Genomic DNA, 71266 nt, shown 5'->3' on the forward strand with positions numbered 1-71266 from the left:
TTAAAAAGTTCAACACTGCCCTGGCTGTGGGAGGCCTGATAGACAGAGTCGGTGGTGGAGGTTGAGGGATTGAGAGCTTGAGGGATGGGTTTCTAGTGGACTTTGTTCACCTTAAAAGTCTCTTGGCAGCCAAGGTGGTGCAAACCTTGGATGTTAGCTCTCAGCAGGCAGAGGCAGAGGGATTCAGAGAGTTTAAAGCCAGCAGGGTTTGTATGGCAACTTCCAGGCCGGCTGGTTCACATTAGGAGAAAAGAACAAAAAAGTCCCTTCCGGTTCTTTTTCTTGAGATACACTTTTACATAGCCCAGGCTGGCCCTGAACTTCCCCCACCTTCTGAGTGTTGGGATTACAGACATCTATTTCCATCCTAGGTTTTATTCAGTCAAGGATCAAACCTCAGGCTCTGTGCATACTAGGTAAGCACTCTACAGATTTGCGAAACATCCAGATATATCTGCTCTTGGGCTATGGCCAAGTTAAACCTGTATATAACTTTGAAGGTGAAATAGTTTCATTAGGCTTGTTTCGGACATAGAAGCACCCCACTTTCCTCCCCGTTTTGTTCCTCAGAAGAACACCTTGAAATCATTTTGAGCTGACTCTCCAGCACTCCTTTCTGTATTCCTAAATGCATGCTTCTATCACTGAAGAAGTCTGTCTACAACCTCACACCTTGGAAGACTGAAACATAATTTTAGAACAACCACCACCGTGCTGACCATCATCCGCTCAAGCTTTCGGGAAGGAACCTGCACCCTTCATTTTCTCCATCCTCTCAATAGAGTGTGTCATAATTTTATGTAAATCAGTAACTGGTATTTGTACTACAGTGACTGTGTAAATATCATTCACACGGTGGCTTCAGTATTGCACAACTATCTTTTTTTCTGGACCGGAGCGCTGCTTTTCTTCCGCCCTCCTGCTTTTCCACATACTTCATCACTGACACTCAACCCCTTCTGCCTCTTTGTCTTTACCTCCAAGTTACACATTGTTACAGGTTACACATTGTTACACGTTACACATTGTTACACGTTACACATTGTTACATGTTACACATTCGGCAGCATGGGGGGGGGCCTCTGTGTCCTGAAGCAATCTCTCCGTTGGCCCCCTCACCAGCTCTGACCAAGACAGCTCCCCTCTGAGTCTTTCCCATAGACCCTGTGTAGTGATTCCGTTTTTCTTTCTGAGTGTGGATCCTCCATCCCTGGGTTCTTTCTTACTCATTTACTTTGTTGTTTTGAAGAGTCATGTCTTAGTCACGGGAGAAACCGTTTTTTTGTTTTTGTTTTTGTTTTTGTTTTTTTTTTTTTAAAGATATGCTGGCTTCAGTTTTTCCAAGTATCTTATCGAATCGTCAAGGACACTCATTGGGGCCCTTCCCACTCTGAAACATTTGATCTTCTGAGCATTTTTAAAATGTAATAATTATTGAGTTCCTCCTCACCTGATTTTTGTTGTTTGCTTGTTTTCTCTTTGATTTTCACTCTCTCTCTCTCTGTCTCTCTCTGTCTCTCTCTCTGTCTCTCTCTCTCTCTGTGTGTGTCTGTGTCTGTGTGTGTGTGTGTGTGTGTGTGTGTGTGTGTGTGTGTGTGTGTGTATGTGTGTGTTCCACAGAGCCCATGCCACAGGTTGAATGGGAAAGTCTGAGGACAATTTTCAGGAATTCTTTCTTCCCATCATGTGGGGTCCAGGTCCAGGAATCAAACTCAGATAGATCTCCAGGCGAGGCAGCAAGCAGCTCTACCCACTGAGCCATCTCACCAGCCATGGTTCATATTTTAAGATTCTGGTGTCTTGCTCTCTAGAGAGGGTCGCTCACACTCATTGCCTGGGTGTGCACTAACATTTCTTACCCCCTCTTTTTCTGTCTCCGTCCTTCTTTCTGTTCTCACCTTCTTTCTTCCCTGCCTGTCTGTCAACATAAACTGAAGTCTGTGGACACTTTCCCTCAGTTTTGCTCCAAAAAGTCAAATAAAAACCCTTCCATCGCTCTCCTTTTGAATTTGGTTTTATCTGAACTTGCAAAACTTTCTTGGAGATGGATTTGACAAGCAAAAACAAAACAAAATGAAAACTAAGTGCATAAACTAGCCTGATTTCTCTCTATAGCAACCTCTTAGTAGAATCTCACCCCACGCCACACACACACACACACACACAATCTTATTAACTCTATCTGAGAACCGTGCTCTATAAACAAGAGGAGAACAGAAGAAGAGAAGGAGGAAGAGAAGGCGACAAGCGTGGCTTTAAATTCAGTTTTCAGAAAAATACAAACTGTAGCCATTTTGAAAAGATGAGCTTTGAATAAGTTGACTTTGAGGCTTTGCTTTGTCTTTTATTAGGGCAGATTCAGTCTCATGGATGATCGGACCCTGAGGAGCAGTGAGAGACAGTTTATACAGAGCAAAGGCAGGGGCATGTCTATTCCACTATGTGGGCAGGATGTCACATTACACAGGTCTGGCTTTCTCTACTTGTGACATGTGGCTCTCAAAGGACTGCCTAGCACATGTTTCTCCCACACCTGAATTATTCCCCGCCAACTGCTTTATGAAACACTCATCCGCGATTCATAGCTATGAGGTGAAGAGCCCAGGAGCTATTTAATTTAGACAAGGTCTGGCAATATAGCTTAGGCTTGTTTTGAACTCAGATTCCTCCTGCCTCCCACTCCCAAGTATGGAAATTACAGGCGTGAGCAGCAGCACACAACTCTCTGCCTTTTCTCTCTTTTTTGGAAGAATAAAGTGGAAAACAAGAGACCCCAGGGGGTTGGGGATTTAGCTCAGTGGTAGAGCCCTTGCCTAGGAAGCTCAAGGCCCTGGGTTGGTCCCAGCTCCGAAAAAAGAACCAAAAAAAAAAAAAAAAAGACCCCAGGACCCTAAAAGAGAAGAAACGCCCACATAGTATGGGTTTACAAAGCAAGCTAACAAACTTTTCAATAAAATTAAGAACAGAATGTTCCTTTTACCTTAACCCACATAGCTTCCTAAACTCGAATGATAGCTCTTGAGTAATAGTTCTCAAATGCTTCAGAGTTCTACAGCGGAAAGAGTAGAATGGGCAGAACTTCAGTCCCTCTCTCTAGCCTCTTCCAGAAGGAAGATTACCAGACAGAGACTGTCTGTCTTGTCCCCTCCTTGACCAACCAGTCACCCCTCACCAGGCTGCTCCTCTAGGGGTGGTGGTTGTGTGGGGGTGAAGTGTGTTTTGCTTTCCTGACTCAGGCTCAAACATTCTCCTGGATAAGGGCTCTTTAGGGGTTTACACTGCAGCACCTGATTCTAGACACTTCTGCCCTCTGGAACTCCAACCACCCAGAGGACAAATACCTTGCTTATGCCATGTCTGAATGGATGTTTGGATTGGAATTGTTTGTGAAGGAAAGAAAGGGAAGGGGAAAGGAAGGGGGAGGAAGGAAGAGGAAGAAAGGAGAGGAAGGGGGAGGGGAGCCAGATGGGTAGAAGAGTGACTAAAAAGGTTGTTACTCATTTACTTTCCCTATGGAGCTTATGGGAAGGGCTGACCTAATTCCACATCAGACGATGCTTACTTTGTATGCTTACTTTGTATCTGAACCGTGCTGGGGAATAAAACCGCTCACGGTAACTTTGTTTCTTCCTTTCACTGAGATGAGATCACATTGTGGCAGTCATTTACCATGGAAAAAAGCTGAGAAAGGGGTTTCTCTAGCAAGTGCCTTGCTGAACAAGGACGAAGCAAGCAGGCAGAGCCAAGCGTGTGGCTCTCTCCTCTCTGTTCTCTTGGCCTGGTTAGCTTCTGCGGTTGGCTTAGATGTGAAAGTTAGAAAACATGCCTCCGTATCAGACTTACTGCAAGGTCAAAGGCTATGTAGAGGAAGAGTTTCTATTCACCTGCCACATCTGCATACCCGAAAGTCCTATGACTTGTCATCCTGAGAAGTAAGGAAACAATGCCCACCTTGAGATGCATTTTTTCACAACCCCTTTACTATACTGTTCATCCATTGCTTAGAAGAGAATGATTCTGAAAGAGATAATAAAGAGGTAATATTTCAAATATCTATTTATGATTTATGAAACAAGTTCAGTGAACAAACAGCTGTTTAAAGCCCTTCTTGGGCCAGGCACTCAAGCCCGATTTTCTTGGTAAATTCCAGTACAACTGTCAGAAAGGTAGAAACCACATGACATGGGGAGCCAGCCTGGTAAACCATTGGGTGATTTAAAGACAAAAACAAAATACAAGCCCAGGAATCAGTAAGGCCAACAATGGGTAAAGGTTGGAGGGGCAGAATGCTCTAGGCGAAGGGAAAGGAATATTTTTAGGGCTTAATAGTGAAATACGGGACTGAAGAGAACTGAGGACATTTAAGGCAAAGACATAAGCAGGGAAGGGCCAGGACCCAGAGGGCCTCCAAAGCTGTGGTAAGAAGGACAGGCTTCACACTATGGACAATAGGAACTCCCTACAATTAGCATATTTGTTTAATATACCAATGTGGGGCTGTTTTATTCTTACTCGTTTGAATAGAAGGGTCATTAAAAACCGCCACAACATCTTGTGTCCTTTTCATACAGAAAAGTTTATAGCGCTTGTCTCTGTCTTCCAAGCATACACTGTGCACCGCTGGACCAATGGAGCCTGCACCTCTGCCCTGCATCCCTGCAAGCACTCACTGTGTATAACTTTTAACTTGATGCCACTTCATGATTCTCGATGCCAGGCCTCATGCTGTCCCACATAGCTTTATTTTGTGTACCCTTAGGGACTCCTGAGGTCGGCTCACATGGGATGGGCTGGGCAGCATCCTATCTTGTTTATCAACAGTTATATCGTCTCCCACCTTTTCTTCCTGGAACCCCCAATTCATTTCTCTTCTACATTTCCAGAACTTTCTCCCCAAGGCTGTAATTTGTCTTGGAGAGAAACGTAGGACTCCGGTCCTACACCATTGTCTTGGCAGGCCCCCCTGGCTTCCTCTGATAGACGATGAACGCAGATGGCAGATGGCTTAAGTAGCGCCACCAAGCAGCACTGATGCAGGCAGCGCTGTGGACTGCAGGCTGAGAAAATGCAAAGACAAGTTTGTCTCTGACTTAGTGATGTCTTCAGCAGCAAGGAGGCATCCCAAAGGAAACACTGTGTCTTCTTCCCCAAAGTGACACTTTGAAATCTGAACTCATCTGGTGAACCGTCATCATCAGTATCGGGAATAGAGGCTTGGAGGGTGATGCTTCACCTCTGTGGATGATTCGAGTGTCCTTTTAAAAGAGACCCCAGGGGCTGGAGATACTGCTCGGCCATTAAGCTGAGCATTTGCTGTTCTTCCAGGGCACTGGAGTTGGAGTCTCAGTCCTCACATTAGGATTGCCCAACTCCAGCCCCTGGGAACCAGTCACCTCTGGCTTTCTCAAGTACCTTCACTCATGTGTACACACACACACACACACACACACACACACACACACACACACACGTCCATATAATTAAAATAAAGTAATACTAAACTTTTTTTTTTTTTTTAAAGAGAAACCCCAGAGACAAAGCTCACTCCTTCCCCATTGAACACAGAGATGGCCACCTATGAATCAGAGGCCCATTCTTGGCAGAATCAAATCCCCCAACCCCAGAACTGGGAGAAACCAGGATCTGTTGTACAGGCCTCACAGTCTAAGGGAGTTTGTTTTTAACAGCCAAGGACAAAGAACAAACCCACAGCTGGTAAAAAGAACCAAGCATATCAGACATCACGCAGACAACCCAAGGGGGAAGTGACACCTCCACATAACTTCGCACAGAATTCTGAGCGGCCGGCGGCCAGCCATTTGCTGAGGACACCTGGTCATGTTCAGCATTCTTGGCAATGGTCGGCGAGCCCGGCCTGCAATGGAGGTGTCTGGTCATAAGCCAGAGAGTTGGCAAGCCCCTGAGATCAAAAGGCGAGAGGTCCGTTTTGGTCCCAGGAAATGTCTGGCATCTCTCTTCTGGAGGAGACCGATCTCTACCAATCCCCTTTCCTGGAAGTGGGCGACACAGTATGGAGTGACCTGGATGGACGTGGAAGCAGACTTCGTGAATGCGCCTGCCAGCTCAGCCAGCTCTACCACTTGCCGGTTGAACAGTCCATCCCATCTCTTTATGTTCCTCGGTCCCATTCTTCCTGTTTGAAGTGAAAGAACGGAGGTACCCACTGCGCCATCATACTGAGGCTTGCAGTAATAATCTAATATCCACTCTGTTCCTGTTCCACATACGGGGGGGCCCCTCAGTCAGGTGCTTTTCCATGTTTTTCATGTAGAAAACTGCAAACTTCCAACGTAACACAAGTGTCTCCTAAAGGTGTTACATACATTCGGAAGGCGTGAGGACCGGGGTGGGATCGAGCTATCGCTGACTGGCCGTGGCTGTGCTCTCGTGGAGTGTGCACAGTGGCCACAGTGACCGAGCCTAGTGTGAATGGGCTAGCCACAGATCTTTGAAAACTTGATTATGGCACCAGAGCTCCAAGTTATTATCTGCTAAGCATCCTGGAACTGGTGGGTAAGGCTGAGCCATTGTTCCAAAAGGGACTACAGAGGCGCCTGTTGGGGAGAGAGGCCCCTCACAGCTTTGCTCTCTGTTGGTGGTAGCCATTTCCCCTCCCACTCGCCTCTAGAACTGCAAAGACCGGATGGAGTTGTGAGTGGTCGGCGCAGTAGTGGCTTCCCCACTTTATGTACCTCTCCAAGTCTTCCTGCCCTGGTAGCCCACCCCCACTGCCAGATTGGGTCTTCTCTCCCAGAGAGAGCGCTGAATCGCCCCCGTGGCAGGGTGGGGGCTGGGTGGAGGACCAGCGGGGGATGGGTGAGAAGCCAAGAGCAGAAAAAGAAGGGAGGAGGGGGGAGGAGCTGGAGGCAGAGGGAACAGCAGATTGTGCAGAGCCAATGAGAGCAGCAGGACGAGGTGGTACCAAATTCCCATCGGCCAATGACTAGCCAGAGTTTACGAAAGCCTCATTAGCATCGCCCCCCTCCGCCTGGCTAGGGATGGGACAATGCGGTGTTGGTGTCTGCAGTATTCTGACTCCTGGACACCGGTGGCTGCAAGTTGCGCTTTTGGCGTCCTCTCATTTTTCTATCCTTATCTCCGTCCGCGGCTGCCTCGGCCAGCCAGTTTTTGATTTTTTATCTGTTCCTTGATCGATACAACGAACCTAAGGACATACAGAACATTAATACCCAACTGCCAGCTCTGGCCCAGGGCTCGTACTGTGCAGCGGGCTGGCTGCAGAAACTTAAGTCATAGCACCCTTTGTCGCTGAGGTCTGAAGGTCTCTGCACGTTCTCATCCCTGGGAACGTGACCCCAGCATCCGACGCCAAGATGCCGGCTCACATACTGCAAGAGGTGAGCTCCCCCCCCCCGATGGCCCCTCCCTCTCAGGTTGGCGGGTGCAGATTGGACTTCTAGGTGGGTGGCTGTTGAGGGTTGGAGAGAGTTCAGAGCAGCTGGGAGCTTTTAGCCATCATTTCCGAGTTGCTCAACCTTGATTGATTGTTTCTGGACCGGGTGATAACCGGGTTTTTACTCAGTACAGTTGATTCCCCCAACTTGTGTTTCTTAAAGTAAAACCTGACCTTTTCTCGATATGCGCAGTTTTTCCTTTGTGAGTTGCGAAGGGCGCTGCTAATAAAACATCTCTCCTGCCCCTTCATCATAAGGTTTATTCCCCACGGCCTGCACATTTCAGTGTCCCATTTCGTGGTGCACCCCCACCCCCCAAGCCATGCAACCTTGGCACTGGGTAAGACCTCTATTGCACCCTTCCCGCAGTTACATTAGAGGGAAGTACCCCCTGCTGCCCCCACGCGTCTGCAGCCCTAATTCTCCACCCCCTCTCGTTGCAGATCTCTGGCTCTTACTCGGCCACCACCACAATCACAGCGCCACCTTCTGGGGGACAGCAGAATGGAGGAGAGAAGTTTGAAAAGAATCCTCACCTCTGGGGAGCAGATGTTCGCCCTGAAATTAAAGATGACCTATACGACCCCAGCTACCAGGATGAGGAGGGGCCCCCGCCCAAGCTGGAGTACGTCTGGAGGAACATCATCCTCATGGCCCTGCTGCACATTGGAGCCCTGTACGGGATCACACTGGTCCCCTCCTGCAAGGTCTACACCTGCCTCTTTGGTGAGCAGCTCCCCTTGTCTTGGGCCAGTGCCTCGGGTTTCTCCTTGCTCTTAAAGAGGTGGCCTCTGACCCAAGGCGTGGCCCTTTCTTTTTGGTTCTTGTTGGAGCAACTGGGCTGGGAAAAGAGCCTCGAATGGGGGAGACCTGAGTCTTGAGAATCTCTTAACATTGATGCTGAGGTCTCTGAGCAAGCTTTTCTGTATGAGTCACTTGATGGCACCTGGCCCAGCCTCAGAGACATTAGAGGCAAGAGCTAGATCACAGGCCTCGTGGGTGACCTGTTGAGTTCAGTGAGGGGACAAAGCCATGGGGTGGAGTTTAGGGGGAAGAGAATAGAGGGGGTTAGAAGCTCAACCATTGGACCTTCCTTGCCTGGCTAGACTAGGCTGGTTTGCCTGGAGGAAGATGAAGCAGGCTCCTGTATATCCAGATTCAAAGGTGTATGGCACCGCTGTTCGGCACAAGCTAGTCAACAAACCATTCTTAGAATAAAATAAGGTTGCAGAGGGGTTTTGCCTTCTATTCAGCTTGCGGCCCCTCTTTCCCTGTGTCCACATAGTGCTGTGGCACCTTTCTCTCAAACACCACACCCAACATATACCTCCTGGGCAGGAGGAGCGCCTGGAGCAGCCCCATCCTGACTATTGTGATGAGTGTGCACTTGTGTCACTGACCTGACTAACTCAACTCCTGGGGGTGGGGGAGCCATGTGTAGAGCTTGGTAGCAATGCTGCCCCCTAGCTGCACACACGTGGGTGATTTATCAACTGCACCTTGAACCAGGAAGGAGGGACTAGAGGTCTGTAGTCTAGGGCCTCTTGCTGCTCTCAGAGAGGTCAACAGCAGGGGGTGGTCTTTAGAACAGTCGGAGGTTTTTCTGGAACAGTATCTGAGTGTAGGTACCAATGGCAGGTCTCTTGGAGGATGGCGTGTAGAACGGCTAATCGTCCGATTGTTAGCTACCTCAGTCCTCCTAGGTCCTACAAGTGGTGAGATAGGATCCTTGAGAGTTTTCCAGGTAACAAACTTTCCCCCCAAGACAAGGCTTCTCTGTGTAGCCCTGGCTGTTCTGAAACTGGGTCTGTAGACCAGGCTGGCCTCCAACTCCTTCAAGATCCGCCTGCCTCCACTTCCTGAGTGCTGGGATTAAAGGCGTTTGCCGCCACCACCTGGCTCCCAACTCATCGTCTTCACAACACACCTTCAGCAAGAGTAGGGATGGAATCCTTTAGATTAGTTTCACGCCCTGCCAGCCTTTTTCCTGGCTTGGCTGTTTTAAGAATCTTTTGTACCTTTGTGATTCTGTAACCCCAGAACTGAATTTGACAGCACTGAGAGAGTTTTCAAAGCTCCCCCCAGCCTGTTTCTGAAATTAAAGCTATGCTATGATTCCTATCCACCATCATGAATGCTTTGGGAGACAGGGTAGGGATCTGAGTTGGACTGAGAGGCAGACTGAAGAGGCTGCCTAGGTTTGTGTGTCCTGTGTGGTTGCACACGCACATGCTGCCCCCCTGCAACACACACACACACACACACACACACACACACCTGTGTTTATGGATCCAATCTGCCTGGGTCATCTGCAGCATGAAACAAGTAGGGGTATTCCTTTGCTGCTCAGCTAAGGGCTTCTGCTCTGCGCAAATCCACCCCGTGATACAGGGCTCTGGCTACCTGAGATTTTTCCAGACATAGGTATGAAGGCCTTTCATCTCATGGTTGCTCTCCCGGGATCTCGTAGGAGGGACGGGAGTTGGGAAGGAGGGAGAGAGTGTTCTCAGGAAACATCTTATCTGACTGCAGAAGGACACAGTTAGTACAATGTGAGGCGTTTCCAGTAGCAACTAAGTTCTGTAGCCTGTGAAGGTCCTTTGTTTCTTGGTGTTTTCTTGGGAGGCAGCCAGTATTAGCCATTCTACCAAGGCCCCTGTTCCCCAGTTCTGCTAATGGGTGCGGGGGTTGAGGGGAGGGATCGAATGGGCAGACCGCTCTCCTTCCCAGAGAGATCTCACGACTGGCACTTTCTGAGCTCTTTCTGCTTCAGGGACAGTGAAGCAGTGTCCTTCTGCCAGCTTTGAGCATCTAACATTCAGGGTGAGAGTCTGGATAGACAGGACCATGACCAGGGAGAGACACGGGAACGGGCACACAGATCCTGGGGGCTGGTTAGGACTGAAACAAGGCAAGGCGGATGGAAAACCCACCTTTAACAGTAGATGAACGACCTTTCCAGAATGTGTTTCAAGAGACATACTTGGTACTGATAGAACTCACCTTGTTCAAGGTGTGTGGAGAATAGGAGAGTATCAGTGTCCTTGGTAATGTTCAAGCCACTACGCAAATCTGACTTCCGTTTTACTGCTACAGTATTGAAACGCTTTGTCTACCTCTGCTAAAGCCTTGTGTATAGTTAGCTACTCGGGCTGCCACTACTTGTCCCCTCCAATTAGCCGTTGTCCACTGTTCTGGCCGGTGCTTCAGAATGGCCCTTGGGATGCGTTCTGGGCTGAGGAAATGCAGTTTTCTGGCCAGAAATCTTTAGAGGGCTGGTAGAGGTCAAAGAAGATCGGCCCTGGGATGAAACCCAGTGATACCCAGACTCGTGATGACCAGTGGCACGTATGACAATTCACAGACTAATGCATCCCAGGGCTGCAGGGAAAACCGGGCCTTTACCCAAAGGCTAACCGAGAAGCTGACTAGTGCCAGGAAACTGTCCTGGGCATCTTGTCCCTTACGGATCTGGCCTGTTGGTGACACCCCAACTTTCCTGTCCTACAGCATATTTGTACTACGTAATCAGCGCCCTGGGCATCACAGCCGGGGCTCATCGCCTGTGGAGCCACAGGACTTACAAGGCTCGGCTGCCCCTGAGGCTCTTCCTCATCATCGCCAACACCATGGCGTTCCAGGTAAGAGGCTGCTGCTGTGGCGGTGTCTCCACCCAGTGGAGGGCAGTTAGGGATCTGGATACTTTACTAGTTCAGCCATTATTCTTTCTAGTCCCTTGAGGCCTCCTAGAGTGCAGACTCGAGTGCTGAAGTCCGTTTTCGATTGTCACGTGTGAAGGGGAATAAGAAAGGGTCCTTATGTGCTGGGTCAGTTTTCATTTCAGGGTCCCAGTAGTATCACACCATGGCAGTTGGGGGTCTTTAGCATAAAGGACACAAGAGCTGGCTACTAGGCTGGAGAGATGCCTCAGTGGTTAACAGCATTGACTGCTCTTCCAGAGGTCCTGAGTTCAAATTCCAGCAACCACATGGTGGCTCACTTCCATCTGTAATGAGATCTGATGCCCTCTTCTGGTGTGTCTGAAGACATCGACAGTGTACTTACATATAAATAAATAAATCTTTAAAACAAAACAAAACAAAACAAACAAACAAACAAAAAAACCAAACCAAGAGCTGGGTACTGACTGGTTTCCTAGACCGTAAGGGAACAATTCACTTTAAGGTAACTGTCTTACACTACACCACAGTGGGACAGACGCACAGGTGTCATAGACCCTGGGGTTCTTTTAAGTCCTCACACCAGATTGAGGAAGAGGTCACTGTTGTTACTACTCCTGGACAGATGAGGAGACACACCTAGAGATTGGTGTAAGACTGTGGTGGGAAGAATAGTCAAGCCGCAAGCTCACAGAAGAGGAAAGATAGAGACTTGGTAGAGGACCCTCGAGGCTCCAAAGATCTAAGGACACTGGATAGCCGCTGGTGGGTTTAACTTGCAGCAAGAGGAAACTAGGAAATCAAATTAGTCCCCTCTGCCTTGTCAAGATTTGAGGTGGTCACCAGGTTTGCCTGACCGTCTCTGTCATGGCAACTTCACCTTTCAAAGATTCCTAGTGTTCTTGGCGGGGGAAGGGTGAGGTGTGGAGGAGGAGACGGTGGTGTGTTCTTGCGGTACGGAGGGCACAGACAGGCCCGGAGGTCCTTTGGAGATGTGCCCACGCTCGGGAGTTACATGCTGGCCTTGATACTGGGCAGAACGGGCGGCCACTTGGTGAAGGTGTTAGGATGGGTTTCTCCACTGTTTCTACAGAGGAGTACCTAGCAGCCAGGCCCCTTGCCTTGTAACTAACTCTCTTACCATAGGATAAAGTGGTCTAAGTGCACCCTGTCCCACAGTCACTGGTTGGAGAGCTGCTATGTGGGTCATCAGAATGGCTCGTTGGGTAAAGGTGCTTTCTGTGCAAGGCTGACAAGTTAGTTCTTGGGCTATGGAAGGGGAGAGCTGATTCCTGAAAGTTGTCCTCTGACCACACATGGGCCATGGCACATAGGCACCTATACCCACACTTGTACAATTAAAAAGATTCATTCTCTTGCTAATGAAACGTGAGGACTGTGACTTACCCCACACTTGCTTTCCTATAACCTCAGGGTGTGACCGTACTGTTCCTCCGCTTCGGGACCTTAAATTGCTTTTTCTATGTGTGCCCCTCACCTCCACCCTGTGCGTATTCTTGAGTCAGAGTCTTGAGGACTTTGTGAGTCGGGCTGAGAGTCCAGTCCTTTGCAGATGTCTAGGTCCTTGCAGGCTCCTTGGAGGACATCTCTTCTCAACACTGGGTTCCTCTCTCCTGTTTCCAGAACGATGTGTACGAATGGGCCCGGGATCACCGCGCCCACCACAAGTTCTCAGAGACACATGCCGACCCTCACAATTCCCGCCGTGGCTTTTTCTTCTCTCACGTGGGTTGGCTGCTTGTGCGCAAACACCCGGCCGTCAAAGAGAAGGGCGGAAAGCTGGACATGTCTGACCTAAAAGCTGAGAAGCTGGTGATGTTCCAGAGGAGGTGAGTGGGGAGGGGTGGAGGCTGAGGATGGGAGCCCTGGGGATGCGCCAGTTTGCACCGTGTGCATCTGCCATTAAGAATTACAAAGACAAAGCCGCGGCTTACCGTGTCCACATGTTCAGATCAATTTTAAAACTTATTTTTAACATCCTGTAGGCCACAGAGATAAACCGATGTGTGTTATCTTATTGGAACCAATTAATTGCAAAACAAAACAGCCCTGTTCCTTGTCCTAGGTGAGGAGAGACAGAACTGAGTGTAATAGAGACCTTATCTTGAAGGACTAAGTGACCTACTACAAGGGGGCTGATAAGTCAAGTGGCCTGACAGTCACCAAGCAAGTCAGGATTGGTCTTAACCCAAGATACAAAGAGCAGGGAGCAGGCTTAGAAGGAAGTGGTGTTGAAGCTGCAGCTGCATGGAGACAGCAAGAGTGTGCCGGGGAGAGGCTGTCAGACAGTGTGGTGAGCTAAGAGTGTTCAGGGTGCAGCCCTCTGCTTGAATTCCCAGGTGTGTGAGAGAGAAAAAGAGCGATGAAGACATCGCCAACGTCCTTCCTACGGACTCCTCCATGCAGACTTAGGTAGTTGAGTTAGCAACTGAATTACTGAAGGGTTCTCTAGCAGCGTGAAGCAGAAGTGTTGCCCACTCTTGGGAAGGGCACGAGTGAGATGGTAGGAAAGACCGAAGCCGAGAAAACAAAGAGTTAGGTGCAGGGAACGTCTAGGATGTGAGAGGAAGATGTGACTCCTGAAGGACACGGGGATTCAGTTCCCTTGGAGTATCTATGGCCTTGTATACCTGAGGGAGAGGGATAGTGTTATGGTCTGGTCAGAGGCCTACCGTTGGGGGTCTGGGGTGGCACAGAGCTAAGAATGCTGGTAGCAGGAAATGGAGATATAACACCTCCATTTTGTGAAGATTTCTAGTGGTTATGAAAGAAACACAAAGGCAGGGGCTGGAGAGATGGCTCAGTGGTTAAGAGCACTGAGTGCTCTTCCAGAGGTCCTGAGTTCAATCCCCAGCAACCACATGGTGGCTCACGACCATCTGTAATGGGATCTGACTGCAGCAGTGTGCTCACATATATAAAATAAATAAACCTTTTAAAGAAAAGAGAAAGAAAGATAGACAGACAGACAAAGGTAAGCCAGGAAGCAAAGGGGCTAATAGGGTCAGCTACCGCATCTGTATTGCCCCATCTAAACAGTGAGCTAACGGCGTTGGCTCTCTAATATTCCTCCACAGTTTTCTGGACTGGTTCCTTCTATTCTTTACTCATGGGACACGGGGACAATCAGCCCTGCCTGCAGGGAGTGGACAGCCCATGGGAGTGTGAGGATCCTCTCTCCATGAAGTCTAAAATGTGCTGTGTTGTCGTTGTAGGTATTACAAGCCCGGCCTCCTGCTCATGTGCTTCATCCTGCCCACGCTGGTGCCCTGGTACTGCTGGGGTGAGACGTTTGTAAACAGCCTGTGCGTCAGCACCTTCTTACGGTACGCCGTGGTGCTCAACGCCACCTGGCTGGTGAACAGCGCCGCCCACCTCTATGGATATCGCCCCTATGACAAGAACATCAGCTCTCGGGAGAACATCCTGGTGTCGATGGGAGCTGTGGGTAAGTCCCCAGCAGGACCGCATCTGGCGGCTTGCTGCTAGACATACTTGACCAGGAGCCAGAGGAGTTTCGATGAGAAGATTTTTTTGATATTTCCCACTCTGAGACTTGGGGAAGTGGGGATGGTCATTTTTATGGGGGAATCCTTTTGAGAGGCCATTACTTCTCTGGAAAGGGTGCGGATGTATCTATAATGGACCCTTTCGAGTTCCTCCGTTTCCTGATTACCTCTGGCAGGTCTCGCTCAGGGCAGGGGGAGTCAGAAATAGAAATGTAGGGTCATCTCCATGAATGCAAACCTCTCGTTTATTTAGCCACGCTGTCTAAAAAGGTAAAGTTAAAATTCAGTGAGATTCATTCCAAGTACGTATGCGGGTAGCATTCTTATCTCTCTAGAGTACTCTCACCCGGCCACCTTCTTCCAGCTTATCCTTTGCTTTTCTGATTTCTCCCAGTCCTACCGGATCACTTGATCGTAATTGGTTGGATCTAAGGTATAAATCCAGTCCTGGTTGTCAGGACGAATGCCCGTGTGTGCCTCTGCTACATGCGCCCACATCATTTTCCTTTTTGAGAACAGAGGCCTCAAATTTTCCCTATGCAGACCTATGGCATAAGAGCTGTGGTCATCCAACAACACTGCTCAGATTGGTGCTTGTATATCTTGGTACAACACTCAATAACTTAGCCACTTGGGATGGATGGAGATACACACACACATACACACACACACACACACACACACACACATTAATTTATTATGTAAGTACACTGTGGCTGTCTTCAGACACACCAGAAGAGGGCATCAGATCCCATTACAGATGGTTGTGAGCCACCGTGTGGTTGCTGGGAACTGAACTCAGGACCTCTGGAAGAGCAGTCAGTGCTCTTAACCACTGAGCCATCTCTCCAGCCCCCACTTTGGATATTATTAAAAGCACCTTTTCTGGGTTGGCATGAAGGTTCAGCAGGTAAACCTGACCAAACCTGACCAGCTTCCTTTTGATCCCCGAGACCCACATAGTGGAAGGAGAAAACTGATTCCTGCATGCTACGGCACACATGTGCACGTGCATAAACTCATACAAATATTAAAAAATACATTTAAAAATATCTTCTTTATAGCTTAGATATGTCTTTTCCAGAGCCCCACAACAGGTCATGTTCTTTAATTTACGTTTGAAATAAATTACCCATACGCTACAGGACTGCTATGATCTTCACAGAAATGGGATAATTCGGACAAGATGTATAGATCCCAGAGTGATGCCTTTTGGTGGTGCCTGTCTGTTTGTTCAGAGTAAAAGAAACTGGGTTTAGCCATTCCCTCACCTGCAGTCCTGACTCTCCAAAGTCTGGGGAGCCCTCTGGGTAAGAGGTGTGCAGAGGAGGAAGCCACAATCGCTGAGCCCCTAACTCCTCTCCTTGCTTCTGTTGCAGGTGAGGGCTTCCACAACTACCATCACTCCTTCCCCTACGACTACTCTGCCAGTGAGTACCGCTGGCACATCAACTTCACCACGTTCTTCATCGACTGCATGGCTGCCCTGGGCCTGGCTTACGACCGGAAGAGGGTGTCCAAGGCTGCTGTCTTAGCCAGGATTAAGAGAACTGGGGACGAGAGCTGCAAGAGTGGCTGAGTTCGGGGTCTTCCAGTTCCTGTTCCAAGAGCCGGCTTGGCAGAGGCTTACTGTTCTGTTAATTAACTACTGCGTATTGCTACCCAGATGCTAAAATGATGAAGTTAACCCATTCTGGTACAGTATTGTAAAACGGACAAATATTGGAAGTCAACAGCTCTACCTTTTGATGCTAAGCTGATCTCCCCTTCTGTCTTCTTTTCCCGTTGTCTTTTTCTTTGCTTTGTCCCCGATGACCTCACCCCTCATTGCCTCCCCCAAGCCAGCAGCCACTCTGCTGTAGTTCAGAGTTCACCTTCCAGAGCGTACCAGCTTTCCAAGGGTCTACAGTAAAGGTTCACACCCCAGCCCCAACTTAACGTTGCTCCGAGTTACAGATAGAAGAAAAATCTTGAGAAATTTCTCCTGTTATTTTAGTCCAGACTTTGCCAGATGGAATGGGGAAAAAAAATAGTTTTATTTGGCAGAGAGCTTGCAAAGTGGGTAAATCTTTAGGGGCCAAATTCAACACGGGGGCTGTGATTCATCAAAATTGTGGGAGAGGGGGATCTCCTGTGATCAGGCTCCGCTCCGTCTGGCCGAGGTGCTGGAGTCTCTTGACACAGTGCGCCTCCTCTCCTAATTCTGATTGGGTGACAGCCGTGGAACTTTGTGACACTAAAATATGGTAACACATCAGTATCTCAGTGTACTTTAGGCTAAAGATTTAAAAAAATAGAGAAGTGAAAAACAATTTGTAGGAAAAGTGGTCTTTCCTAAAATAAGATTTTCTTTTCCTTTCATAACAAGGACCTGGGGCCAGGCGTGGTGGCACGCGCCTCAAAACACTTGAGAGGAGAGGGGCAGGTGGGTCTCTGAGTTCGAAGCCAGCCAGGGCTAGATAGTGAGGCCTTGTCTCAAATAGAAAAGCCAACAATTAGCAGGACACACGGAGCCAGGGGTCCTCTCGCGAGGCGTGTCTGGAATCCATGAGGGCGGTCGCTCGTGGTTTTGAGCGTCCTGTGAGCTGCACCCCCAGACTCTTGTAATTCCTGTTCTTCCGTCTTTCGGATGTAGGTTGCTCCCACAAATTCAGGATATCTGTGGCGTTTCCATGCATCCCACAGTGGAAGGAGTGTAAGACTTGAGCTTGAGTCACAGCTAAAACCCAGAAGACACAAAGTCAGTCTGTCCTGGGTCCTACAAACACTCAACGAGTGCCTCCCTCTGGAAAAGATGGTGAACACCTTCCTTCTACTGTTGGGCAGTGGACAGGGAAGTTGGAGGTCGCTGTAGGCAGCTCCAAGGTTTCTAGGGGCACCTTGCCAGGGGACCTCACGGCTTTGGCGATCTCTAGTGGAGCAGGTTAGGTTTTAGCTCCTTTTGGTCCCGCTGCGCTTTGTGGAAAGGCTTTTCCCTGGGCTATTGCCTCATTCCTCACTAGCTCTGTGACCAGGTAGGACTCTGGGATACGTGGCTGAAAGCTCTTCGCTCTACCACATCTGCCTCTCTTCCCCTACCCATTTTTTTTGTGTTTCCGGGGTGTTATTTTTGTGGTGGTTGTTTTGTTTTATTTCTTCTTTCCTCTTTGACGTTTAGTCTTGCTCTAGGCAGAAGCGTCCTGGATATTTACGGGCAGTAAAGATGTCCAGTCCCAGCAGCTTCCTCCTGCAGAGATACAACCTCTATCCGCAGTAGGTAGAGAAGGCTATCCCTTTCCGGTGGCTTTCGGATTCTCCACCTCTATCCCTCCCAGGCTTCTGATACTCTTTAAACTTTAAAGGAAATGTTTGGCCGACTTTCTAGAAACATCCCTGGCTCAGAGAGGCTCTCTGTCTCCTCGGTTGTTCTAAAACAAATGGTCTGGGTGGTGGTGTGGGTGCTGGCGCAAGACTCGATTCCTCTGAGTTAGGGCAGAGCATGCTCCCTGCACTCAGCAAAGCCTCTCGGGCTGATCAGTGCTCCTGGGTGATGCTGTGGTGCTTTTAGGAGGAAGACATTGTTGGCTGGCTGGAAAGCACGACAGTTAAGGTTGTGTTCTTAAGTGCCTCAGTTTGAAAGCTTTGGCTAGGGTAGGAGATCTGAGATGCCGTGAGTGAACTTTGCAGAAGAGATTTTGTGCAGCAACGCAGAAGCCTGGCTGTGTTAAGATCGGCTGTACAGGATAGCGAATGCCGTGGTTGGAGGGCACCGTCTTCCCGTGTTAGTTAAATAGAGAGGCTTTAGGACGTCTCTGCGCCCACTTGAAGGTAGCCTTATCCTTTAGCTGTTCGCTAAAATAGAATCCTTGAGAGATGACAATATATGTGCTGGCCTGTCGCCCTATTCCTTGGAGAGGCCTTTTGAATGGTTTTAGTTCCGCTGGTTATCCGGTGCCCACTTAATCAAATGTGAAAAATAAAAGCAGCTCTCTTCTTAGCCTGCCCCGTGGATCTGAGGACCCCGTTAGATACAGCTGTCGGTAAGGGTGTACCAGCTCACTAAGAAACACTACTGTCAAGATTTTAAAGCTCAGACCAAGTGACACGTTAATAAGAAACTAAGATCTGATTGAGTTTTCTAACAGTCCTTGCCTCGTGGACACGCTAAAATTCGACTTGGGTGCCTTACCTCTTTTCTAACTAGTGTTACTGATGGGCCTGCACTCCCTTCCTCTGTGGATTCCTTAGAACCAGAGAGCCCGTAAGTGTGACAGGCTCAAAACTGGCCTGGCTGGAGGGTTAGGTGGACTTTGATCTGCAGTGTTCCCTCTGGGGTCTTCGTTTGGGGAATATTTCTTGGGGCTGTTTTGCTGAAGTGCCCGTAGCTGATGGATGGTGGAAGTAATTTGAACGTACGCGATTTGTAGGTTTTGTTATTTGTTTTAAGATTTAAAGGCTGGTTGTAGCATTTAAAGTGAAAGCTTTTTCTTCCTGGTTTGCTAGTGTTCTGCGTGTCTTCTTTAGTTGAAATAGGTTAGTGGAGAAGTTAAGAAAGCGGTGGCCGTGTTACGCTGGTGGTGAAGGCCAGGGCCGCCTACAAACTCTCAGTTTTGTTTTGTTTTGTTTTTTATAACAGTCCCACTCTGACAATAATGAGTTCACTCCTTGGATAAGGTTGTTAATGAGGGAAGAGCCCTCCGGACCTAATCAGCTCTTACTGGACCCAGCTGTCAACACTGTTGCATTGGGGATTAAGTTTCCAGCCCGTGAATCATGGGACAGACTCAAACCGTAGCACTGGGCATGTCGCCTAACAATATAATGTGACTCAGTATTCTGTGAGACATGGGATAATATTCCTGACCTACCTCCACGGGTAGGTGCGAGCATGAGCAAATGCTCTTTATAAAACATTTGGGATCCTCAGCAGAGGAGTATTTAAGTCCTGCACATTTTTATAGTAACCGTCCACCATGGACTTGACACGTGCCTATGTCCCAGATGACATTGTTAATCTACATCATTCTTCTCAGAGGTTGAATGGATGCGTTAGATATTGTATACTCGTTGCTATGGAAACATGCAGGACTCCTTTTCCTTCCTTGGGTGGGATTTTTTTTTCCTTTATTATGTGCAACAGTAGCTATTTGTAATCTAATAATTTTCATTAATACCAACTCTGAAAGTATTTCTACTCATCTGAGGTTGTGTTTGTTCATAATAAAATGAAATGGATCTGACTGCAGAATGTCTCACAGTGTTTTGGATTGCTGGGGGTGGTGGAGGAACTCAACTTTAATCCCAGCAGTAGGGAGGCAGAGGCAGGCGGATCTCTTTGAGTTGAAGGCTAGCCTAGTTTACAGAGTGAGTCTCAGGACAGCCAGGGCTACACAGAGAAAATTTTAGAAATTTTAAAAAAAAAAAAAAAAGAAAGAAAAAAGAATTTAGAAGTCATGAAGATTGAGTCATACCCCCGTGGCCTTCCCTGCCTTTCTTAGGTGTTATTTGAGGTTCATTTCCAAGGTTAGGAAATCAGCTGATATTAAACCAGAAACATCATCAGCTGGGCCTTGACTTGGAAAATGCCAGGTATCTGAGTAGCTCATGGCCAAACGCGCCCAGCCAACACAGAGTCTGAGAGCAGACCTTTCCTTGAAGCTCAGGATGGGCAGCCCAGTTCGTTCTAGTCTCAGGAGCACCCTGTCTGTAGGGAACAGGGTAGCCTCTGAAAGTGCTGATGCCGAGGAAAGTAAGCCATCCAGGGAGGGCGTCACGATCACAAGATGGGGGCAGCAGAGCGTGGTTTCCCTCATGTTTTTCCCCTCAGCCTGTTCTGCTTCCTCCCAGGCTACTTAACGTTCAAAATGGGAGCACACAGATTATGGAAGACTGGGCTCCCAAGAGTACACAGGGTGATTGCCTCCAGTTCACCACAATTCCTGAGTCTGTTTTCACCTAAGACGTCCGTTCTAAAGGACTCTTGCAAGGCCATGGTGCAGGCCTGTAATTCTAGCTACTTGAGATGGTGAGGGAGGAGGATCTTACCGTTCAAGGCCTGCTGGGCAACCTAGTGAGATTGCCTCAAGATTTAAAGAAGTAAAGGGGACAGCCAGGAGGCCTGGTGGTGGTGATGTCTAGCATGAAGGAGGCCCTGAGTCAATGAAGGTGTTTTCCCTAACAACTCTATAGCTCTCGGTAATTTTGAATACCCCAGTCAGGCACTGTATGCTGATTCTTTGCCAACTCTTGGGAGCCAGGCCAACAGTTGTTTCTCCTTGTTCAAGGTAAATAAACATCTCTAGAAGACAGCAATAAATTCTGTTGGGTTTTATCGTTGTTTTGGAGGCTAAAAGCAGGTTAAGGTCCTAGCAAAATTAAACCATGTCACAAAGGGGAAAGAAACAAAAGATACTGATGAAGACAAGTGAATTGGAATGCCAATGGCCACCAGTTTTTTCCTATAGAAAAACCAGGAAGTGCCCTCCAAGATGTCTACCGGGGCAGGAAAGGGGGAGGAAATAAAACCAAGGCACACGTGTAACTATTGGAGGCCAGAAATAGGCAAATTTACCTCCATAAACTAGCAATGAATAATTTAACAGTGACGTGGAACTGGATTGCCACAAGAGCTAAAGCAATGGGTGTCCTGCTCTGGAAGAGCCCCAGGATGCTGCACAGAAGTATGAAGTACCGGGTGGGCACAACTCTGATCCCAGCACTTGAGGTATGGGGATAACAGAGGGAGGTGGATCTCTCTGAGGCCAGCTTGATCTACATAGTGAGCACCGGGCCGGCCAAGGTGCACAGTGAAACTTTGTCCCAAGAAAAGTATCAAGTGCTATTGAAGGAAAATAAAAATAAGGAAGAGGAACATTATAGGTTGGAGGCCTTAATATTACGATGGTAAAGCTCCCAAAACAGCCCTGCCAGGTCAAGGCAATCCTTAGCTAGTGAATTTCCACTTAGGTGGACGAATAGATAAGATTGTAACATTCACGGAGAAATTCAAGAGACCCAGAATAGAGAAATGGAAAAAACAACAAAACCACACACACACAACGATGGATGAAATTTATTCTTTCAAACTTTCTTCAAAGGGCCATTAATAAAAGTATAAAGCCAGATCAGCCAGATCAAATGGAGTAGAAAATAGATCATTTTCAATTAAGTGTCTTTTTTATTTTCATTTTTTAAAAATTGTTTTCAGTGGAGTGATACTTGACAAGCATTCAGACAGCTCAACTGGTAAAGAGACTCTTCCGGCAGAGTTAAACAAGTGGAGATCCATGTGTTACTATTGTTGGCCCCACTATGTCATATCACATACAGCTGAACTCAAATATATTGTGTGAAACTAAAAATCTCTGAGGAGAGAACCCTGGTGTGCATTTCCCCTCCATTACATAGGATGGGTCAGGGCGATAATTTCTTGGATGTGACAATAGAAACGACAACCCTTTTAAGTATTATAAATTTGGTTTCATCAAAATTGAGGCTTCAGATCTTTAAGAGATAACATCGGGAAACTGAAAAGGTAGATGGGGATGGGTGACGGCCTAGTGCTTCAAGTCTATGAAATGCATGCCTTCATGTTGCTGTTAGCAGGACTGAGCCAAATCCTGCATGGAAGCAAAAGCTACACTACTGAGCTAGACCCACAGCAAAAGGACCCTTATGGGTCAACGACAAAAACGAAGACACAACAATAAGTAAATAATAACAGTAGATATCTGGTAGTAAGCATAAGGTATTTGAGTAGACGTTCATGAACCGAAGATCCACGGGTGAACGTTAAGGACGTGGAAAGGTACTTGGTGTTAGCAGCCCTCAATTCTACACCAAGCAGCATAACTCAAATACCTCATTTCCACTAAAATAGCTGTAATAAAAAATAAAAAGTATGTCTCAGTCAGGGTTTCTATTCTTGCACGAATATCATGACCAAGAAACGAGTTGGGGAAGAACAGGGTTATTTGGCTTACACTTCCGCATTGCTGTTCATCACCAAAGGAAGTCAGGACTGGAACCCAAGCAGGTCAGGAAGCAGGAGCTGATGCAGAGGCCATGGAGGAATGGTGCTTACTGGCTTGTTCCCCATGGCTTGCTCAGCTTGCTCTCTTATAGAACCTGAGACCACCAGCACAGGGATGGCAACCCCCTACCCCTCATCCCCCTACCCCCGTTGGTCACTAATTGAGAAAATGCCTTACGGCTGGGTCTCATGGAGGCATTTTCTCAAGGGAGGCTCCTTTCTCTGTGATAACTTCAGCTTGTGTCAAGTTGACACACAAAACCAGCCAGCACAAAATAAGTGTTGGGCTGGAGAGATGGCTCAGCGGTTAAGAGCATTGACTGCTCTTCCAGAGGTCCTGAGTTCAATTCCCAGCAACCACATGGTGGCTCACAACCATCTGTAATGGGATCTGATGCCCTCTTCTGGCGTGTCTGAAGGCAGTGACAGTGGACTCACATACATGAAATAATTTAAAAAAGAAGAAAAAAAAGTTAAGTGTTGCTGTTTCACTCATTGCTGATGTGAAGCAGGGATTGTCCATCTCCGGAAAGAAGATCAGCCTTCTCCCAGCCTGTTAACAGCATGCAGGTACAGACCACCACTTCTAGGCGTCCACCCAAAGGCTGTGGAAAGGTGCGTCCACACAGAAACCTGTACAGGAATGTCCATACCTGTATTGCATGACAATGCAAAGGCAGAAACAATCCAAACGTCCATCAGCACACGTGTGAACACAATGTGCTTTCTTTTTTTTTTAAACATTTATTCATTTATTATATATGAGTACACTGTAGCTGTCTTCAGACACACCAGAAGAGGGCATCAGATCTCATTACAGATGGTTGTGAGCCACCATGTGGTTGCTGGGAATTGAACTCAGGACCTCTGGAAGAGCAGTTGGTGCTCTTAACCACTGAGCCATCTCTCCAGACCCCACACGATGTGCTTTCATCCAGTGCAGTATTTCTCAGCTATAGGATGAAGGACAAGAAAGAGCATTTTTCCAACTCTGACGTAAGAGGGACTATTTCTATGAAGTGTCTGAAATAGGCACGTCCAGAGCCAGAAGGCAGACTGGTAGTTAGCGGGGTCAGAGAAGTATGGGAAGGAACGAGCCCTCTTTCATGGCAAATGACCAACATTTCCAGAAGTTACATGGTTAATTTTTGGTTTTTCAAGATAGGGTTTCTCCGTGTAGCCCTGTCTGTCCTGGAACTCTCTTCATAGAGAGTCTGGCCTCAAAGTCAGAGATCCACCTGCCTCTGCCTTGCCACAATGCCGGGCTTAGTAACCATGCATTTTTAAAGTGAGATTTTATGGTTTACGGACCACGTCTAATAGCAAACGTTAAATGAGAAGAGCACTTCGTGTTGTAATGTTTTTAGTCCTAAGAAAGGCTGAGGTTGGATTGCAAAAGTACCAAGACAGCACCGGCAAAATTCAAGTCTTTGATCGAAGTGATGTGGTTTCTGGACTTCAAACAAACAAACAAACAAACAAACAAACAAAGACTAAGCAGGTGACAATAATGTAGCCTGTGAGATGATAATCTGGCCCCATCAAATTACAGCGGTCAGGGAAAGCCAGATCCCGTCTTCTATATAAACGAGAGGGTTTGTGCCAAGCGCAGCACCTTTTGAAAGGCAGACAGTCAAGTACAGAGGCCGGAAGAGGCAGTGGTAATGCCAGTAACATTTCTCTGGTCAGGTGTGGGGTGGTGGGCTGTTAAAGGTATCATGGTTCCGGGTTGAGCTAAGGCTTGAAACCCCCGTGACCCTAAAGGGACGGTAGGCATTTTGCCTGTTCCTGGGCTCCAGGCCCCTGTCACATAGCTACAGCCCCCCACCCCCCACAGCCCTCTGTAGAGAGGTTTGTTGCCATCATTCACATAGGAGCAGCACCCCAAGCCCTCCCACATGTGAGTAAGCTATCCCCAGGCTCTCAGACCAAGCCAATAGGAAGCACCTATTGTCAGACCCTGACCCAACCCAAAACTGTATGTAAGGATCCTATCCAGAAGGAATAAAGGTGTGCGAGAAATATTCCGTCATCTGGTCATCTGAGAGTTTCTGTCATAAGAGCTGTAACCCTGCTGCTTGGGGAGGAGGTCTGCTCTTCCAAAACCACGCCGCTGGAAGCTCCCTCGCACCCCTCACCCCTCGCTGGCTAGTCGGCCTCCTGCCGGCTCAGCCCGGGGCGACATCTTGGAGCGACTGAAGCAGCAGCAGCAGCAGCAGCAGCAGCAACAGCAGAGACAGAGGTGGAGCAGCTGCAGGGAGGCAGCAGGGGAGATTGCCCCTCCCTCGAGTTCCCTCCCCTATGCCTGAAGCCACACACTAGGCTGGCCCGAGATCTCAGTGGAAAGCCTCTCACAGGCCCACAGGCAGGCACTGAACCAAAGACTGGAGGCTGCCTCGCCTCACATCAGAAGCAAGGGATGGGAGCATCTCGGTTTGGCCCGAGTGGTAGATGAGTTCATTTAGAAACAGCAAGAGTGGTGCTGCTGCAGTTAGGCTCCACAGCACCCCAGACACCTTCTCCCTTCGTGAACTTCTGAGAACCAGGCCAACAAACCAGCGCACTCTGCTCACTCTCCGGCTGTGACCTACCACGCCCGAGTTTTACACCCACCCCTCCGACCACATAAACAGTGCTGCCATTTCCTCTCAACTACAGTCTGGGCTCCTGTAAAGTTCTGAGCATCGCAAGGGCAGCTTCCATTACTGCAAATGTCTCCCTGCACCTCAACAGTGGGACTCGGCGGCAAATGTCACTGGAAGTGGGCGTTCTCTTCGGTGACCTGTACTTGATGCTCTATGCAACAAAGAAAGCACTGAGCTTTGTACAATGAATTCTGAGCACGCGCCACCGATCCCAATGATAAGCTCTCCAAGGCACAGAGATTCTGTCCTGAGAGCCCTCCTCCTCTGGAGACCACTCCTCCCACACTGTCAGCCCAGCCTGCTCTGCCCAGGCTGCAGAGAGCTCACAAAAGGGCAGTGTGTGCTGTGCTGACTCATGGTGATTTTGGTGCTGGGGACATCCAAGAGTCCACTGACATCTTGGCCATTTCCCACCAGGAACAATGAGTAGTCAGGGTCAGGCTGTGAAAGACTTTGTGAACAAGAACAGGAAACGAGAGAAAACTGGTTGTGAAAGGCATGGCTGACCCAGAACCACGCCTGGCTCTAGTCTTAGGAGTTCTTTTTTCTTTTTCTTTTTCTTTCGAAGTGGAAGGGGAAGGGAGGGATAATTCTCCTGAGTCTCTTCGTGTTAGCTATGCTTGTTAACTGAGGCCGCATGTCCTCGGTGTGGAAGCGATTCACACTATAGAAAGAAGGCTGTTAACTGATTTATTATTTATTTTTAGGGCTGATGATGCAGGTACAACTCTTGTCAGGCATAGATGCCCTGGACTGCATTTCCAACACTGGAAAGACAAAACAGAAAACCTAACTAAGTGAATAAGGGACATCATTAAAAAAACACCATTTCAGGGATTGGGGATTTAGCTCAGTGGTAGAGCGCTTAAGGCCCCGGGTTCGGTCCCCAGCTCTGAAAAAAAGAAAAGAAAAAACAAACAAACAAACAAACAAAAACCCCACCATTTCAAAGGTCACAAATCCATAGTACATGGGTTTGTATACTTCTGATACTGTCTAGTCACTACCACTTACTACTACAACAACTATTGCTACATCAGTCATCTGGTTCTTTTGAGACAAAGTTTCTCTCTGTATCCTTGGCTATTCTGGTTTCGCTCTATTAGACCAGACTGGTCCCTGCCTCTGCCTCTCCAGTCCTGGGATTAAAGATCTTTACCACTACACTAGACCTCACTGTCTCTAGTTTTAAAAACTTTTACTATCCTCACCCCAAAAGGAAACACTACACCCATTCGAATGACTCCTCGTGGTCTTCCCACCTTATCGACAACCAATAGGCTGTGTCTGGGAATTGGATGTTCTGCTTATGTCAGAGAAACAGTCACCCCCTGTGTGTCTGGTATCCTCCCAGCATGATGTTCCATGTGTCTCTTTGTAACAGGCCCCCCAGACCTTAGTTGGCTCCCAGATCTTAACACAACTAACAGGGCGAGCTGATGGAGGTACTCTTCAGGTCATGGGACCCAGCACGTAGGCAGCACCAACTGCCAAACTGAAAACAAAGACATAATTCATCAGAGTCCATAGTTTTGGGAAGTCTGTAAATGTACTAACCTTGTTTTTTGGCTTCTGTAGTTTCCCTTCTGGGTAACTGTTCTTGCTGAGCTGTGGCAACCAAAGACATGTTTTGTTTTTTGTGCTTAAAGGCTCACCCTGAGAGAGCTGGATAGATGGCTCAACGGTCAAGAGCACTGACTGCTCTTCCAGAGGTCCTGAGTTCAAGTCCCACCAATCACACGGTGGCTCACAACCATCTGTAATGGGATCTGATGCCCTCTTCTGGTGTGTCTGAAGACAGCTACAGTGTACTCACATAAATAAAATTCATTAAAGACAAACAAAAACCTCATCTTGAGAAAAGCTCAAGACTATAGTTACCGGCCAGCTAATAGACTTTCTACTGACTGAAATCTGTACCCAAGTCATTTCTCTGAACTCATCTTTGATAGATCCCTAACATTTTTCACACGGGGTGGCAAAATCAGTTTTTAACTCCTCTTTATGATTAACGGTCCATTGTATTTTTGGTGAGCAGTTGAGTTGCCCCCCCCCCTTTATTGGCCACTACGAATAGTGCACTCTGCACATCCTTGTACGTATATTTTAGCTTCTGCTTTCTGTCGATTTGTGTACACAGGGATGGGATTCTTCTGTGATAATTCTGTTTTTTTTTTTTTTTTTTTTTTTTTTTTTTGAGGAACAGTTTTCAATAGCAGCAATGACAGAGTCTCATCCTTCACCATAACATTTCTCCCCATTTTTTCCTTTTTGCTTTCGGGGAAGGCCAAACCCCTTGGGGTAGAGTAGAAGCTTCACTTCCACTAGCACGATTCTTTTAGCCAAAGCCTCAAACCATGTCTCCAACCTTGCCTTTTCCAGGAGCAGACAGTGTGGCTACCTCCCTGAATCACTAACGCACCCTGCACCCCACTCCCGCCAAACACACATACACAGCCATGTGTCATCATAAATTACTGTCTTAGTGACCTCGCATAGAGCCCTACTAAATTGCAACTCAGGTTAAGCTGAGTGCCCGAAATAGAAGAAACATGCAACGCTCTTTTTCCTCCAGTCCTGGCCCTCAGCCAGTGCCTGCCGGGCGAGGTCCAGCTAAGGGAGAGGAGAAGCAATGGGCAGGCAGGCGGGCCCCTCCTGGAGTTACTATCGGTCAGCACTGGCCCCCGGCGTGATCCGCCTTCATTCGGCCCACAGCGCCTGACCCCTCACAGCCAATCAGCAGCGGCACTGGGCTCTGCTCCCGCCGCTCCAATCAGAAGGCGCGGCTCCTGAAGGCAATCCTTGCACCCTGGAGTCACAGATGAAGCCTATGGAGAGCTTCCTAGGGATGCAGCGTCTTGGACTGTGCAAGGCCAACCCTGCCCCCACCACCATCCAGTGACTTTGAATGTGGGCTCTGGTCGCCAGTTTTCTCCAAGGATGGGGGGGTGATGGGGACCCTGGCAAAGCAAGGCGCGTTTTATTTTCGTCTACATAATGCAAACGCTAATGGGGCAGGAGGCAGAGCTCTAGGAGTTAGTTAGCAAAACAGACCTCAGGTTGGGTCGTGGTGTAGAGGAGAGCACGCTGAAAAGCACAGCATTAAAGTGTTCAGGAACGATGTCAGCCCTCATGAAGGGGCGTGGAGTGAGCAGTGGGAGGGAAGAATGCAGGGGAGGCAGTGAGAGTCTGGAAATCTCGATATTTAAGAAAGTTACTGTGGTGGCAGAGGGGACCGCGGGGTGAGGGGGCTGGAGAAGGGGAGGGTTGGAAGCCTAAGTCCAGGCTTTGGAAAACTCCCGGTGAGGGGCTTGGGAATGGAAAAGGAAGGACACATCTGAAAAGTAATTTTGGAGCAGAATAGACATTCAATGGCTGGAATGGTAAAATGGATGCAGGTAGGAGGGGGCCCCATGGCCGGTTTTTAGCTTGAGTCACTGCAGGGGGTTGGGGGGGGGCAGCCTCTGCACCAACTTAAAATAAGAAGCTTGAAACAGAAGCAGGCTTGGACTGGGAGCAGGAAGTCAATATTTAACACGGGAGTGGGAGTTGTAAAAGGTTTGCTAGGATTAAAGGTATTAATCACCACACAATCTTCTTAACGTGCTCTTAAATTTGGATTGCAAGAATTGCACTGAGAATTTTTTCTGTCTCCATGTTCATCAGGAAAAAAATGGCTTATAATTTTCTTTCTTTTTTCTTTCTTTCTTTCTTTCTTTCTTTCTTTCTTTCTTTCTTTCTTTCTTTCTTTCTTTCTTAAATGTGTGTGTTCTTAACCAGTTCACATACTGAGGTAATGCAGACTTTGCAGAATGAACTTGGTAGTGTTCCTTGTACCATATGGAACCGTTTAAGGAGGTTGGGTATAATCTTTTCCTTAAAGATTTGATAAAACTTGGCAAGGAATCTATCTGGTCCTACCTTTTTTTTTTTTTTTTTAAAGATTTATTTATTTCATGAAGAGGACATCAGATCTCATTACGGATTCTGTGAGCCACCATGTGGTTGCTGGGAATTGAACTCAGGACCTCTGGAAGAGCAGTCAGTGCTCTTAACCACTAAGCCATCTCTCCAGCCCCTGGTCCTACCTTTTGACTTTTGGGGAAACTCTTGGTTACTGTCTCTGTCTTACTGACTTATGAATCCGTTTAAATCATTTAAATCGTTTTGGTTTGATTTTGTGAGTCATCTACAACTAGGAATTTATCCATTTCTAAGATGCTGGCTAATGTATTACCAATTATCATGGAACTGAAATGGTAAAAAACAAAACAAAACAAAACAAAACAAAACAAAACAAAAAAAAACCAGCTTTAGAGTGTTATGAAGTGAAGCCCGGCAGTGGTGTTGCACAACTTTGATCCCAGCACTCAGGAGGCTGAGCAAGGTGGAGCTCTGAGTTCGAGGCCAGCCTGGTCTACAGAACAAATAAATAAGACTGTTAGGAAGCTAAAAGGTATTTGAGGTACAATCAGACATGAATGAGAAGAAGACGGTGGTCAGAGAAAGGGAAAGACTAGGAGAACAACTGAAGATAGAAGGAGAAGGAAAAGTAGGGAGAGGCCGTGGAGGGAAAAGAGCAGGAGCCTGGGAAAAAGTAAAGATAAAGAACACACACAAATTTGTCCCAACAGTGTAAAAAGGTGTTGTTCTTTAAAGATTGAATTCACTTTAATTTTATGAATGTGGACGTTTTGCCTGCCTGTATGCCCATGCTTAGTGCCCACAGAGGCCAAAAGAGGCTGTCAGATCCTCTGGGACTGGAGTTACAGATGGTCGTGAACTGCCATGTGGGGGCTGGGAATCAAACCCTCTACAAAAGAAACAAGTACTCTTAACAGCTGAGCTATCTATGACCCCTAAAAAATGGGGGGGGTGTGTTTGAAATAGATAAATGTAAATGTAAAAGGGGGGTATGAGACTTAAAAACAAAAAGTCAGGGCTGGAGAGATGGCTCAGTGGTTAAACTCACTGACTGCTCTTCCAGAGGTCCTGAGTTCAATTCCCAGCAACCACGTGGTGGCTCACAACCATCTGTAGTGGGATCTGATGCCCTCTTCTGGTGAGTCTGAAGATAGCAACAGTGTAGTCATATTCATAAATAAATAAACAAACACCCAACAAAACAAAACACCCAGGCTGGGTGGTGTCTCATGCTCTTAATACCAGCACTCAGGGGGCAGTGACAGGTGGCTCTCTGTGAGTCTGAGGCCAGAGCTAGTGCCAGGACAGCCACATTTGCACAATGCTGTCTGGAAGAACAAAACAACCTCCCTCTTGGGGTGTGGGGTGAGGACAAGAAGAACAAAACAAGTTGAAATATTGTAAATTAGAAGAGAAATGAGGAAACTTGGGAAAAACAAAAACTAAGGCAACAGAAAAAAATATTGCCCAATAACAAAAATGGGTAAGCAAAACTGGATGGACAAACAAGGGGCAATATCCAATACGGCATCAGAAAAATAATATAAATAATATACAATTATAGTAAGAGGGAATCGTGGGATTAAAAACAAAAGATGGGGTGCCAGGTCAGCTCCTTTCTGGGTCCTCGACAGTAGAAGATTGTTAGTTATATGTCTGGAGGTTGAGGAGGGTCAGCTGAACTCTCGGGCTCTTGCCTGTCCCGTGTGTAGTTTCCGCCATTGCTGAAGCTGTTGGATTGGTATCTGATTTCTACAAGCTGTACCCTCACCCTGGAACCTTTCCCCCAACGCACACCTGCAAACTCTGCTGGTCACACTTATATTTAAGTTTGTGGTCTGGTTGAATTCTCTCTCGCCACCCCCACTCTCGCCCCATTGTAACCCTGGGCTTGGGTAATGCTTTAGCTGTGAGGCCTCTCCCAAGTACCTTGGGAGTGTGGACACAAACCACAACAGTGAGATTGGCCCCTGCCTTTGTGCTTTTAAGACCTCCTGCAGATTGACCACCTTGCTGGAGGGATGTAGCTGTGAGTATCATACTCACTCCTGGAATTTTGACCTCTGTGGTGGTCAGTGGCAGGGGGAAGACTCCAGAGACTTACCCACCCGCTGGCCTCAGGCTCAGAGCCATTACACTCCGGGGTCATTCTCAGTTCCTGAGAACTGCACCCAATCTTTCTCTATCCAATTCCCAGTTTGAGCTTAGTCTCCTGCTGCCAACCCCTCAGCCTGTCAGCCTCTGGCCACCTTGCTTCCCACAACTGTCTCACATTCCTGTGGCAGGCCTAATTGAGGTCCCCTGACCTGTGTGGGGGTGTCCCCTGATCCCGAGACTCTAGAGTAGCTCAGTTTCAAATAAATTAGCTTTAAAAATGACTCCTGGTGCTACTGTCTAGTTTATATGAGAGAGAGAGAGAGAGAGAGAGAGAGAGAGAGAGAGAGAGAGAAACAGAGACAGAGACAGAGACAGAGAGAAGGAGGGAGGGAGGGAGGGAGGGAGGGAGGGAGGGAAGGAGAGAGAATGGGCTTTCTCTTTACTTAACTGACAGAGGAATCCAAAGATGAAGCTGGATTGAAGGCTTGTGAGGGATAAGGGTTAGTCTTGGGGTAGGACTGCCAGTCTCTCCTTGTCACAGCCACCTGGCTTACCTTTTGAAAGCTATTTCTGTTTGCCAACCTCACTACAGGGGAACTGTGCACTGGAAGATGTGGCTGATTTGCTGGTACACTGCCTTTTCTTCTCTGGTATCCTTCCTTGATGTCTGAAGCATCCCTCTCTTTCTTTCTTTGGAATAGTGTCTATTGCCATGGACCAGCCTCAGCTTGGAGAGGGGTTCTGAGGAAGAGGTGTTTGGGAGTAGCAAGAGAATCAACTCAAAGTCAGTCATGGGGTACAAGCTGCAAGCCTTGTGTTCTGCTTGAGACAGCTCTCTAGAGGTCTCCAGACAGTTCAACTCCTCTTAGAAAAATTCTAAAAGAGCTGTGTTCACTCTCCAATCGGTTTTCTCTGAGTAGCTTTCTCTCAGTGACCAAAACCCAGTCTTTTATTTGCATATCAATTCATCATTTGCCCAGGTTCCCTTTCGATTATCCCATAAATCAACATTCTACAACCTTAGCCCCTTCATTCTTAGGACTCAGCAAGCACACTTTCTTTTTTAAACACATGGCAAATGAATTCAGAGATTTGTCTGCCTTTGTAAACATAGTCAATAAACTAGCTGGGTGGGGATCTTGCCCTATGATTACCACTCCCCAAATCTCTTTATCTCTTTCCTTAATATTTTTTTTGTCAATCTGATTCATAGTGCAGCTGCCCTCATAATTTGTATCGAATCCTTATATTTTGTATGGTTGAGAAATTATACATTCTTGAACTCTTGTTTTCAGAGTTCTTTCCCACAGCCTTAAGAGCTGTCCTGAAGGTCACAACAGTCACCAAATCCTCAACTACCAGATTGTTGCTGCTTCTATTTATTAAGGAGTCAATAACTTTGGCATAGAGGGCATTCTCTGATAACCTTGGAATGGAGAATGTCTCTTGGTTGAGGAACATAAATTATGTAAATTATATAAACAAGCCCCATGCTCACAGCAACTGGCAGTACTTGTGGAGGCCCATGCCCTACTGGGCTCTGCTCCAGGGGTGGGAACTGAGTCACACCATCCCTTCCACATGGAAGGACTTGGCAGTCTATGTATTCTTTTTTTTTTTTTTAAGATTTTTTTTTATTATATATAAGTACACTGTAGCTGTCTTCAGAAACACCAGAAGAGGGCATCAGATCTCATTATAGATGGTTGTGAGCCACCATGTGGTTGCTGGGAATTGAACTCAGGACCTCTGGAAGATCAGTCAGTGCTCTTAAAACACTGAGGCATCTCTCCAGCCCCCAGCCTATGTATTCTTACTTTGCTTCTACTTCCCTGGCTTACGTGGAAGCAGCTCACACTAAGCCATAAGTAGCTACCTGTCCCTACCCTCTTGCCCCCAGGTTTTCACTGTGTAATCCTGGCTGACCCAGAACAAATTATGCATATCAGTCTTGCCTCCAGCTCATAGAGAACCATCTGCTTCTACATTTCCAGGTGGTTGAATTAATGGCATGTGCCACCATGCCTGACATCGAATAACATTCTAATGATATTAATTGCTATTAAAAGATGTGCAGGCAGTAAGCCAGACAGAGACAGTGAGGGGTGGGCAGAAGTCTGAGGAGGTGGTATGTTGATGGTTTTCTTAGGCTGGAAAGGGAAGGTGCATGGAGGAAGAGGGCAACAGAACATTTCAGAGCTGTTGGGTAAACTTGGTATATCATCATGTTAGCTGCAAGGATTTGTGTCTCTGGATGCTAACACACAGGATTTCCCGTCCAAATTGACCAAGATCTCCCCCACTTCAATCATGAAGAATTGCTGGTTGTTAATTCCCAGCATGGACTGTACCATTAAGATAAGAATTTGGGGTCTGCTGTGGGAAAAGTAGTCAAGAGCTAAATCAGCAGCATTAGAACCATCTTTATCATGGTGGGGTTTTGTTTTGTTTTCTTTTTAAATATATATGTATATAGTATATACATATATATTAAAGATTTATTAACCTATTTTATGAGTACAGTGTAGCTGTCTTCAGACACACCAGAAAAGGGCATCAGATCCCATTACAGATGGTTGTGAGCCACCATGTGGTTGCGGCAAATTGAACTAAGGACCTCTGGAAAAGCAGTCAGTGCTCTCAACTGCTGAAATATCTCTCCAGCCCTTAAAGATTTGCTTATTTTATTTTACATGAGTATGCTGTAGCTGTCTTCAGACATACCAGAATATATATTTAAATATTTATTAATTTGTTTTTTTATGCATGTGAGTATATTCTCTGTGTTAGTGTGTGTGTGTGTGTGTGTGTGTGTGCGTGTGTGTGTGTGTGTGTGTGTATCAGGTACATGCAGTACTCAAGATGTCCAGAAGAGGGCATTTGATCCTCTGGAACTGGAGTTACAGCCTTAACATTCCTGTGGGTGTTGGGAACCCAGTTGGAGTTCTCTCTAAGAGCAACAATTACTCTTAACCACTGAGCCATCTCTCTAGCCTCACCATCATGATTTAAATAAATCCGCTTAAATTGTCTTTATAATCTAGTCTAGATATACTTAAAGTGTGTAGACATACTTGATTGCCACTAATGATGGTCTGTTTTCTAGCAATGTCATGGATTGAATTCAGGGCCTAGCACTCTAAATGAACCCAACCCCATACTCTTAGCCTCTGTGACCTGCAGTTATAATTAGTTCTACAGTAGCAATTTCAGTATAATTTTAGTATAATTTTCATCATACTTTTTACCCATATCACTTGTTTAATATGTGTAGCATAATAGAGAATACACTAGATTAAGAATTATTAAAACTTAGTTTCAAATATCAGTTCCATTCTTTACTAACTTCATAGTTTGGGGAGAAAGCAATTAATGCAGAGGCTCTCAATGAATTACATATCATTCCTGAAATCAACCCAAGATGTGTTAAGGACAGCCATGAGGCCAAAATGACTCTTACACTATCACAGGGCCTTTGTCCCTTTTCAACACTGTCATAGAGTCACTATTGCTGTTAGACACCATGACCAAAGCAACTTGTGGAGGAAAGTGTTTATTTGGCTTATACTTCCTCACCACTGTTCATCATTGAAGGAAGTCAGGAAGAACCTCAAACAGGGCAAGATCCTGTTGGTAGGAGCTGATGCAGAGGTCATGCAGGATGCTGCTTTCCTACCATCTTGCTCCTCGTGGCTTGCTCATTCTGCTCTCTTAGAGCATACAGGACCGTAGCCTAGGGAATGACGCCACCCACAATGGACTGAGCCATCCCTGATCAATCACTGTTTATAAAAAAGCTCGATAGGACAGCTGGATGGTAGGGAGGCATGTTCTCAATTGAGACTGCCACTTCTCTCCAATGAATTTATTCTGTGCCAAGTTGACATAAAACAAGCCAGCACAACCAACAAATATTGACATTTGTATTGATGGTAACCAAAGCAATAGTGGGTGAAATCTGCTGTAACAGCACTAAGGCAACAGCGTCAGAGTACTTGTGCTGGGTTTCTGGCTGCCTCGAGCTGAGGATTCAATTACATTCCTGGTGGTCTTCATTAAAGAAGCAAACTTCATTAAGGGACTTCAGTCTTTAACCTTTATAAGACAACTTTTAAAAGTCCGTGTTCTGAAAACAGAGGTGTACATGAAGCTTTTCTGTTTCATGTACAGGCCATTCAAGGATGTATGCTCATCACTCATGAGCTGAATTAACTCACTCTGAGTAAGAAGGACCCCCATAGGATCATGTACTGAATACTTAGTCACTGAGGAGCAGAACTGTTTGAAAGGATTAGAAGGGTTAGGAGGCGTGGCCATATCGGAGGAAGTATGTCACTGGGGTTTGGTTTTGACATTTCAAAAGCCCACACTAGGCCCAGTTCTGCCTATCCACACCCCCACCCCAATGAATTAGGATTCATTCTCAGCTGTTTCTCCATCACCATGTCTGCCTGCATGCCACCGTGCTCCCTACCATGATAATAATGAGTTAACCCTCTGAAACTGTAAGTCAGCCCCAATGAAATGATTTCCCTTAGTCATGGTGTCTCCTCAGAGCAATAGAACAGTGACCAAGACCCACAACATCCTTGTTACTTAAAGGAGCGACTGACAGCTCGTCTGTTAGTTCATCCCAATAACCCAGTGCCTGAGAAAGTCAGCTTACACCATGCAGTTTATTTGGGAATCTGGTTTCAGTACTTCTGGTCCATGGAGGGCTCCATTGCATCTAGCCCTTGGTAACAGAGCACTATGGTGTGGTAGAGCAAAGCTCTTTGCTTCAGGATTCAAGTAATAGCATTTAAGCTCTCTCGAGAGATATTTTATGCAGCTCTGAGGTTGTCAGCCTCTCAATTATTAAAGACCTCCCTGATTACAGGGAGAAGGCTAATGAGTGTGGCCTCGGCCTTGCCAGGTCTCCTGCAAGAGCAGAAAGTGTTGAGTCATTTCTCCGGGCAGACGCATCACGTTTTAAAAGCAATCTTCTGAACACCTGCTCCTGAGCGTTTATTAACTTCATGGTAGCCCTTCTTCATGTAAACACTTACCCCGGGTCTTCTCCATTCCATGATTCTTAAATGAGTATTTCGAACACGGGAGTTTGAAAGTATTCCTAGTAAGTGCTAGCTTTTCATCTTAACTTTAGAAATGATTGAAAGCTTTTTAATCCCAACTCTTTCCTCTAAAATATTAAATATTCCCTATTGGGCCAATGAGATGGCTCAGTGGGCAAAGGCAACACAAGGTCGACAGCCTGAATTTAATCCCTGGAGCCTATAGAAGGGAAGGAGAGGACTGTCTCCATAAAGACAGTTGTCCTCTGATCCCCACACTTGTGCCATGGTGTGCACAGCCCGGCCCATCCTCTCACCCTAAATTAAAATTCAAGGCTGCAGAGATGACTCCGTGGTTGAGAACACTTGTTTCTCTTGGAAAAGACTGGAGTTTGGTTTCCAGCACCCACATAACAGTTCACCATCTGTGACTCCTGTTCCAAAGGATCCAGTGCTCTCTTTTGGCCTCCGCACACATTGCACACACATGTAGGGCGTAGACATACCTGTAGGGAAACGCTCATGCTCATAAAATAAAAATACACACAACCTAAACATAATTAAAATTGAAGTGCCCATTTTTTTCTTTGTTCACCTGAAAATAAGATACTAATGTTGTATCACAGAGAAGAGAATTGTGTGGGTCAAAGCCGCAGGCAGGGTGTGAGTAGGGAAAGAAAGATCGGATAATTCATGCTTTGTTAAAGCTTGAAACATTTAGGCTTCCAACGAGACTATCAAGGAAGTGGTGGCACACGCCTTTAGTTCCAGCCCTGGGGAAGCAGAGACAGGTGGGTCTCTGTGAGTTCGAGGCCAGCCTGATCTACAAGGCAAGTTCCAGGACAGACAGGACTGCACAGAAACCCTGTGTCAAAGGAAGAAAGAAAGAAAGAAAGAAAGAAAGAAAGAAAGAAAGAAAGAAAGAAAGAAAGAAAGAAAGGAAGGAAGAAAGAAAGAAAAGAAGAAAGAAAAGAAGAAAGAAAGAAAAGAAGGAAGAAAAGAAGAAAGAGGACTTCAGAGATGGTCTGTTGGGTGCTTTCCAACAAGCTTGAGGGCCTGAGTTCAATGTTTCTTTTGAACTTAACTAAAATAAGATCCCACTTTCCATCGTGTAATACTGTGCTATGAATGCATAAGCCCATCTGGCCTACCAGCACCGTTCTAATTTTGTCCTCCTGCTTCCTTGTTTATGTCATAGGCTTCCTTTCCATCAGAGCTAGTAGCATAGTCAATGAGGGAAAGGGGGAGTTATTGGTGATTTCATAAGTGAAGGGTAATACTATGTATAAACGGCCTAGGCTGAGAGTACCTTTGCCTCTTATCCCCAGGGAGGGGGACAAAGTGAAGTGCAAAGGTGTGTGTGTGTGTGTGTGTGTGTGTGTGTGTGTGTGTGAAGGTGTGTATATGTTCTATGTAGGTACAATATGCATGTGTGTTGAAGCCAGACGTCTATGTCAGGTGCCCTTCCTTCTTTGCCCTTCACCTTTGCTCTGAGACAGTCTTTCACTTTGCCTGGCGCTCACAGATTGGCTTGCATGGCTGGCAGGCCACACACCCCAGGATCCTTCTTCCTCTTTTCCTCTCCCTTGAAAGCCTGGGATTAGAGGCATTCTGGGTCACTCCTTGTTTTCTACATGGGTGCTGGAGGTCTGGACGCAGGTCCTCATGTTCACCCACTGAGCTATGAGCCCAGCCCCTAGTTGGTTTTTTTGCACTTTGATGAATAATTCACTTAGTCTACACGTCTCAGTTGCAGGCTGCTTCTGCCCTCCACGGTTAGGTGAAAGACTGAAAACACGTGTAATAAAATGAGCCAAAGAAATTTCAAATCAGAAGCACTTTATCCACTTAAGTAGCTCACAGATTCTCACAAAGATGGCCTCTCCGCCCTACAAGGCTGTAGACTGTGTGGCTGGGTCATACTCAAACCCAGGTCCTGTTCTTTTTACAGACCCCGGCTCATTTTAGTTCAGTGTTCTTGAAAAGGAAGGATGTTGACTATAGAGATCTTTCAAACATGAACATGTCCAGACTCTAGGTTCAAGTGTTCTCTTTCCTCAGCTAAGAACATCCCTGGGTATGTGAGAATTTTTAGTTGAGACCTTTGTGCAAATATGAGGAGTGGGGGGTTAGTTTGTTGTTTGTTTGGTGTTGCTTTGAGATAGATTCTCGCCACGTAACTCTGGCTGCCTGGGAACTCATTGAGTAGACCAGGCTGGCCTCAGAGTCATAGAAATCCAACCACCTCTGCCTCCCATGTGCTGAAGAGGATTTGATTTTTCTGCTTTTGAAATAGAGTCTGGCTTTGTAGCCCAGGGTGTCCTCAAGTTGCTAATCCTCCTTCAACCTCCTGATGGCTGGGATTAGAGCACTCGCTCGCAGGCCTGATGACATGTGAGATTGAGTTGTCTGACCTAGTTGCTGATCATCTGTCTCCAGCTGTGTGTTGGAATGTCGGACTGCTCTCTCCTTAAAACAAAACCCATACAAGCCTCAGCTTCTCTAGCCGAGGCAGAGGGATTGATGTTCCAAGCCAGCCTGAGCGACATAGTGAAACCTCTCAAAAAACCAAGGGCTGGGGAAGGCAGCTCAGTGGCAGAACCCTTGCCTGGTGTGCACAAGGTTATGAGTTTGATCCCCCGATAGCCAAAAGTACATGCAAACAAAAGACACAAAAATTTGCCCTAATGAAAGTTACTAAAGAAGATAGTTTCTCGGGAGTGGAAATTTCAGAGCATGCACATTGATTCTATTGGGTGCTGATAGATTTGCTGCAGAACAGCTGGGCAACTTCTAGGCACATCAACACCATTCAAAGTTTCCGTTTCTCTAACCAGCAGTAGAGAATTCCGCAGTCTGCTTTCACAACTGCTGTCGTAGGTTCCTTAGGCTCTCATTTAGGAATCACATTTCAAACAAATCACGATCCTCACTGTCCCTCATCATATCTTGTAACTCATCTCTCTTCTCTGGGAAGTGATTGTTGAATAATTAATGTCTGTAAGAACTCCCATAATGCGCTAGAGAAATGAAGGAAAGGTCAGGGGTCCTACCATGAGGAAGGCTTATGGTTTACGATGACATGGACTTGCAAACTGTTTTTTGTTTGTTTGTTTGTTTTGTTGTTGTTGTTGTTGTTGTTAGTTGGTTGGTTGTTTCTTGTTTTTCCAGACAAGGTTTCTGTCTATAGTCCTGGTGTCCTGGAACTTGCTCTGTAGACCAAACTAGCTTCAAACTCATAGAGATTCACCTGCCTCTGTCTCCTAAGTGCTGGGATGAAAAGTGTACATCACCATGCCCAGTGTAAACAATTCTCAATATAGCTGTTAAAATAAAACTGTGAACAACACAAAATATGTAGGGGATCCAAAAGTACGTGGGGTCCCTCACCATGTGATGAGAGGGGGAGAGGATGGAGGGACCGAGGAAGCTTTCACAAAGGAAGAAGTTGGCCATGTTTGCCCTCACGTAGTTTCCTTTGCGGGTGGGGGAGATGTCTGTCTCAGGAGACCTAGTGAAAGTGAATCCCTGCAGTTCGAGCTTTCTTGCCCTGCCATGGAGCTAGTGAAGATGGGCTGTGAAGCCATTATGTCTTGGGACTCTAGGGCAGCATCATTGCTGAGCATGATTTAAGAACTTGAGCCCCAGCATCATACCTACTGTGAACAGTTTCTAGCTCTGTGAATCGCTGGTTCCTGGGGCCACAGGCAAATTATTTGCTCTCTCCTTAAAAATCAAAGACCATGGATCATGGAGAGACATAAAAAAAAAAAAAAAACTTTTGCTGTTAGCTTGTAGAAATCACTCAATACCCGCTCACTCCTCTTATTTCATATGAAAAGTTTGCACTGCTGCTGCCTGTAAACACCTGTCGGAGATCCTCGCCTTTTCCTTCCTTCTAGAACATCCCAGATTCCACCCAGACGAAGGTTCTCCAGACCTCCCCTCTGCAACAGATGTTCCGGAGGCAGGAACACAGGGAAGGAATTAGATGCTAATGTCTGGAGGTGGTTGTCCCCTGTGAAAACGCGTCCTATGACTGAGCGTGGGCTCAGACACTCAGCCCTGTGCGTGTGACTGTGTGTAAGCTGGTCAGAACATTCTGGGATTCTGCTGAACATCCTGGGCAGGTGGGTGGGGAAAAGCCACCACTGACCTGTGGTGCTAAGAAGGCCAGCTATGCACCTGCTCTTGTCTGGAGATGTGGGAGTGGAGGCCGGTTTCCTCCTCCCTTCCCCTCTGCCTCCCTCTCCCTCCTCCCCCCACCACACCTGATGAGTGGAAAGAGAAGGTGGAATTGTGATGGACACCGATGAGGTGTCCCCACTGTGTAACTGCCCCAGTGTGGCACATTTACCAAGCACCTGTGCTAGTCCTCTGCTTAGACTTGACGCTCACCCCCAGACTCAGTCTTCTCCCATTTTGAGAACATTTTCTCCCCTCAATGAAGCTTGGGTACTGGACCCCAGCTTCCTCCAGCCCAGATGCTGGCAGGGACCCAGGGGCCATAGAGATGAAGCCAAGGAGATTGGTGCAAAGGGCTGTCTGCCAGCGCGACAGCAGATTTCTGGGTGCCAGAGCAGGGAAGACAAGAGAGTAACACATTCCCCTGTTCAAAGCTTGCCAGAATGCTGAAATACTCTGTCTCTCTAGGAATGTGGACAAAAGCGGCTCGCTCTTAGTGTGCGCGGTATCCCATAGCCTTGCCTTAGGTGAGTGTGGGCTTTGCTGGCTGTCTCCTCCCCTCTCTCGCCTTCAGCCTTCATCTCCTCATGGGGCTGCCTTGACTAGCCAGCTCTGAACCCTTTATCCCTTGTTGGCAGTCATGATGCACATCTGAACAAATACCAGACACAGTCACCAAGTGTCAGCTCTACATACCCTTTAAATCCCGAGCCTGGAAAGAATCACACGCGGCAGGACTGAGCGGCAACACCTGTACGGTTAGCCAGGTATACGGTGCGCACAGTACACTGTGGCCTCCGGACTCAATGCTCCATCTATCCTCAGTCGCTGCAGATCCGGACTCTGCACTCTCTGCCTTCACAACAGGATCCAAGCTTCCGAGGAGCAAGATGACGGCCCTCTTGCCACGAGAGGTCAGCTTTTCATCAATGACCCCTACAGCAAAGGATCTTGGGTACCAGGTGGGGCTTGTGCTAACTGGGTAGAGGCCAGAGCTGAGAGCTAGAGACCTCTTGGATATCTTTTTGGGTTTGTATGACCTTCAACTAAGGGATGGGACTTTTATTTTGCCAGTTGACTTTAAAGGGAAGAACCCCACCCCTATTCAGTCAGTACCTTTCTCCACGCACATGCATTCTCCTTTGTATGTTGCTTGAGGTACAAATGTTTTACTCCCCCTCCTGCCCCTTCATGGTGAGGTTTTATTGTCAACACATTATATGTAGTTTCTGGGAAGATTTTTTCTGCACTATCTAGTACATCTGTACTCTGTCTTCATATGATCTGGGCACTGGGGTCTCTGCTTCTACTGCCTTGGCTCTATTACAGGAGAAATACCGCCCCCCCCCTTGCTACCCTGTGTGCTTGTTCTTGATTCTCCACTCCCTCTCACCGAAGATCTCCAGCAAGTGTGGCACTACCACCATTGTAGACTCTCACTCCTGGAGACAGCAGGATGGAGAGGAGACGACACCCTTCCAGTCAGAAGACATCCATCCTGAAATGAGAGAAGATATCCACGACCCCAGCTACCAGGATGAGGAGGGGCCCCCGCCCAAGCTGGAGTACGTCTGGAGGAACATCATCCTCATGGCCCTGCTGCACATTGGAGCCCTGTACGGGATCACACTGGTCCCCTCCTGCAAGGTCTACACCTGCCTCTTGGGTAATCCCCTAACCCTTCCATCCTGGGCCAGTACTCCAGGTTTCCCCCGCCCCCACTCTTTAATAAGGCAGACTTTGATTCTGAAAAGTAGCCTTTCTCTGTCCGGATTTTTTTGAATCATCTCACTACTTCCTGAGATACTGGTAACTAGACAGGGAACCGAGCCTTGTGGGATTGGGGTGCAAGAGTCTCTTGTCTGGCAGCTCAGCTCCTAGGGGGATCTGAGGCTGTGGGCGGATGCAGGGCTGGCCCCTAGCCCCACACATGTGTTTTCAGATAGATTCGCCTCTGACTCCCAATTCTTAAATCAGGAAGAAGGGAGGGGACTCTGTAGGCCAGAACCCCTTGCTGCCTTCTGAGGAATGGTAAGCCAGGGGACCCTATCTGGGAGACAGAAGATTTTCTAGTAGCTGCCTCTAGGAGGGCAGTAATGTAGAAGTTGGCTACCTGGTGTTGGCCACCCCTACCCTCTGTCTCTTAGTATCTGCAACAAGCGAGCTCTGGTCCTTAGAGCATCGCCTTAAAAGTTCTGTAGGTGCCAGGGAAAGACAACTGAGGAGAACCCTTCTTTCAGGATGACAGTTTTCTCAGGAAGCAAATGGGGACAAGAGTGCTTTGTTGTGATTGAGAAGGTCATGTTCCTCAGGCTACTTTTGTGTTTTCCCAGTATTTCTCCTAACTTGGCTACTCAGAGAGCCTTCTGTCCTGCAGGGGTATTGGCATGGGATGCTAAAAGAGGAAAACCCCCAGCCCACCTCTTAGAACAATGCTAAAAGCTGTTGCTTATTAACCACTAAGGATACAACTAGACGTCGCCTGTAGGTCACGGGACTGATCTATTTGAACCGAGATGTCTCTTTGACAGTCACAGGGCTGAGAAAGAGGCCATCCATGCATTGTTTGGATTCTTGTCTCAATTCCCTTGTGCATACTGAGAGTGTTGGAAAAAACCAACGTCCCAGAGACACCTGTGACATAAAACTAATACGGGCACTTTGGGGTGCTCCACTGAGGGCCTCTGCCTTGGCCAAAGCACTTTCTTTCCTCCTGTGATTGCAGAATCCTGGTTCAGAATCTGTGGTTCAGAGTCAGATCATCTACGAGAGATGAGCTCAATCTAAATATAGCCAGAAGCAGAAAATCACTTCGGTCTGGTCCCAGCTCAAAGAGAAAATAGCCAGAACCTTCCCTGCCTACATACTGGCTCTGTGGCCTTTGTGGGGAACCCAAGAAGGACGGTGCAGGAGAGGGGTGATGCTGCTTGGAAAACTGTTACTCCTGGCTCACCCAAGAGAGTTTATTCAATGTATTTTGACTTCAAGCTGAACTAGGAGACATGGTTTCCAGCTGCCCACAGGAGAGAAACCTGGTTGAGCATCTCTACACCCTCATGGGCATAGCCTTAGTCGAGGGGCAGAGTAAGGGTAGCCTGTTTCCTTCTCTATTAACAACTGAGCCTCCTAAGCCTTTGACTTCAAAGACAGTAAGTAGGACATGGTAACCATTCTTAGTCCAGGGTACAAATATAACAGCGTTGACTTGCCCTAATCTAGGCACCTCTAGCTGTCAGCTTTAAGCATTTACCCAGCATTGTACTGGCAGTAAACATCCAGACTGACAGAGGGACATGGCAGAGGAGAGGTTTGGGGTCTCAGCGAAGATCTTGGGGGTGGACGGTAGGACTGGACCAGTGCCTTATTTACAGGAAACTGGGCTTCAGCCTATGGCTACAGTAGGATTCTGGGGAAACACGTAGCCCTCTCTACGATCTAATTCTTCAAGACGCAGGAGAATCACACCTATCACCCCGAGTGTACAGTGATTATGAACATATTAATATTCTTGGTGACGCTCGTGCCACCATAAGAACATAATTCCATGCAGGGCTGATTCACCCCATACAGGCACGTGTCTGCCATCATATCAAAATGTTCCAGCTGGTGAACTGGCACAGAACTGTGGTCTCTTAAGATTTGAGGGTTGTTGTAATTGATCGAGCCAAATTGCTCTGGTTGCAGGTTTTTAAGGCACTGAGGGCTAATCTGTCGCCCTGAACAACTTAGATTAGAGGAAGGTCATGGTTGGTTAGCTCAGGGTACTGCTCCCTGCAGACAGTCGGTGAGCAGCTCCCTGCTGCCTGTCTTGATTTCTGGGGCTTCTTAGCTTATCTCCATCTATAGATAGATAGATAGATAGATAGATAGATAGATAGATAGATAGATAGATAGATAGATAGGCAGACAGACTGACTGACTGACTGACTGGTGCATAATGCAACTACTCAAGTGTTCAAAACAAAGGATTACTAACCTCTGAAGAAGCAGCAGACTAGAGAGTCAGCAAAGGGTCCTCACGCCCTTGGACCAATAGGACCAGCAATGGTTGGTGACCCTTCTGCTGTCTCCTGACAGGAATATTCTATAACATAGTTGCCGGTTTGGGCATCACAGCTGGGGCTCATCGCCTGTGGAGCCATCGAACCTATAAAGCAAGGCTGCCCCTGAGGCTCTTCCTCATCATGGCGAACACCATGGCTTTCCAGGTAAGAGGCTGCTCACAGAGGCTCTGTGTCTACTTTGCAAAGGCTGGGGGCAGTGAGAAGCAAGCCGGCACCCCAAGAGGCGCCAACGGGACAACCACTGTCTTTCTCATTTTCCTGTAGTCACCACAAGTGCATGCTCGGTACTGAGGCTCATATAGCATGGGGCATCTTGGAGTCACCAGGATGGAAAACAGTTAATTGGAAGACTCTCTGATTATAGGGTCACTGTTTTCCCGAAGGTCCCCATGTTACACTTCAATGACAGGCAGAATCCTAGTGTTTGTGACACAGATGAACCCACTAAATCCTCAAAGCGTCATAGGAGATGGAGCCCCACTATGCACTTGGTCACTAAGGGGTTGGACAGGTAAACACTGGGATCTATGCGTGACTGCCGAGCTGGACAAGTCAACTATTAGAGTTTGCCGAGGTAAAAAGTTGTAACAGGAGAAACAGTGAAAGTGATAGGGGCCTGTTATTGCTATCGGACTTCAGCAGTGAGCTCAGGATAGCTCATGGTGTGAAACTTACTTACCCTTCAGCAAGAGGAAATCAAACCAGCCCCTCTGTCTTGGCATGACTTGAGATGCTCACTGCACGCGCTAATCATTCAATTCCTACCTAACGACTTATTCCTCAAAGGCTCCTGATGTCCTGGTGGGACAAAACCAGAAGGGGACGCTGTTGCAGTTTTGAAAGGGTAGAAAGAGTTGCAGATAAACCAGAGGTCGCTTGGGAAAGGGATGAGGATGATGAGTAGCAAACTGGCCCAAACTGGATAAGCTGGATAAGCTGTCCTTTGTAAGGGTATCAGGACGACTGTCCCTCTACCTTTTTGTCAGAGCAGAATCCATGTTCTCAGGGGCCCTTACTTCACAGTCTCTGCACCTATGACTAGGTATTTTGTGAGGAGCCTACCTCACATTCCTTTCTCAGAGAACTAGTCTTTCTTGCCTTCTGCCCTTCTGGGCTTGTGGACTTCATTGTCTCCCTCCCCCCATCCATGCACAACCAAAGGAAGAAGCAGTGTGATTTCTGGGCCTGGGACTGTAAGTTGCGTTCCGACATATGCCCCAGGGGCAAGTGTGCCGGAGAGAGTGCTAGACAAAGACTCCTCTGGGTCAGAGTTCTGAGGACTTTGTGAGTTGGGCTGAGAGTCCCAGGCCTTGCAGGCTCCTTGGAGGACATCTCGTCTCAATACTGGGTTCCTCTCTCCTGTTTCCAGAACGATGTGTACGAATGGGCCCGAGATCACCGCGCCCACCACAAGTTCTCAGAGACACACGCCGACCCTCACAATTCCCGCCGTGGCTTTTTCTTCTCTCACGTGGGTTGGCTGCTTGTGCGCAAACACCCGGCCGTCAAAGAGAAGGGCGGAAAGCTGGACATGTCTGACCTGAAAGCTGAGAGGCTGGTGATGTTCCAGAGGAGGTGCGTGTAGGGGGGTGGGGGTGAAACCCAGGGTACCTTGAGTTTAGGAACTCTATTTTTCCTTTTCCTTTTCTTTTCTTAGATATTTTATTTATTTACACTTCAAATGTTATCCCCTTTCCCAGTTTCCCATTCATAAAACCCCTATCCCATTCCCACTCCCCCTGCTTCTATGATGGTGCTTACCCACCCACCCACCCACTCCCTCCTGCCTCCCTGCTCTGGCCTTCTCCTACACTGGGGCATGGAGCCTTCACAGGACCAAGGGCCTCTCCTCCCCTTAATGTGCTACAAATACAGCTGGAGTCATGGATCTGTCCATGTGTACTCTTTGGTTGGTGGTTTAGTCCCTGGGAGCTCTGGTTGGTTGATATTGCTGTTCTTCTTATGAGGTTGCAAACCCCTTCAGCTCCTTCAGTCCTTTCTCTAACTCCTCCATTGGGGACCCCATTCTCCGTCCAATGGTTGGCTGAGAGCATCCACCTCTGTATTGCAAGCATCTGCCTCTGTATTCTACTTTTCCTAACAGAGCCCATCAAATAAGAATTGAAGGATTTTGCTCTGTTTGCTTGCTCACAATCATTTTTAAAACACAATTCCCCAATGTCACACAGGCCCACAAGCACAGATTGTATTGCTGGGTTCCTTTCTCTCTGAGATATTTCCATACATGCAGCAAATGTTCACTGACCTAGAGTCACAGACACGATAGGAGAAGGAAGGGGAATCTATTCTTCCAAAGGCTGTGTCCTGGGAAGGATGCAACTAACCAGAAGCAAAGCAGAATGCTGTCTACACTGTGAGAGCTTCCCCCAGACCAAGACTGCTGGGAAGAGCTGTTGAAAAAAGAACTGACGTGTGTGTGTGTGGGTGTGGGTGGGGGGGAGAACACAGAGACAACACAAACACAGCACTTAAGACTGAGCATCATGGGGCAGAGATATGTTTCAGAGAGGCTGCCCCAATACAGGTGAAAGGAGCCCTTGATTGACAGGTAAAGGTCAGGGGACCATGTTAGCTATGGAGGCCCCAGGCCAGGAATGCAGAGGTAAGAATAGAAAGGGAAGGAGCTGGATGCGGATGATGTCAGTACAAGTTGAGTAACAGACTGTTGACAGATATCGATCAAATCCCTTGCAATGTCAGTGGCTAGGAGTGAACACTGAGTAAATCCTTCAAAGGGACAGGAACTTCAGGTGGCCAATGATAGGCTATTTCTCCGCTGCGGGTGAAAGGAGCCGACTGAAACCAGGTTAGAGTATATTCAAGCAGGTTTACTGGGAAGCTGCTCTCAGAGGGTGAGTTCACTGGCCCCAAGGACTGAAGCCAGGGGAGTTGCCAAGTGGTTGGGGGGCGGGGAGAAAGGGCTCATGTAGAGAAGAGAAGAGGGAAAGAGAGGGAGAAAGGTGGTGGTGGTGGTTGGGGGGGGGAGAAATTTCTGGATTATATTGGGATATTGGGAAGATCCTCTGGGGAAGGACAGCCCAGTCCCTGGGTTGGAGAGTTCAGGGTTTGGGGCAGAGTAAACCAAGTAGGGACTGAGAACCTGGAGGAGGCCTGACCTGCTTTGATATGTAAATTATGCACTCCAGTCCCTTGTCCTCCCAGAAAGCAGAGCAGAGATCTAAGCGAGTAGTAGTAGCAGGAAACTAAGCTTGTCACATTCTGTGTCAAAGATGGAGTGTGGACTCAAGAAATGATCCCAGAGGCAGCTGGACAGGAGCCTAGGCCGCTGAAGTTAGCAGATGAGCTCATGGTTTGATCCTGACCTGTTTGGCCAACACGGCCTTACACACTGTGAAAAGAAACAATGGGTTTCTGGCCAACAGACACACACATTCTAACACACATTCCACTAGTGTTTCTCATCTAACAATTGAGATAAGGAGCAGAGGTGGCTCAATGGTTAAGGGCACTGGCTGCTCTTCCAGAGGTCCTAGGTTCGATTCCCAGCAACCACATGGTGGCTCACAACTTGTAAATCCAGTTCCAGGCAATCCAATGCCTTCTTCTGACCTTTTTGGATACCTGCACACACATGATAAGCATACATACATACATACATGCAGCAAAGCAATCACATGTGTGTGTGTGTGTGTTTAAGAGTAAGATGACAGGGGGTTGGGGATTTAGCTCAGTGGTAGAGCGCTTGCCTAGGAAGCGCAAGGCCCTGGGTTCGGTCCCCAGCTCCGAAAAAAAAGAATTTAAAAAAAAAAAAAGAGTAAGATGACAGGGCTGGAGAGATGGCTCAGAGGTTAAGAGCACTGACTGCTCTTCCAGAGGTCTTGAGTTCAATTCCCAGCAACCACATGGTGGCTCACAAGCATCTGTAAAGAGATCTGATGCCTTCTTCTGGTGTATCTGAAGACAGCTACAGTGTACTTATATATAATAAATAAATAAATCTTAAAAAGAGTAAGATGATAAATACTCCTCCTGTATTCATAGTGTAAGAGAAAAGACAGCTCAGCCCAGTGAATGTGGCCTTTTCAAGTTTGCCTCTATACAAACTTTGTTCCTCTATACAGACTCAGTGTGTTAGCATTTTGTCTAAGCACCACCCCACAGTTACCTGGCAACAGCCAGGTATGCCTAACTCACAATAAAAGGGGCTGCCCCTTCCTTACTGTCTTACTCATGCCTTTTTGCTCCCCGCTCTGTCCCCTCCCCCTTTCCCACCTCTCCACGTGCTCATGGCCAGCCCCTATGCCTCTACTACTTCTCCCCTCCTCTCCTCTCCTCTCCCTCCCCTCCCTCCCCTCCCTCCTCTCCTCCTCTCTTCCCCTCCCTTCTCCTCTCTCTCTCTCTCTCTCTCTCTCTCTCTCTCTCTCTCTCTCTCTCTCTCTCTCTCTCTCTCTCTCTACTGCTTTTTCTGACTCTGACTCTCTGCCTTTCTCTGCCTCTATTACCCTCTCAACTCCCCTCCCCATGCCCTGATTAAACTTTATTCTATACCATTGTGTGACTGTTCCCTCGGGGGGGTGGGGGATGCTTCAGCATGGGCCCGTGGAGAAACCCCCTTACCCCATACCTAACTACACCTCCACAAAACACATCCTCTCTCTCTATCTTTCTATAAAACACAGCACAGTGTGTGATCTCTCCACGTAGGTACTACAAGCTGGCTGTCACCCTCATCTTCATCACCCTGCCCACACTGGTACCCTGGTACTTCTGGGGTGAAACTCTCCGACACAGCCTGTGCGTCTCTACTTTCCTGCGGTATGCCGTCCTCCTAAATTTCACCTGGCTGGTGAACAGTGCCGCCCACCTCTACGGACACCGGCCCTACGACAGGAGCATTGGTGCCCGAGAGAATCCCCTGGTGTCAGTGGCATCTTTAGGTAAGTCCTCAGCTCACATCAAGACTGCGTGAGGTAAGCTGTTGATTAGGACACTGAGGCTAAGTCCGAGAGACCAGATTATGATTTCCTTTTATGATTGCTCTCGATCGTTGGTTTCCACTCTAAGACGATGGCTGATCTGTTGGTTTTAATTTCCCGAACCATCACCAACTGTGACTGAATCCTCTTAGGTTCTTCTTGCCCAGTTGCTTCTGAGTCAGGTTGAGTCTTACCAGGGGCAGAAGATGCAGAATAGAACGGTGGCGTCGCTGGAAAGGCCAGTGAAGCACAGTGCTTTATATTCGTAAGCCCGCTGCACATGTAGGAAAAAAGCCTGTTAGTTTCGTAGACCTCCTCTGTGCCACATCGCTGTGGTTTCCTGAGTCTTTCTCCAGCTTTTAGGTACTTTCCACCATTACATACACTCTTAATGTGACTGTGATTGAAAAACGAAACAGAACAAAACCCCACCCCCTGCTATAAAATTCGGAGATTTTCATAGAAATGGAGTAACATAGGCAGATGTGTGTCCTGAACCAGTAAGCAGTCTATACAATGAGTTTCCTCAACTCCAGAGTCCTTATGAGCCTCTGGCTTCGTCTCCAGTGTCATTCTACTCCTCTGTCTGTTGTCCTAGCCCTGTCACCTCATCCTTGACTGCCAAAGGTTTCGTTTCATTTAACTACCTGCCTCGTAGTCATGTGCTCATGTTCTTTGGCAAAGACGATCATTTCCATAGCTTTTCTGGCTATGTCTTCCTGTCCTCGCTGTTGCCGAATCTCCCTTTCCTCCCCTCTCCCTCCTGCCACCCACCCCCGTAGTGTGTACGTGTGTACGTGTGTGTGTGTGTGTGTGTGTGTGTGTGAGAGTGAGAGAGAGAGAGAGAGAGAGAGAGAGAGAGAGAGAGAGAGCGCTCAGAGAGCTCCCTGTGTAAGCTTGTGTGGAAGTTAGCAGCCTTCTGTCAGTACCCTTAGTCACAGCACACACGACCCAGAGTACAGAGGGACTATGTCCCTTGAGAAGTCTTGCCGGGAGTCATTTGGTTAGAAGGAATTCCTTCTCTGTTCTTGTTTTTCTATGGAATGCCCGTTATCTCTGGGGAGTATTTTGGTGTTTTATTTTTTTAGCCAGGGTCTCACTAGGGTCTCACACGGTAGCTCTGGTTGACCTCGAACCCCTGTGTAGACCCGGTTGGCTTTAAACGTAGAGACCCACCTGCCTCTGCCTCCTGAATGCTGGGTTTAAAGGTGTGTGTTGCTGTGCTCTGCTTTGAGAGATATATTTTTTAAAAAATTTATTTATATTTTTATGTGCACGAGCGTTTTTGTTTGTGTGCATGTGTGTATATCATGTGCATGGGTGCCTGTAGAATCTAGAAGTGGGTGTCAGATCCCTTGGAACTGGAGTTACTGATGGTTTTGAGCGACCATGGGAACGCCAAGAACTATATCCAGGCCCCGTGGCAGAGGAGTTAGTGTTCTTCACTGATGAGCGCCTCTCCAGAACTTGCGCATATTTTTTAACTCAAAAAAGTTTTAATCAGTATATATTAGTTACGTATAATCACAGGTGTCATTCTCATGCACGTGCATGATTTCAATCATTCTTACCCCTTTGCCCTCTCTTGCCTCCCTCACTCCTGCTGTTTCCCTTCTTTACAACTAACCCTTCTTTCCTGTCACCTGCGTCGGTGAACCGGAGACTTTTACTGGGATGGCTCCCAGGAACACAGGCTGAAAGTTGATTCTCAGAAGCATGGACACTGGTCATGTGGTATGGCCCCTGATGGTGTCCATCTCTCCTCTAGCAACCATTCACTGTGTATAAATCCTCAAGGAGGGGCTGGAGAGACGGCTCAGTGACTAAGATCACTGATTGCTCTTCCAGAGGTCCTGAGTTCAATTCCCAGCAACCACATGGTGGCTCACAACCATCTGTAATGGGATCTGATGCCCTCTTCTGGTGTGTCTGAAGACAGCTACAGTGTACCTATATAGAAAATAAATAAATAAATCTTTAAAAAAAAATCATCCTTAAGGAGGGATGGCACCCCATGAGCCCTTCTTCTTGCTACGGCTGGTGCTGTTTAGCTCAGTCTGGTACAGATCTTGTGCAATTTAATCACAGCTGCTGAGATCTCAGGATGGCTACAGCCATACCTCCCCCTCCCCCACCCAAGTCAGCATTACATAATGCTCCCCTCCCCTCCCCCTTCCTCTGGCTTTTAATAGTCTTTCCGCTCTTCTGACTTTCTCTAGGGGTGTTTTTATCTTCAGGGTTCAGTGACTGCTTCTTCACTGTCTTTACCTCAACCTGGAAAGGATCGGTATTGTTGAAATCAGTTCAGAAGGAAGAGCCATGGGGCCAACAGGAAAACAGCAGATTACAGAGTACGGGAATGCAGATTTCTGTTCTCCTTTATCCTGCAAGAGGCCCAGAGTCTCAGCATCTCGAGTGTTAGAGGGATGTCTGAGCACTGTTTTCTTAGCACCTCGCCCACCCCAAGGACAAAGGTCAGAGAATTAGCAGCCAGAGCAGTCTCCAGTGAGGACTGACTAAGGAAGTGGCCTGTCCCTGGCCTGGTAAACTTTGGTGGCTGCGCCAGGGGCATGTCTCAGCACTCAGGAGGCGGGAAGGCAGAGAGGTAGGTAGGTGGAGTGACTTCTAGGACAGGCAGGACACAGAATCCTTGTCTCAAAAAACAAACAAGAAGGGGTTGGGGATTTAGCTCAGTGGTAGGCGCTTGCCTAGCAAGCACAAGGCCCTGGGTTGGGTCCCCAGCTCCAGAAAAAAAAAAAAAAGAAAAAACAAACAAACAAGAAAAATAACAGTGGCTGCTGTGTACCCCGCTGAAACCTCCCCCTTACAGAGAACAGCACTTCGTGGGGACAGTGTGACTTACTCCGTCTAAGAAGCATAGCTACAGTTCCGACCCCCATGCTCTGCCCTGTGGTGACCGCAGGCACCCAGGCACAGACCCTGTGGGGCTCGGAGCTCTCTTTCCTGAAACCCTGATATTTTCCATTGTAAAATATGTTCCTAGAGACCCAGCTTCTCCCCCATCCTCTTGGGATACAAACTCCCTCTGACAAAGGCCCCCAGGCAGGCATGTGTGAGCAGAACCTGTCACTGGTTTCCTGAGATGCCTCTGAGGGGCATCTATTTGCTTTAAAATACAAGACTGGGGGTTCATCTATTCACCCCAACATCGGGATTCTTCAAGGTTTGAGATGGACAACAGCTAAGAAGTGTGCGGAGGAGGAAGCCACAATCACTGAGCCCCTAACTCCTCTCCTTGCTTCTGTTGCAGGCGAGGGCTTCCACAACTACCATCACGCCTTCCCCTACGACTACTCTGTCAGTGAGTATCGCTGGCACATCAACTTCACCACGTTCTTCATCGACTGCATGGCTGCCCTGGGCCTGGCTTATGACCGGAAGAGAGTGTCCAAGGCCACTGTCTTAGCCAAGGTTAAAAGAACTGGAGATGGGAGCCACGAGAGTAGCTGAGTTTGGGATCATCTGGGTCTCTGTACCATAACCAGCTGGGCCAACATTAAATGTTCTGTTAACTACTGAATAATGCCACCAAAGCCCACTCCATTCCCCCCCCTCCCCTCCCTCTCTCTCTGTCATCTATTCAGCTCTATAGACCTGGTTGGCCTTGAACTCACAGAGGTCTTCCTGCCTCTGCCTCTCAGTTGTTGGGATTTAAGGGGTGCATCACCATGCCCAGCTCTGCCAAGTATTCTTGGCAAATGCTCAAGGCAGCTCTCCTTTTTGGCTTCTCTGTCTTCTAGCCACCACCCCAACACACACTTTTTTCTGTTATGCTTCTCCTCTTTTTCTCCTTCGTTGCTTCTCTAAGAAGCCGTCTGTGAGTGCTTGGCCCACCTCCAAAGGCTTCGCAGATTTTCTGATGTCTCCAAGTAAGGACCCTCATCGCAGACCGTTCTCTGTCAAGGTTTTTGCCCAAAGCTAGTGAAACAACAAAACCTTTTTAGGAAATGGCTTATTAAGTGTCTTTATTTCATGCTTTTCTAAAGGAAAGGGAAAAATAGCATTTGTTGTCACAGAAGTGCTAAAGCTGGCAAATCCTCAGGTGGGGAAGCACGCGGGGTGTGACTCAGAGGTAGGGGTAAGATCGAGGTAGGAAGTACTGGGAAAAATAAGACCTCCCACAGACAGAGCCCACCCACAGACGGGGCCCTCCCACAGACAGAGGGGACCCTCCCACAGACTGATGGAGCCCTCCCGCAGACGGGGCCCTCCCACAGACAGAGGGGACCCTCCCACAGACGGGGACCTCCCACAGACAGAGCCCCCACACAGACGGGGACCTCCCACAGACAGAGCCCACAGACAGGGTCCTTCCACAGACGGAGCCCACACACAGACAGAGCCCACCCACAGACAGAGCCCACCCACAGACGGGGCCCTCCCACAGACAGGGTCCTTCCACAGATGGAGCCCCAACACTGAGCCCGTAACAGCCATTGAACGTGGCAATGCTAGAACACAATGAATGTCTCTGCAACTCAGTCTGGTTCAGGCCAAGAAGTAAAGGGAAAAACATTCAGTTAGTAAGAAAACAGATCTCTCAGAGGTTGGATTCTACAAACTACACTAGAAATAGCTTTGCGGAGAGGGAGGAGGGAGGAGGGAGGAGGAGGAGGGGAGGAGGGGAGGAGGGAGGAGGGGAGGAATGGGGGGGGGAGGGAGGAAGGGAGGGAGAGGGCTATTCCAGGTTTTCCAGAAGTTCTGAGTTCCTGAGTGTCAGAATGAAACTACTTTGAGGCTCGCAGGTCTGTATATTCATTAGCCTAAATTTCTCCTTGGATTTGAGTAGTAATTAGTTTTTAACCCGTTTTGTGCCCCTTGCAATTTCTTGCTCTATGATCATCTAGCCTATACGTATGCCCAAGGGAAGATGCCTATCTCTTCAACTCCTAATTTTTTTTTTTTTTTTTAAGATTTATTTATTTCATGCATGTGGGTACATTGTCACTGTCTTCAGACACCAGAAGAGGGCATCGGATCCCATTGCAGATGGTTGTGAGCCACCATGTGGTTGCTGGGAATTGAACTCAGGACCTCTGGAAGAGCAGTCAGTGCTCTTAACCACCGCGCCATCTCCATCCCCCTCAACTCCTAATTCTTGATTTCCCCATCTTTTCCTTACTGGTCTCTTTGTTCCCGGACCTTTCTCCTTTCCCTCAACAGGCAGCCTCCTGTATCCATTCGGGATGGTCCTTGTCCTCTAGACGATGCTCATGGGCATAGCCTTTCAGTTCTCTAGAAGTAAAGTTGTTGGACCCTTTCCTACTGCTTTTATTTCTACTCTTCCTATTCCTTCGTGTAACTCTGTCACCGGAAGGACTTCAGAAAAGTTCAGCCAACCTAGAGACACCTCTGGCTCAGAAGAACTTTCTAGCTCAAATCCCAACCAACCCAAAACGTTCACACTGTGCCGGCGAGTCAGCCACTGAGCGAGAGGGATTGTTATCCTCCTCTCTGTGGATCGGAGCACAGTCAGTGCCTCCTGTCTATCCGCGTGTACCAGAGCGTCCAGAGAGTGGAATTTGAAGTCACTGGGAGGAGTCTAGTACTCACTGGGAAGCACCAGAATGAAGGGCTAGCCAGGGCTACATAGTAAGACCCCCACCTCAAGCAACCCTCCCACCCCACCCCCTTATACCCTATGGACAACAAGCACAGTTTTCTCTTCTTTTCCTGCTACTTTGTCCCTAGATCTGATCCTTGCATGTCCCCATACAAGTCTAAAATGGATATTGATGGCCCAAGCGTGTATTTCAGATCCATCCAGGAGAGTGATGTTTCAATTAGGAGCACTGTTTTTGAGCTTCTAAAGCTTGATTCAAGTGACACATTAACAAGAAACTCAGATCTAACTGTGTGAATCTCTGACAGTTATTTCCTCGTGGGTGCTCTGGTAACACACGTAGGTACTGTGCCCCGTTCTTACACAGTGGCTGTGAGCTGCCTTCCCAGAGTTCACACAGGGCCCTGCGCAGAGCCCCGCTGTACCCGAGGTCCCGCTCCCGTGTCTGGTGCTCAAAGAGCCTGGCTGGAGAATTATCAGTGCAGTGAGTTACAGGAGTTTCTTCTGGGTTTCGGACTGGAAACCTATTGTTTTTATTGAGTGGCCACACTTGGTGAATGGTGGAAATAATTTGGATAAATTCTGTCTGTCTTTCTGTCTTTCTGTCTTCCTTCCTTTCTTCCTTCCTTCCTTCCTTCCTTCCTTTCTTTCTTTCTTTCTTTCTTTCTTTCTTTCTTTCTTTCTTTCTGTTTTTGTTTTGTCTTGTTTCATTTAGATCAAAAAATAGTAGTAGTATTGTCGGTCCTCATCGGTTTCTCAAACCCACTAGACTAAAGTCTTCACCTTCGTTCTCCTCCCAGCCAATCAGAAACAGCCACGCCAACCCTCTCTGGGGACATCCCTCTTTCATCTTTTCCCATGCTAGAGCCCCTAAAAGGGCCTTGTGCCAGTTAGTCACCAATGTCTTTGCCCGCCCCAGGGGCAGCCCGATGATCCTTCTAGGGTAAATGAATCTCCTTTGTGCTGAGAAGTCGGTGTTCTGGGCCAACTCCGAGCTCACCCCCACCCCTCGCTTCAGTAACCTGAGTCCTCTCTAGAGGTACCTCAGAGGCATGGCTGTGGGATCTTGCAGCAAGATTCACGCTTAGATTTATTTTATTTGATGGGTATGCATGCTTAGCTTACATTTATGTGTGCATACCTCATGTGTATCTGGGGCTCACAGAGATCAGCAGAATCAGTGGTGATGAGCCTTCACATGGGTGCTGGGAATTGAACCAGGGTCCTCTTCTAGAACAAGTGCTCGTAACCACTGAGCCATCCCTCCAGCCCAAGATTAAAGTTTAAATAGAGGACTAGGAGAATCTATTCTGAGCGGTCTCAACCACAGTATGGTCCTGTTGCTGTTGGCCCATCGTCATCTTCTGTCGAATCACATAAGGTGACCACATCGGCACATCGTTACACCTGGGTGAAGTGTCTTTCTAGGAGCTAAGTCGCCCCTGGCTGGTGCCTTTTCCTTCCCCTAGCGTTAAAGTCTTGGAGAAAGTCTCATTTCTGAGATTCACAGTTTCAACAAGTCTAATAGTTAGACTGAAGTCTATTCATAATATCTTTATTTCTGCCTGGCTACTTACATTATAAGGTTTTTCTTTTAGATGCTGGGAATGTTTCAACCTTGTCACTATGGGGACTGCCACAGAAGTAGCTTAAGAATAGTTGCTTTTTAAGTTGTATAAGTTCCACTTCAGATAAAATGTCATTCTCTAGAATATATATCCTGAAAAGGGAGGTCTTTTGCATGTAAAATTCTGTGAGAAATAAACAAAAATTAAACCACAAATAGTCCTGAGTCACCACCTATCATAATTGTTGTAAGCACAACATGAAGGTCCTTGCGCCCACAGATCTCCAGAGAACACAGGGATGTGAAGACCACAGTATTGTCCTCTCAGAGGAATGGACAAAAATGTGTTCTTCTGTCCAGAAAACTGGGAATTGGAAGTGATTGAGAGCCTGCTGATCTGTGTTATCTGTTGAGCCAGGCCATATCAAAATCCCACAGCCAAGATCAGAGGTGGCTAGTAACCTAAATGACCTTTACATTACCTGTGCAGCCAGGGGCCCCCAAGCTCTCACAACCAGAATCAGAGGTGACTAATAGTCCGAATGAGCTCTATACTAGCTGTATGACTAAGACCAATCAGATCCTTCCCTGGGCCCATCTCCAGAACCCATCTTCTTGGATGAAATGAGTTGTACCCTGAATTGTGTACCTGGAATTGTTTGACCCTGGGAAACATCTTTCCAAATTATACTGGGTTTAAATACACTGTCAGTAAATCCCCTGGCACCAAACCCCCGGAGGTTTGATTCACGTTGACAATGTCAATCTGAACCGAGTTTTCATTCTCACCTCCTTGAGGTTCACTTCAAGTTAAACAGCAAGTTTAGCTACACTGCTTTGTCTATGGCCCAGAACACAGATTGGTGCACCTGCCCATGGAGCAACGTTTTGGATTTTTTTTGTAACAGAACAAAAAAAAAAGCCATACATTCACACACACACACACACACACACACACACACACACACACACACATTCTGTCCCATCCCTTCCTTTTCTCTACCGCACCTCGCCCACACCAGTTAGCCTTAACTCCCATCTCCAGGGTTACCCCCTAGCCTCTGTGACCTCACCTGATTATGACATATACCACACAGATAAAACTTGCTTTTTCTTAAAGGCTGGTTTTGGTTTTTGGTTTGAGACAAACCTTTCCCTGCTAGAAAATGCTCCCCTAGGTCGGTGCTCCTGGGACTCCTGTACCTTCCCCTGGTACCCCTGCTTCCCCAAATTCTTACATGGCTGGTTGGCTTTCTCTCCTGCAGTTCTCACATCTCATCTCATAGCCACCCATTCTCTGTCTCCTTCCAGTCCTAGCCCCCCGCAAATCCAAAGATCCCACCTCAGTCTACCTGCCAGCCATTGGCTGTTGGCTCTTTATTGATCAGTCAAGAACCAATTGGGGACAAGGACCTTCAGGGTTTGGATACCCAGATCTCCAATTTTGGGGGCTGGATTACATCAAAGCATTAGAACCAAATCCTAATATCTCTGTGTAGCCCTGGCTGTCCTGAAACTCATTCTGTGGCTCAGGCTGTCCTCAAACTCAGAGATCTTCCTGCCCTGCCCCTGCCCTGCCCCTGCCCCTGCCCCCCCTGCCCCTGCCCTGCCCCTGCCCCTGCCCCTGCCCCTGCCCCTGCCCCTGCCCCTGCCCCTGCCATCTGGCATTAAAGGTGTGCACCACCACTGCCCAGCCGAGCATGGCTTCATATGGCTGCTCTTCCAGAGGCCCCAGGTTTGGTTTCCAGAAGCCGCTGAGCCATCACAACTTCTGTAATTCCAACCCCAAGGGTTCTGACCTCCCATTTCTGACCTCCACGGGTACTGCATGCAGATGATGCATACGCATATGGTCGAAACGCCCACATGCATAAAATAAATATTTTTAAAGAAAAAAATTAAAAGAATTGTAAAAAAAATTTATTTAAAGCAAAATGACTAATTCTCTGTGAAGGACCACGGATGTTATCGAATGGTAGACTTAGTCCGGGACTTGGTGGAAACTAGGAGGAGTCTGTGCACCCATTAAAGGATTTTACTTCATATGGATGGTAGATCAAACACAGAGACAGGGTATTGAGACCTACAACATCCCAGCTGTCCAAAATCACACCAGTGAAGGGTCTTGAGTTCGGGACTCAACAGGAACACTTAGGCCGATTGACTGTAAGGTCTCTGATGAGAGCTCAGGCCCACAAGACGGTGTGTGGTGTTTTAAGGCAGCCATGATGCCGTTGGTTTCTGGTAGAGAAAGGAAGGAATTGGTGGGACAGAATGTGTGAGTCTGCAGATGCGGAGGAAGTGAAGAGACACATTTAGTTAAGGGGCTTTCGTTGCATGGTTTGTGTACCACAGCCCTCTGATACCTCAGAGTCTGACAACCGAAGTCTGTGGGGTTTCCTTGGGGAAGTGAAACTGACACTCATCACCTCCTGGGATCTTGCTGGGAACCTAGGGACTCAGTTTGCCTATTTATAGACTCACAGACAGGTGGGGCAGGTGTTGAGGTGGGGTGGGAGAGGAAGGGCAGGTGGGTGGAGATGCAATAGCCATTTCTTCTATAACAGCTGTGAGAGGCTTCTGTGGGTGGGCTGGCCCACCATCCTGTAGCCTTCAATCTAACAACAAGCCTTGTAGAATCTTTGACACGGGTGGAGCTTCTTCCCCAGCCCCGCCCCAGAAATGCAGTTCACACATCACTTTCTCTAGTTCAGAATGTTTACCACAGCCTAGCCATGGCTACTCATTGCTCCCTGTACAAAACCACTTGAGGGCTGGAGAGATGGCTCGGTGGTTAAGAGCACGGACTGCTCTCCAGAGGTCCTGAGTTCAGTTCCCAGCAACCACATGGTGGCTCACAACCACCTGTAATGGGATCCGATGCCCTCTTCTGGTGTGTCTGAAGACAGATAAAATGTACTCATATGCATTAAATAAATACTTAAAAGTTAAAAAAAAAAAAGGAAGGAAGAAAAAAGAAAGAAGAGAGAGAGAGAGAGAGAGAGAGAGAGAGAGAGAGAGAGAGAGAGAAATCGAAAGGGATGAGGTCCTCAGCTCAGCAAACATCTAACATTAGCCAGCATGGGACATAATGCCCCTTACACAGATGAGCCCTCTGTGGTAGAGGACAATGGCTGAAGAACAGATCTGATTAAAGGAAAATGGTTATTTCACCTTTGACGGCCTCAGTACAGTCACAACCTACTGTAGCCCATGGTCATTTTGCCTTGGACATTTCCCCAAAGTCAGTGATGAAGAATCAGCATTTTAGTCAAATGCACATTACAGACAGGTCTCTCACGTCCTTAGGACATTTCCCGCCGATTGTAGCATAAACAGAACTTAAAAAGAAGTCCCACGACCTCTCCATCCTTTTATCCGGTACCGTTTAGACACAGGTGGACATTTCCAGTAAGAGAGGATGCCTCAGGGGAGCTGAGAACAGGAGAAGAGGGTAGGCTACGGTTGGAAAACTACAGAGCAAATGCCAGTGGGTTTCAAGAGCTTGAGAGGCGAGCCTAAACTCAGTTGAAACCACAGTTGCTCCACAGGGGGAATACGCTGGGTTCTTATAGAACAAAGGTTGTTTTGTGCAGGGTGGCTGTGCACAAGTTCAACTTCCTGCCATTGCTGGCCCAGGAGGCATACCCCGTCCGGCTATGAACAAAGAGAATTTATGGAAACACAGATGGGTTAACCAGAATAAAGCCAACATCAGTCAAGGGAATGCATTCATGGGGACCATGAACAGAAACCCAAATTCAAATAGTGAAACCTTAAACACCAAAAGCATGCTGGGAGGGGTGGGGGCATTCTAAAGCAGTGGTTCTCAATCTGTGGGTCCCGACCTATTTAGGGGTCCATGGACTTTTCACAGGCATGTCCTAAGACCATCGGAAAACACAGATAGTCACATATTTGCAATGCATAACAGTAGCAACATTACAGTTATGAACTAGCAATAAAAATAACGCTATATTTGGGGGATCGCCACCACACGAGGTGCTGTAATGAAGGGCTGCAGCATTAGGAAGGTTGAGAGCCACTACTGTAGAGAAAGACCCTAGACACCACCTACCAAGACATTTGTGTCATGTCTCCTGCTATTGGACTGTTACAACAGGCACTGGAGTTTCTCCCAGGAATCGCCTCCTGGAAGAAGGAAAAAGTTGACACTTGGCTCTAGATGGAGGAAGAACTTGTCTCCCAGAAAAATTTCACACAGTATTAGAAACTCAGACCACCTCATGAATGGGCCACTGAGGGGCAAGACCATACTCTGACCAAAACTTCTCTATGCATATGTCTTGCCTCTACCTAATTAAACATTGTCACATGTCAGGACTCTGAAAGATGAGCTCGAAGAGCCATTGACTTGTCCTTCTCAGTAGCCACAGTGACTAAATCTCCTTTTTCTTTCTTGTTTCAAATTTGCATTTATTTCTTTACTGGGATAGGGGGTGCATGTGCTACAGAATGTTTGTGGGAGTCAGAGGACAACTTACAAGGCTGGTTTCTCCCTTTCCACCATGGTAGGTCCTGTGGCTCGAACTCAGATTGCCAGTCTTGGTGGCAGATGAAGTAGGTGACTTCACCTCCTTTTATAGTGAAAAATGAAATTTTTTCTGTATAGGGACATGTCTTAAGAGTTAACCCAGTTGGTGGACCCAGTTAGGTGGAAACACCCTTTAGAAAGGTAGGCTCGCCTTAACCCTTGGTGAGAAGGAGATAGGAAAACTATCCCTTTACAGAGACACAGCGTGACTTTAATATTTTCAAAACCTATTTTTAGATGGTTCTTAAATGTTTTAGGCCCTTTTAGCCCACCACCCTCCAGAGGTAGTGGGAAAGAAAGGATATGATGGAAGTGGACCCATTTAGAAAGATCCTTTGGAGCAACTCCTGCTTGTGTTGTCTGGAAACTAGCAGTTTAGCTCACAGGTTGGCAGGCAGTGGCAGCTTTATCCACTTGAAAATACTTCACAGACACAGCAGCAGTCCAGTTCAGTAGAGTCGGTTAGCAACAGTGGTGACACAACCTTGCAGAGACAGCCAGGCCTCAGCCTTGGCTCGAGTCAGCAGGAGGGACCAGGAGGAACACCAGGAGAAGTTCTCAGCTGTGCCCTCTCAGGGAAGTGAAGATTAGAGAAGACATCACTGTCCCAATCAGCCCAAGTGACAAGAAACTGCAGCACACCACCAGACATGTGTTGGTGCGTTTCTCTCTGTGGAGTCCTGACAAATGCAGCTCAACTATGCGATGTAAGGCGGACCAATACATGTGTGTTGTTAGCAAAGAATCCTCCATCACGTGTCCTTTCACGTGCTTGCTTTAGCAGAGCGCCCTTTCACCTGTGTCTGCTTCAGCTAAATGTTCCTTCGTGCGTTTGCCTTAGTCTCTAACCTGTGTCCATGTCAGCTAAACACTCCTTCACGAGTGTGCCCCAGCAAAACACCATCCGACCGACTTTCTAAAGAACCATTAAGTTTCCACTTCAGCACTGTACTCTGCCTTCCCAGAATCCCCACTCCTTAGAACAGACTACCATAAGGTTTGGCCGGGTCTATCATCCCCCTGATGTGTGAACATAGAACGTTTCCTTTTTCTTTTTCCTGTCTCTTTCTCTCAGATGCTGTCAGAAGCTAATTATCCTTCTTTTGGTGCTCTGGGCTTCATATTCTTTGTGAAAAGCCCCTTCTCCTCCGTGCAGCTGCCTGCCACTCCATGCTGGCTTAACTCAAATAGCATGGCTTTCTTCCTCTCTGCCATTCTCCTCTGCTCTGGGCAGCTGCTGGAAACTCCAGCTAGCCTACCTTGTGGTTTTCATTTATATATATGTGTGTGTGAGTATATAGTATTTATTTTATATTATAATATATTACATTGTATTTGTATGGTATTATAATTATATATTTATATAATTATATTTGATATATATATATATATATGATACTGAAAGTGTAAAAGCATGACGCGCTACAGCTTCTAACTGTACAGAAGTTCACTGAGATGTGTAGACTCAGGATCTGGTTAATTTGTGCGTGGGATTTCCTGCCACAGGCCAGCTTTGATAGGTCAGGTAATCTGAGAAGGGCTGTGGAGTTGCCCTTCTTAATCACTTGGCAGACTTTTTCTGAGGGTGCAAAACTTAATTTTCTGGGGCCAGCAAAAAAGGGAGAAAAATCACAGACTGTCTTAGTCAGGGTTTCTATTCCTGCACAAACATCATGACCAAGAAGCAAGTTGGGGAGGAAAGGGTTTATTCGGCTTACACTTCCACGTTGCTGCTCATCACCAAAGGAAGTCAGGACTGGAACCCAAGCAGGGCAGGAAGCAGGAGCTGATGCAGATGCCTTGCAGACAAGTTATTTAATAGTTTGCTTCCCCTAGCTTGCTCAGCTTGCTCTCTTATAGAACCCAAGACCACCAGCCCAGGGATGGCACCACCCACAGTGGGCCTCCCACCCTCATCATTAATTGAGAAAATGTCTTACAGCTGGACTCACGGAGGCATTTCCTCAAGGGAGGCTCCTTTCTCTGTGATAACTTCAGCTTGTGTCAAGTTGACACACACAACCAGCAGTAAACATACCACCACTAGACACACACACACACACACACACACACACACAATGTGGATGAAGCAAGCTTCAAAAAGCTCCAATAGCTTTATTTTTTCTCTTAGCCTTTTAATATCACCTAAGACAAAAATTCTCCATGTAAGAAAAAGATTACCTCATAGCCACAAGTTACATATTCTCCAGAAACAATCACCACAAAAACATATTCTTCAAAAACAGATTAAGATCACTGCACAGAAGGAATTACACCAGGATTGTTGACTCTGTATTCTTCTTTTGAAACACATACCTAACTAAACATTTCCCGTCTATCTTTCTCTCCACAGAGTCATTGTAACCGCAAAACAATAATTCCTTTGTTACTGATTAACAAAAGTTTAAGCAAGCCACTCTCTAGCAGCAAGTTTCCCACTCTACTTAGCTGATGACAATTTGTATTTACCAAGAAACAGATCGTCATAAATTTTGCATCTTATCTTGAAGTCTTGTTCAGCTAAACTGGCTAATCGTCTAGTCTCCATTCTTGTACTCAGAATTGTTCATTCTTTGTTTGTAACTCTGTCTTTTCATGGTGCACACCAAAACCTAGGATGACATCTTTAGTTCACAAGACCCAGGAATTCACACCCAACCTAGAACGAATTTTTTTATTATTAACTTATCCCAAGCCTATTTTTCTCCTTCAAGCACAAGTACATGTTTGTAACACATGAATGCTCACTGCATTCCTTTTCTAACCTATGCAGGCTTCCCTAGTCTACAGGGAGGGGCATATTCTATTCGTAATTTTAAGTTTATTATATCTTTCTGGCAAAACAACCCAAACCACCTCTTTACATGTTCTATCCCCTGCCCCTAACTTCCTCAAACCTACTTAAATTAGGTCAGGAATTATGTAAAATCAGTAATTCATTTATACAGCATCATTTTATGAAAGTTCATATTGATCGGCAGGAAAATTACCCAATAGAGTGGGCTGTGTCTTAGGACCAATCCCAGCAGACTATAGGCAGTGAGGGTCTCCCTGTGACTGATCGCCTCATGCCAGATAGATGGGGAACACAACAAAGTTGAACATGAGAGAGCACAGCCACAGCAAGAAGCAATCCACAGAGGAACCCCACCCGGGGCTGCACCTCTCTGAGTGCACCATTTCCAGGAAGCTCCTCTTGCATGGTCAATTTCCCTTTACTATTTGTTAGATTTTTTTAAAAATATATTTAAAAAAATTAAAGTTATTTTCTTTTAAACACTAGTAAAATCACTCTCAAGCTTCCAGTTCATTCTTAAATCCTTTTATGAGTGAGACTAAGATCTGAAGGAAGGGACTCTGGTGTCCCAGTTTCACTTGGTGACCAGCGACTCCTCACCCTTCAAAGCCACAAGGTGCCTTACTGCTTGTAACTTGTTTATCTAACTGGGTTGTTAAGGATGTGACTCTGGACCTAGTTTATTGGGGTTTTGGGGCCAAGGCTTTAACCTTCAATGACTCTGGTAACAACACCAGCTAGTGTGGATTTGTGAAGGGCTGGGACACTGGAAGACACACAGGAAATGGGACCTACTACAGTGGAGACTGGAGCCAAAGAAAGATTTCTCTCAGTAAGAGTTCAAAAGAAAAACTCAGGCATGGGAAGCATTGTCTGTGTCCTTCATCAGAGGGAATCAGCCCTATAAATTATTCTGAAACTACTTTCATATGATTTGTCTTGTGTAATTTTTGTTTCTTGAGACAAGTTCTCACTCTGTAGCCCAGGTTGGTCTTGAACTCGTGGCACTCCTCCTGCCTGAGCCTCCTGAAGATGAGCTTTGCAGCTGGAGTCTGAGGTCACCATGACCCTGGTGAATGCCAATGTAACGTATAAATGCACATGGATAGTCAGTTTAGAAGGCAGGGTAGTGACGCCTCGGTGGTTAAAATCTTGAGGGCAAGATTTTGGATCCTAGTACTCACATGACGAGATGAGGGCTCTACACAAACCTATAATCCCAGCTCAAACGGGGACAGAAGCAAGAGGATCACTGGGCTTTCTGGTTTCTAGTTGAGCCAAGAAGATACCTCAGGCTTAGGGAGAGACCCTGCCTGGAAAGGAACACATAGAGAGTAACTGAAGGGAATAGCTGACTGACATCTTCTTCTGGCTTCTATGGGCACACACAAACACAGGCACCCCCCAACACACACACATATTCATATAAACTCACATAGATAGATAGATAGATAGATAGATAGATAGATAGATAGATTCTTTTCCCTTAAAGCCAAGGATCTGGTGATGCAAGGCAGCTTGGTGGTGTTTCATTCATGAGGTTCTGTTTCAATCCTCAACACTACAAACGACAAAGAAAAAGAGTGTGTTCATTTTAAAGATAGTCCTTATGTTAAAATATTATCAAAATCCTACATCAGCACAAACCTAACATTTGCCAGTTCTTGGCAAAGGCCCAGGCCATCCCTGGAGCAGCTGTACCCTGTGGAGCTGTGCAAGGCTAGCTCATGGGAAGTCCCTCTGGAGAAGATCTGAAGAGTGCGAAGAGTAGTCTTTCTCCCTGTCAGGGGATCTTTCAGAACCACGGCCGTCCTTCTTAGACCCCATGCCCACCCTTCTATGTACACAGCAAGCTCTGCTGAGAAATCAGAGTTGGGGAGAAGCCTTTGGCACTTGGCATTTAAACGGAGAAGGGAAGGAACCCATGAGCTTGCTGCCCTCTCCTTGGCCTCGAAGTGAAGGTCGCTGAGCGACCGCCCAGGCCGCTGCCCCGGAAGCTGGCACTGCAGCAGCTGCTCGCCCAGCCACTGCGCAGGCAGAGTTTTGTTTGGCTTTCCGGTCAGGTCGCTGACTTCTGTGCGAGACTTGAAACTCTTCACGCTCTCCCTGCACTGGTGCACGCGAACCCCGTTTTGTGGGTTTTAAACGAGAAGGAGAGTTGTAATTTGAATCTGAAATGCCCCCACTGTTTTTGAAGTCTGGTTCTCCAGTGGGTGGCAATATTTTGGAGGGGGCTCTGGAGTCTTTGGGAGGTGGGGTCAGTTTGCATCAATGGATCGTTCAGGGCAGGATTTGAAATTTTGTTCCCAGCACTCACTGTTTGTACTATCATTCTCTGCAGATGCATCGTGATGTAAGAAATGCCTCTCTTGGGCTGAAGAGATAGTTCAGTGGTTAGGAGCACACTCTGCTCTTCCAAAGGACCTGAGTTGTGTCCCCGGCACTTATGTCAGACCTCTTACAACTACCTGTAACTCCTGCTCCGGGGATCCGCCTCCCTCTTCTGGCATCCATGGGCACCCACACACAGATGTGCACACACAGGCATGATCACATGCACACAGACACATACACGGGAGTGCACGCATGCACACATAAATGCACACACACATAGGCATGTGCACACGCACACACAGAGAAATAAAATAGAACATAAGGCCTCTGCCACATGCTCCCACCACCATGGACTGAGTGGATCCACCATGACTTCTCCACCTTGACAGACAGGAAGGTTCTGTGAGGCAAGGTAGTTCTGTCCTCCCTTGGTGTCGGCAGTGCTGTAATCGCAGTTGACACATAGACTGTACCCCGAGACCCTAGGAAGTACCCTGAAAACAGCCAGGGAACTGTCAGGGTAGCTTAATCCACAGGCTTTGGTACTTGTCTACTACTTCTGTTACCTGATGGAAGTAAATTGATTACTTAGCAAAGCATTTCTCTCCCCATCTGTCCAGCCAATCACACCTGTTGCCTTGGATAACCACCTCCTCCTCCAAGCAGAGTTGAACTCAACCCTATATCTAGTCTTTTGTTCATTCGTGTGCAGCATTTCCCCTGGGGCAAGCATATGGTCCCCTAAGGTCTTTCTACTTCCTGGCTCTAGATCTCTCAGATAGGTCAGGGGACTCTATCTCTTCTAGGCCTTCACCATGGTGATAGATCTGGACCAACAGAAATTTGTGGCACTAAAAATGATGCAGAAAGTATAGAGGAAACATGATTGGCAGCAGTTCGTGACGGATGAGGGCAAGTGATGGGGGCTCAGTGTAAATTTCACCGCTTTACCTCTGTTTAAAAAAACCTCCACGTAAGATAAAATTTTAAATTAAGCAGAACTGTCCTGAAGCAATGACCCATGGGGTCTGCCCTCCCCAGAGTCCTTGGATTAAAATGAAAACATTCTAGATGTGATGCTGTGAACGAGACACAGGCTTTCTGCTGCCCGGGATGTTGTCGTGGAATACGACCCCAGGAGACTGGCTTGGTGAACCGGAAGGGTCTGAGTACAGGAAAAGGGCTGAGACTTGGTGCAAAAAGAGGAAGTTGAAATACTGAAGAAAGGAACTACAGTCTCCTCATGTAGGAGAAGAGGAATATCGTCCTTGGAGTTGGAAAGGAAGACTGACTGACCGACTGACTGACCCTCTACATGCAACAGAAGACGTGGACGCTGGAAATACAAGCTATCCAAACAGACTAATTCGATAATGGTTCTGTGATTCCTTATGGTCTGAGTCTCTCTTGGCCTGGAGAAAACTCTAACCTCAGAAACATGGAGAAAAATGACATGATCAATCCTGGGGACCCGAAGAAAGACTGCGAAAAACAAACCCTAAAAGTTTGGCTCATAACGAGAGAGACTCCAGATTCATCCAAAGTGGACACTCATTTCTTTCCAGCTGCCTCGGAGTCTGGGGGTATCTCAAGTGGGAGGCACAGGGACTGCCTAGCACGAACCTTCACTAAAAAAAATCTGCTGTCAGAAAAAAAGCAAGCTGGAGAGGTGTCTCAGTGGTTAACAGCACTGATTGCTCTTCCAAAGGTCCTGAGTTCAAATCCCAGCAACCACATGGTGGCTCACAACCATCTGTAATGGGATCTGATGCCCTCTTCTGGTGTGTCTGAAGACAGCTACCATATATATAATCTTTTTTAAAAAAAGAAAAAAGCTTTAGTCTAAGAGAAACTGTGCTGCCCCAACTCCCTAAGCTGTAGGAATTCTCCCCAGCCTCTCTGATAGAAATAGAATAGAATCCAGGGAAAGGCTCAGATTTTGGTATCACCTGGTGTTCATTTAAAAATACAGGCATGCGACATATTTCTTCCGGAGTTCAAAGTAAAACAGTGGTCACTAGGCACCACACTCATGTTAGCAGAGATGCGACCTTAGTGACTGCTTGTCTCCTTGTCTGAACCAATCACAAAGGTCTTCTTCCTTCTACCCTCATCGTTACCTGCTTCTGCTGACACAGAAAGGCTTGCCTTTTCTGGCCGCTCCTTCTCAGTGTTGAAAATTAAACCCAGGGCCTTGTTCTTGATCAGCTCTGAACTGCGTCTCCTGGCCTCCCTTTATTTATATGTGATAAAAAGCATATAACATGAAACACAACCATTTAAGTGTCGTGACGTACATCTATGTTGATGTGAAACAGATTCATTCTATTTCCTTTTGCCCGAACTGTCCTTGTCTCTCTAGGGGGAAAGGGAAGAAATGCACGTGACTGTGCATGCTCGCCCAGGTGCCCGAGGTGTAGGTCCCCTGGAGCTGGATTTACAGTTGGTGGTGGACAGTCAGACTTGAGTGCTGGGAATTGTACTCAGATCCTTGGCAAAGAGTAACAATCGATTGTAACCACTGAGCCATGTCTCAGCCCAGCAACCCTTCCTTGATACTTTATTTCCGCTTTCCACCCCACACAGGAGAATGAGAACAGAGGAGGTGCCCAGCCCTTGGCCCTGCTGCTGGACTGAGCCAGGCTCGTGCTGGGGTGCTGAAGCCTGAATGTCACCCCAACCCGCTCTGCCTCTTGTGCTGCGTTGGGAGACCACAGTCCCTGCCACGCACACTGTTAGCCTGAAGAGATCCTTGTTTTGTCCCTGTGCTTCTATTGATTCCTAGGGCCTTTTTGTAGTCTCTTTGATTCCGTTAAATATTTGTATGAGCTGGGTGTGTGGCCTTTAGTCCCAAAACTTGGGAGGCAGAAGCAGGCTGATTTCTGAGTTCTGAGCCCAGCCTGGTCTACAGAGTGAGTTCCAGGACAGCCAGGGCTACACAGAGAAACAACAGAAAAAACAACAATATATTCTAATGATCATTTTTATACATTCCTTTTATTTGGTTCACTCCCAGTGGATTGTAGAATTCATACTTTCTATTCCAAGGTGGGATCATCCTGCATTGGTTTTTACGGTTCTTGCACAGTTGCACTGAGACTTCTGGGGTTACTTCACTGACTGGATATTTTAAGTTGACTATATTCTTCTAAAAACACTGTGTTGTTTGTGTATGTTCCGTATGCGAGCGAGCGGGCAGTGGTGTGGCGCAGTGCACATGTGGAGGTCAGAAGATAACTTCTAGGAGTTGGCTTTCTCCTTCCCTTGGGAGATCCAGGGGTCAAACCCGGGTATTCAGTCAGCTCGCACAGCAAGAGTTAACCTGCTAAGCTGTGTCATCCGCTCCACCATTAACTGTATTCTTTCATCTGCTGTATTTGCAGTAGTCCAGGGGGACTAGAGTGTGGTAGAGCTGGTTAATCATTTAGGCGTTAACGCTCAGTTAAGGAACTCAGGTATGTTCCCTACATTCCTCCCAGACTGGGGTACTAATTTTTCTGGTCTTCTTCTGGAAGGGGGATTTCCTAATTTTAGTAGCAAAAGGTAAAAGCACCAGAGAAACAATCCACTCATTGTAGACACTAGCCTTGTACATTACTCGGGCTGCTGTCTTGCTGGCCTGTTACTTGGGTTGGGGCAGGTACCACCATCAGTAGAATCAGGCAGAAACCCAGCACCAGCTGGGGATGTTAGCCTACTGGTAGAGCGCTTACCTAGCACACCCAGGGCTCTGTCTGGGTTTGACCTCAGCACCTACAGTAATATAATGGTTTTTGTCTATTTGTTCTATTTATTTTTTGTTTGTTTGCTTTTTCTTCTCTCCTTGGAGATACAGAAACAGCACCTAGAGGGAAGCCGTTTGTGAACACAGTAGTTTTATTCATACTAGCCAGAAACTGGAAACAACCTAGGTGTCCCTCAACTGAAGAATGGATAAAGAAAATGTGGTCCATTTGCACAATGAAATACTATTCAGCTATTAAAAACAAAGACTTCATGACTTTTGCAGACAAATGGATGGAACTTGAGAATATCATCCTGAGTGAGGTAACCCAGTCCCAAAAGGACATGCATGGTATGTACTCTTATAAGTGGATGTTAGTCATAAAATACGGGTACACTCCACAGACCCAAAGAGACTAAGCATGAAGGAAGGCCCAAGCGAGGAAGCTTGATTCTCCCTTAGAGGAGGGAATAAGACAGTCATACGAGGTAGATGGAGGGAGGGAATTAGGAGGGAAGGGAAATGGGGAGGGGAATGGGGGGGTTAGGATCTGGTATGGGGAGGGACAGGAGAGATGGCCATGAAAATGAATGGAAATCTGCAAGTGACAGGGGTGAGGAGGTTCGGAGGTGGTGTCTCTAGGATAAGATAGAGACTTGGAATATGGGGAGGCATCCAAGAACCGATAGGTGTGACCTTAACTATGACGCCTTACATTGGGGATATGGAGCCTGAAGAGGCGGGAACCCCAATAGAGCAATAGAGACACCAACACTCCCACAAAACTTTCAACCCAAAATTTATCCCAGCTACAAGAAATGCAGGGACAGGGCATGGAGCAGAGACTGAAGGAATGGCCAACCAATAACTGGCCCAACTTGAGACCTATCCTTTGGGGAAGCTCCCATCCCTGACACTGTTAACGATACTCTACTGTGCTTGCAGACAGGAGCATGTTGTCCTCTGAGAGGCTCCACCCAGCAGCTGACTCAGACAGATACAGACACCCACAGCCAAACAGTGATGGAGCTTGGGGACTCTTAAGAAGGAATAGGAGAAAGGATTGCAGTCCTGAAGGGGATAGGAAGTCCAAAGGAAGACCAACAGAGTCAACTAACCTG

The 71266-nt window shown here is 47.2% G+C and overlaps 1 protein-coding gene across 3 annotated transcripts; it reads left to right on the forward strand.

The window, feature by feature from the left end:
- Positions 1 to 6905: 6905 nt before the first annotated feature.
- On the forward strand, positions 6906 to 53061 carry LOC116891210 (acyl-CoA desaturase 2). 3 transcript variants are annotated; one of them, XM_032892042.1, is made up of 6 exons: positions 6906 to 7379; positions 7880 to 8162; positions 10947 to 11077; positions 12761 to 12966; positions 14353 to 14585; positions 52856 to 53061. In XM_032892042.1, the coding sequence occupies exons 1-6, from the start codon at positions 7356 to 7358 to the stop codon at positions 53053 to 53055; spliced, it is 1077 nt and encodes a 358-aa protein (XP_032747933.1). In that variant the 5' UTR covers positions 6906 to 7355; the 3' UTR covers positions 53056 to 53061. The 3 variants fall into 3 exon arrangements, with proteins under 3 accessions (XP_032747933.1, XP_032747935.1, XP_032747934.1); XM_032892044.1 differs by lacking the exon at positions 52856 to 53061 and adding an exon at positions 16026 to 19870; XM_032892043.1 differs by lacking the exons at positions 6906 to 7379; positions 7880 to 8162; positions 10947 to 11077; positions 12761 to 12966; positions 14353 to 14585 and adding exons at positions 41453 to 41476; positions 41961 to 42228; positions 44640 to 44770; positions 45996 to 46201; positions 49313 to 49545.
- Positions 53062 to 71266: the final 18205 nt, after the last annotated feature.

The sequence above is a fragment of the Rattus rattus genome, chromosome 2, assembly GCF_011064425.1.
Source record: "Rattus rattus isolate New Zealand chromosome 2, Rrattus_CSIRO_v1, whole genome shotgun sequence".
In the NCBI taxonomy this organism is placed as follows: domain Eukaryota; kingdom Metazoa; phylum Chordata; class Mammalia; order Rodentia; family Muridae; genus Rattus; species Rattus rattus.

What these genes read in the sequence shown, in the direction of transcription:
- LOC116891210 (XM_032892042.1), top strand. Translation starts at nt 7,356, where the DNA reads ATGCCGGCTCACATACTGCAAGAG. An exon ending in CGGCTCACATACTGCAAGAG is followed by an intron (nt 7,380 to 7,879) that starts GTGAGCTCCCCC and finishes CTCTCGTTGCAG; the next exon opens with ATCTCTGGCTCTTACTCGGC. An exon ending in GGTGTCGATGGGAGCTGTGG is followed by an intron (nt 14,586 to 52,855) that starts GTAAGTCCCCAG and finishes CTTCTGTTGCAG; the next exon opens with GCGAGGGCTTCCACAACTAC.